The 70,104-nt window shown below is 35.6% G+C and overlaps 8 protein-coding genes, 1 non-coding gene and 1 pseudogene across 9 annotated transcripts; 7 read left to right on the top strand and 3 right to left on the bottom strand.

The window, feature by feature from the left end:
- Positions 1–13,804: 13,804 nt before the first annotated feature.
- Positions 13,805–16,392, top strand: LOC133874386 (G-type lectin S-receptor-like serine/threonine-protein kinase LECRK1). The gene has a single exon (XM_062312289.1). The coding sequence runs from the start codon at positions 13,853–13,855 to the stop codon at positions 16,181–16,183; it is 2,331 nt and encodes a 776-aa protein (XP_062168273.1). The 5' UTR covers positions 13,805–13,852; the 3' UTR covers positions 16,184–16,392.
- Positions 16,393–24,966: 8,574 nt separating this feature from the next.
- On the bottom strand, positions 24,967–28,633 carry LOC133873547 (protein TIC 56, chloroplastic). The gene is made up of 5 exons (XM_062311265.1): positions 27,753–28,633; positions 27,143–27,340; positions 26,280–26,562; positions 25,737–25,899; positions 24,967–25,588 (listed from the first exon to the last, which is right to left on the bottom strand). The coding sequence occupies exons 1-5, from the start codon at positions 28,456–28,458 to the stop codon at positions 25,427–25,429; spliced, it is 1,512 nt and encodes a 503-aa protein (XP_062167249.1). The 5' UTR covers positions 28,459–28,633; the 3' UTR covers positions 24,967–25,426.
- A 733-nt stretch (positions 28,634–29,366) lies between these two features.
- Positions 29,367–32,627, top strand: LOC133873867 (gamma-interferon-responsive lysosomal thiol protein-like). The gene is made up of 5 exons (XM_062311648.1): positions 29,367–29,713; positions 31,150–31,215; positions 31,854–31,991; positions 32,111–32,203; positions 32,333–32,627. Exons 1-5 carry the CDS (start codon positions 29,453–29,455, stop codon positions 32,540–32,542), a joined length of 768 nt encoding a protein of 255 aa, XP_062167632.1. The 5' UTR covers positions 29,367–29,452; the 3' UTR covers positions 32,543–32,627.
- A 3,362-nt stretch (positions 32,628–35,989) lies between these two features.
- Positions 35,990–37,966, top strand: LOC133873868 (gamma-interferon-responsive lysosomal thiol protein-like). Its single transcript, XM_062311649.1, has 5 exons — positions 35,990–36,329; positions 36,422–36,487; positions 36,825–36,965; positions 37,264–37,356; positions 37,515–37,966. The coding sequence occupies exons 1-5, from the start codon at positions 36,000–36,002 to the stop codon at positions 37,605–37,607; spliced, it is 723 nt and encodes a 240-aa protein (XP_062167633.1). The 5' UTR covers positions 35,990–35,999; the 3' UTR covers positions 37,608–37,966.
- Positions 37,967–41,601: 3,635 nt separating this feature from the next.
- On the top strand, positions 41,602–43,828 carry LOC133873866 (gamma-interferon-responsive lysosomal thiol protein-like). Its single transcript, XM_062311647.1, has 5 exons — positions 41,602–41,971; positions 42,096–42,161; positions 42,858–43,007; positions 43,119–43,211; positions 43,428–43,828. Exons 1-5 carry the CDS (start codon positions 41,648–41,650, stop codon positions 43,632–43,634), a joined length of 840 nt encoding a protein of 279 aa, XP_062167631.1. The 5' UTR covers positions 41,602–41,647; the 3' UTR covers positions 43,635–43,828.
- Positions 43,829–44,175: 347 nt separating this feature from the next.
- LOC133872728 (kinetochore protein SPC24 homolog) lies at positions 44,176–47,859 on the bottom strand. The gene is made up of 5 exons (XM_062310310.1): positions 47,531–47,859; positions 46,227–46,368; positions 46,029–46,130; positions 44,693–44,766; positions 44,176–44,576 (listed from the first exon to the last, which is right to left on the bottom strand). The coding sequence occupies exons 1-5, from the start codon at positions 47,706–47,708 to the stop codon at positions 44,470–44,472; spliced, it is 603 nt and encodes a 200-aa protein (XP_062166294.1). The 5' UTR covers positions 47,709–47,859; the 3' UTR covers positions 44,176–44,469.
- Positions 47,860–47,987: 128 nt separating this feature from the next.
- On the top strand, positions 47,988–48,069 carry TRNAS-CGA (transfer RNA serine (anticodon CGA)). Its single transcript has one exon. It is a non-coding gene; the product is annotated as a tRNA-Ser (tRNA).
- A 2,626-nt stretch (positions 48,070–50,695) lies between these two features.
- Positions 50,696–60,230, top strand: LOC133873424 (ubiquitin-activating enzyme E1 1-like; annotated as a pseudogene).
- On the top strand, positions 57,139–59,476 carry LOC133872727 (uncharacterized). Its single transcript, XM_062310309.1, has 2 exons — positions 57,139–57,255; positions 57,343–59,476. The coding sequence occupies exons 1-2, from the start codon at positions 57,209–57,211 to the stop codon at positions 58,877–58,879; spliced, it is 1,584 nt and encodes a 527-aa protein (XP_062166293.1). The 5' UTR covers positions 57,139–57,208; the 3' UTR covers positions 58,880–59,476.
- A 1,744-nt stretch (positions 60,231–61,974) lies between the features above and the next one.
- On the bottom strand, positions 61,975–63,929 carry LOC133873590 (protein NODULATION SIGNALING PATHWAY 2-like). The gene is made up of 2 exons (XM_062311321.1): positions 63,851–63,929; positions 61,975–63,711 (listed from the first exon to the last, which is right to left on the bottom strand). Exon 2 carries the CDS (start codon positions 63,696–63,698, stop codon positions 62,091–62,093), a length of 1,608 nt encoding a protein of 535 aa, XP_062167305.1. The 5' UTR covers positions 63,699–63,711; positions 63,851–63,929; the 3' UTR covers positions 61,975–62,090.
- Positions 63,930–70,104: the final 6,175 nt, after the last annotated feature.

Raw genomic sequence — 70,104 nt, 5'->3', positions numbered from 1 at the left:
TCACGGTTGCATCAAAATATCTTCATAAACAGCCTTAGATCATCGATACAGGTGCCACTGACCATATGGTCAATTCCATCCACCATCTCACGACTATCACTGCAGTTATATCTTCCCACGTCAAATTACCTAATGGTCAATTTGCCTTGGTCACGCACATTGGCACTGTTAAATTTTCAGATTCCTTGATTTTAACTAACGTCCTTTGTGTCCCTTCTTTCTCTTTCAATCTTATCTCTGCCAGTAAACTTATCAAATCCACTCTTTGCTGTCTCATATTTATTCATAAATTCTATTTTGTGCAGAATCTGACCAACTGGGAGACGATTGGAGTGGGTGAAGAGAAGGATGGTTTGTTTTATTTGGTGCGATCAGAATCTGTTCCTCTTGTTTCTTCTGCTGTTTCAATCAAAAATGTAACAAGTGATATTTGGCACTATCGCTTAGGTCATTTATCATCTTCTAGACTTAGTTTGTTACATAACTCTGTTCCGAACATTTCTACTATTAATTCCAAAAATGTTTGCACCATATGTCCACTTGCTAAACAAAAAAGACTTCCATTTCCTATTAGCAATTCCATCACTAAATCACCTTTTGAACTGGTTCATTGTGATATATGGGATCTTTTCTCGGTTAAATCAACAAATGGTTCTCATTATTTTCTAACTGTGGTTGATGATCATAGTCGATTTACTTGGGTGTTTCTGATGACGCATAAATCTCAAACTCGTTGCCTTTTCCAATCTTTTGTTAATCTCGTTGAAACTCAGTTTCCCTACAAAGTTCAAAGCTTACGCACGGATAATGGCCCTGAATTTCTTATGTCTGAATATTTTGCTTCCAAACGCATTTTACATCAGCGTAGTTGCGTTGAGTCACCACAACAAAACGCTGTGGTTGAGCGTAAACACCAACATTTACTCAATGTAGCTCGTTCCTTAAGATTTCAAGCACATCTTCCTCTTTTTTTGGGGGGAGAGTGTATTCTTACTGCTGCACACATAATCAATAGGATCCCCACACCATCCCTTTCCAACAAATCCCCATTCGAGATTCTATATCAGAAACCTCCTACTTACTCTCATTTACGGGTCTTCGGCAGTTTATGTTATGCTTCAACATTAACTCGCTCTCGATCTAAATTCGATTCCCGTGCTAAACCTTGCTTATTCTTAGGATATCCCTTTGGTGTTAAAGGATACACTTTATTTGATCTTCACACCAAATCTATTTTTATTTCTCGGGATGTTACTTTTCATGAATCTATCTTCCCTTATGCTTCCCATCTTTTACATCCAACTTCCGATGGTTGTTTTGTCTTTCCACTTTCATTTCTTGATACTACATGTACCTACCCTCCTACTCAACCATCACCTCACATTTCCCATTCTCCTCCTATTTCTTCTAACTCTTCTCAACCACCTGCCATTCCACTTCGTCGATCCACACGAATTAAGCATCCTCCTAGCTATCTAACAGATTTTCACTGCCATGTAGCTACTTCTCCTCCCTAACTTCCTTCCATCCCTCTGGCTGATTCTGCACCTTCATCAGGTATAAAATATCCCCTCTCTTCTGTTCTTTCTTATCATAAACTTTCTAACAATCATTTGCGTTTTAGCATGTCTGTCTCTTCAACTTTCGAACCTCAATTTTATCATCAGGCTGTTAAACATCCTCATTGGAGAGCAGCTATGCAGGCTGAAATTGCTGCCCTTGAGGAGAATCATACTTGGATTCTTGTTGACTTACCTCCCAACAAGAAACCAATCGGCTGTAAATGGGTCTACAAAGTCAAGTACAAGTCTGATGGCCAAATTGAAAGATATAAGGCCCGGTTAGTTGCAAAAGGGTACACTCAGTGTGAAGGCCTTGATTATCACGAGACGTTTTCTCCCATGGCTAAGCTTACCACTGTCCGTTTACTGTTTGCCCTTGCTGTTGCCAATCGTTGGTGTTTACATCAACTTGACGTCAACAACGCCTTTTTGCATGGTACCTTAGATGAAGAGGTCTACATGCAACTTCCACCTGGTTTTGCTACCAAGGGGGAGTCCAAGGTTTGCAGGCTTACCAAGTCCTATACGGTTTAAAACAGGCTTCTCGGCAATGGTTCTCTCGATTCTCCACAACACTAATTCATCATGGTTTTGTACAATCCAAAGCTGATTACTCCCTCTTTACCCGTTTACAAGGCACTTCCTTTATTGCCTTATTGGTTTATGTTGACGATATCCTTATTGCCAGTAATGATACTGCAGCTGTTACTCTTCTCACTGAGTTCCTTAATTCACAGTTTCGCCTTAAAGACTTGGGACCCGTCAAGTTCTTTTTAGGTTTAGAGATTGCTCGAAATTCCTCTGGGATTTCTATTTGCCAGCGTAAGTATGCACTTGACATTCTTCGGGACAGTGGGCTCCTTGCAGCTAAACCTGTTACCTTTCCCATGGAAGCCAACTTAAAACTCTCCAAGGACAATGGGACTCTTCTTCCTGATCCTTCTCAATATAGAAGATTAATTGGTCGCTTAATCTATTTGACCATCACACGGCCTGACATTGCCTATCCTGTTCAAGTTCTCAGTCAATAAATGGCCAGCCCTCGCCAACCACATCTGGATGCTGCTCTCCGGATTCTCCGATACCTTAAGCATGCTCCTGGTCAAGGTCTTCTATATCCTTCTCATTCTGATTTTAAACTGAAAGCCTTTTGTGATAGTGATTAGGCAGGGTGTTTTGATACTCGCCGCTCCACCACTGGTTTCTGTGTTTATCTTGGTGCTTCTCTCATTTCCTGGAAATCAAAGAAACAGCATACTATTTCTCGCTCATCTGCTGAAGCTGAGTATCGCTCCATGGCCTCTTGTTCATGTGAACTCACTTGGTTAATTGCCTTGCTTCGGGATTTTACCATTCTTCATCCACAGCCTGCTCTACTCTTTTGTGATAGCAAAGCTGCTCTCCACATTGCCGCAAATCCTGTTTTTCACGAACGCACTAAACACATCGACATCGACTGTCACATCGTTCGTGATAAAATCCAGCAAGGTCTACTGCGCACCATGCATGTTACCTCTCAGCATCAGGTTGCTGACATTTTTACGAAACCCCTTGGCAGGATTACTTTTGAGTTTCTAAAGTCCAAGATGAATCTATTCAATTTATATCTTCCTCTTGAGGGGGAGTATCACAAATATAATAAGACACCATCCATCAACCGATAGGTGTATGGATTAATTTTCAGTTAGCATCTTCTAGAATCAGCATCTTCTTGAAGGTCTCCAAGACGGTTATGATGAGCTGGATTGTATATTCATATTCTGCATTTTTCTTGTTAGAGTGAGCTGTACATTGTAGATTCGTTTTTCCTTCGCTAGCCTTTTATTCCTTTGTAAAGTCTTTATATACTGTAAGCAACCAGTGCATGAAATATATCGAGAATTATTTTCTCTCCATCTTTTATGCTCTGTTTTTCCTTCTTCTGCAATTCTTGTTGTTACTCTTTTTTTCCTTCTTCTGCAATTCTTGTTACTCTCATTAATTTGGAATATGAAACTTTATGTTGCTTGAAACTTGCAAGAGAGAACTCCATTATCGATATTACCTGCTGGGCATTATTAGCTCATCCTAATTTCTTTTAAATTTTTCAGAATAAGCGGGCGATCCATCTAATTGAGATACTCAGGTAGCTTAATGTTGGAGTGAATTCTTGGAGCCTAAATTGGAAGTGGAGGTTTCAATAAACATATCTTGGTGTTAGCTATTTGTTTCTTTGGACACTAGTTTATTTTATAATTTAGAGAAGAATTTGAAATTCTAATTTATTGTATTTGTCCACTACAGAGTATTTTAATGAGGTAGTATGTTTATTATTAAGTTTTTTTCTTCTTCTTTTTTTTTTTTTTGGGGGGGGGGGGGGTATTTATAGCTTTAATTGAGGTTTGCAAATGGTTTGTGGTATGAATAATTGGTTCCTGGGGTGAAATAGAGTTGGAAGAAGGAAATATTTCAATTAAGAGTAAAATTGGGTCTAAGTAGACGTCATGTTCTGCTTTGCACTTGGGCATGACAATAGATCACTGGAAATTGCTACTCTCAATCTCAAATGTTTTATATGGGATGCATTTGCTCCTCCTATAACTGTTTTCTGGGAAACTTGAAGTGTGTGGTGGAATAAAAGTAGGACAGATGTGTGGTGTATATAACATTATTCCTTATTCAACTTGGAAGTATCTTATTATCTTATATATGTTTTAATTTTTCCTTTTTAATTTTTTATTTTATTATTATTGTTAATTTAAATTTAGGCGATTGCTTCATTGTCTGTCAAGAGATCTAGATTTAATGCGGAATATTGAAAATTCCAAGAATTGATGTGTATGAAGAGTTGTATTCGAATTGAGCCGAGTTTGGGACTGTCAGACTTGACTCGAATACATAACTTGGAAGATCGAACTCGACTTGAGCTAGAACTTGAACTGAGTTTTTGAGTTTTGAAAGTGGATTCAAATTCGGCTTGTTATGAGATTGCCAAACTCAGTTCGAGTACATAACTTGAGAGATCGAGCCAAGTTTTTGAGTTTTGAAGATATATTCGAATTCAACTTGTTAAGAGCCTAACCTCAAACTCAGATAGGTTAACAAGACGAGCCCCACTTGAGCAGCAAGGTTCCCAACCCTTGGTTGTGGATGTAGAGAAGGAAATGAAACTTCTTTTCTTTTTTTTTCTTTTTTTTTTGTGGGAGAAACGGTGTGTGAGAGACCAAAAACATATACTTAGCTCAAGACGTTCCTAAATACTAATGTGACAACCTCTTAAATTCAAACTCACTCGCCAATCATAAGAAGGAATATTGTGAAAATGAGATGGTCAAGGAATTAACACAAGACACATGTTTTAAACTTGAATCAACGTTCATCGAAGTTCAAACATTAATTGTAGGGAAACACACAAAGCCAAAAGGCTAAGAAAAAGAAGACAATGTAGAATATTCCTAATGCATATTAGCATGTCCTATAATGCAATGCCAACAAAACACAATCTCAATTTATAACCCAAAGGAAATGCAAAACAATATGAAGTTCTAAATGGCAGGAAAAAAGGAGATGCCATTGACTTTGGTATCATTTCCTACTAGCAACTAGGAGAGGGGTAGCACCTCCCTCTCATTAATTGAAATAACGTTGTTTTGGTGGTTCAAATGACGTCATGCATGAATGTGACGTCGTTTAACAATAAATAATGACAACCTAATCACCATGTTTATTGGGTGTGTTTGGTAAAGATTGTTAAGTTAATATATATATTTTAATAGTAGTAAGAAGTGATTGATGTGATATAAAGTAAAAAGAATTTGTATAAAAAAGTTAAAAATAAAAAAAAAAAAAAAAATTGTATTGTATTGTATTGAATTTTTTTATTTGAATAGCAATAAAAAATTATTGATGTGATGTAAAAAGTTAAAAAATTTTGAAGTTGATTGTTTTTTGGAAAATTGAAAATAAATGAAGGGAATGATATGTATGTTACCAAACGCCCTCGCACTATTCAACGATGAGTTTTGAAAAAAATAAGTCATTTGAACAATAAATGACTTTTATTTATTTATTTATTATTTTATTGTTGTTTATTGTTCAAACAATGTCTGTTATCAAAAGTAAGAATATTCATAACAGATTCTCTATATGGAGTTCCCTCTTTCTTTCTTTTTTTGAACAAGAAAGTAACTCATATCATTACTCAATAGAAAGATCAATCCTACAAAAAGGATCTAGGGGTCAATTTGGTCCCTAGTTGCAAAGTAGCTAAAACGAGAAGGTAAATCTTCCAACCAGACATTATTAACCTTCTGTTTTGATGCCTCTGCTGCAAGAGCATGAGCCACTGCGTTCCCTTCTCTTGGAGTAAAGGAGAAGCCCACCGATCAAAAGTTTCTCTTCTCTTGATGGATAGATTCAATGAAATGCCCAAATTTAGAAAGGAAGGGAGGGTCTGAATTAATCTCTTAAGTTTAGAGAAAATGTCAAAAAAAAAAAAAATCACAAAAAATCATCCACATCAGACTCCCTAAATGAGCCCTAAATAGCCCTGAAGAGGTAATTCAATCAGCTGAGGATCACGCCTCATAAAGCGGAAGCCACTAGTTCGAATTCCTCTTCTCCTTCTTATGTAGACATGTCAAAAAAAAAAAAAAAAAAAAAAAACCCTAAACATAAGGATCGCTACAGTAGAACCCAAAGTATAAGGTTTCACTGCAGCGATCCTTGTGATTATTAAAATAAATAAAGTAAAAAAAAAAAAAAAAAGTTTCTCTCTCCTGAATCATTAAAGAAGTACAACTTAAAAAATAAAGAAATAAAGAAATGATATTTAATTAGTATAGTGAATGATAAAAGGAAGTTATTCTGAAGTATATTAAAATAAGTAACTAAAAGGTAGTTTGAATCTTTAATTAAACAAAAAATGACGTCAAATGTGCTGGGAATGTTGTAACATCGTTTAAAGGATAAATAATTTCATTTTTTTAAGTTTATATCGTTTATATGTATAAGCGATGTAAAAGTCATGTTTTTGGGTCATTTATATATACATCGAACAACAAAAACAAAAGCATGTCGTGTTTTTTTGTAGTATACCCCTTGAACAACTTAGCCATCGACTAAATTACAAGAAACTTAGCCGCAATGAGCACCGAATCAGCTTCTTCTCTCAGTCGGATTAATTGCAAGAAATTTCTTAGACACAGTAGTTGATATAAGTTGATGTGAAAAAAAAAAAAAAAAAAAAAAAAAAAAAGGCAAGAATGTTTGGTATAAATAAAGTGAAAGAGTGAAAAAAAAAAAATTATAATTATTTTTTATTTAAATAATAATAAAAAGTGAATAATGTAATATAAAAAATAAAAAAGTTGAAATATTATGATGTTGATCTTTATAGAAAGAGACATGTTACATGCATATTACTTGAACATTTTTTATACATTATTTTTATAAATCAACCATTAAACTTATAGAACCTACACGTGGGAGCGTGTGAGTTTTATAAATTCAATGTGTTCTCATTGAATTTGCCAAACAAAGCTTCAGACCCGTATTGACGACGCATTCTCGAGACCCGTATTGACGACGCCTTTCATACTGTAGATGACAAGGAACAATAGCGTCGTGTTCGATCATTGACGAGACAAGGACAATACAAAGGCAGTCCCATGCCAGCGTCTTTCCTCGTTACTTCGCAGATAAGCTTTGATATGTTTTCATTAGAAACACATGCATATCCATGCATTTTCATTTGTCTGATGGGTCCTCGATCTCTTTAACGTTACATCCACATTGTTTGTTGTCGTTGGATATGCATGATATGTCTACAATAAATATTGCTTAGACTTAAGAGCTAAGTACAAGGAACCAAAGAAGAACTGTTTTATCAGGGACAGAGCCAGACATTTTAATGGGAGGGGGCCAAGTAATTTTTTTTTCTTAAGTAGGGATTAAAGTATATGTATAAAGGTAAATTTTAAGTAAATTAAACATAACCTAGTTTTGATATTTTTATTATTCCATTCAAATTAAAAATCATTAAGCAAAAGTAAAAAAGAGTTTTTAGAAAAAAAAAAAAAAAAAAAAAAAAAAAAAAAAAAAAGTAAAGAAAACCACTGTCCAAAGATTCCGAAAATAAAAAATAAAAAAGGTCTTAGTTATTTTTTTCCACACATTCTTAGGAAATCGAGCTTGGTTAAGCTTGTGACTCCTCAAATCTACACCTGCCTTCTTCTAATGCACTACTTTACTAAACTCTTTTCGTTTACTTTGAACACAGTCTCTACAACTTTGTAAAGATCTTTCCATTGTTAGATTCTTAGGCATGTCCCTTGCTACCCGTGAAATATTAAAGGAAAAAGTTTTGAAAATAGTTGAAGAGATGATAAAAGGGAAAGGGGCAAGGAAAAAAAAAATCTTGCTAGGGGCCAATAGACAAAAAAAACCTTAATTTGATTCATCTAAAAAAAAAAAAAACCTTAATTTAATTTTTTTTTTTGTTTTACCTTAATTTTTTTTTTATTATTATTTTTTTCTCTTAAGAGTTGAGGGGGGGCCATGGCCCCCCCTCTCTCGGTCACTGTGTTTTATGATTAACCAAATTAAATTTTACAGTATTAATATATTAACGGTGTGCATGGTATAAGGTCATTTTTTAGAGTAATTCTAAAAGTACATTAAGTGTTCATCAAAAAATGAGATAACTTTAAAAATCACTATTTGATCAAAATCATTTGATCAATTACACGCTTAATGGTAATTTTAAAAGTTATTTCATTTTTTTATGGACACTTAATGTACTCCTAGAATTACTCCATTTAAAAGCATGAATTTTAATAGAGTAATTATATTAGTACATTAAGATTCCATCAAGTGTCCATTAAAAAATGAGGTGGCTTTTAAAATTACTATTGAACATGTGATTAATCAAATGATTATTTTGATCAAATGATGATTTTAAGCCACCTCATTTTTTTTATGGACTCTTAATGTGTACTAATAGAATTACTCATTTTAATAGGGATCAAGCCTAACTTTTAGGCTATATAAATATATATAAACCGGTGGAGGGCGGCCCCTGGCCTCCAGCTAGTTCCGTCCTAGAACACAAGCTTGCACTATAACAAGGTGAATGCTTTGAGCTTATTACTCTATAGCCTGTAGGTGACCTTGGTAATTAACAATTTTTTTTTTTTAATTGCTTTCAATTTCACCAAAAGATTATCATATTTTATCAATTGCAAAAATACTAGAACACTAAAACTAACTAAGAATATTAGAAAATAATAAAATTAAAGACTTAACAAATACAAATTAAAAGAGTTCAAATATACAATATTTTGGACTCATCACTCGTCATTTCTTTTCTTTACAATTTTAATTCCAGGTTTGCTTTGCGCTCCCATTCTCTCCCTCTTCGTGCCATGTCTGTTTGGTTCTATAAATTTTATTTGTGTTCCTTTTTATGCACGTTAAGGAGTTTATTTATTTCGGTCTCTGCGATTTCGTGTTGATTTGCGTTTTGTTTATAATTATAGTTGATTGGGTGAGAGCTATTGCTTCTAGATCTAAGTTTGGTTGACACTGCGTTGCTGCTTTGCACATCAAGTCCCGAGCTACCGGTAGAAACAAGACAAAAACAATTGGTCCGAGTGATCCATGTGGTGGAGGGGCACGTTATGTGGGTCTGGACTTATCCTGCAAGGGTGAAGACATGAAATGGCCCTGTCTTAGGAGCTCCTGTCATAATTTTTATTTTATTTTTTAAATGGAGGAAGGGAATTGAGATGAAATTTTGAATGTTAGATATCTCTTATCAGCATGTGGGGCATTAGAAAACAAAAGCTCCGCTAAAATGATCATGATAAGACAATTTTGTTGAATTTTGCATTTCCTTTTTCTTTTCCATGTTTTTCTCGACAACCAAACAAAAGGATATAGTTTTGTCGTTGCTGGTCTGTCATCTGTGTTTATGCATCTATGGTATTGAAATTAGAGAAATTATTGGATTTGGTAAATGGGTAGCCATGAGTTGTTTTGTTGTCTTCATGGGATATTTGTGGTCCTTGGAGCATTTATTTGGGTAATTCTGGATTGAAAAAAAAAAAAGAAGAAAAGAAAAAGAAAGTAAAGAGAGTACAATTCAGAAAAATTGGAAGAAATGTTATATTGTTGGATTGGTTGTAGGTTTTTTTTTTGAAGATGATGTATATTGTAGAGACAATAATATGCCATTGCAAGAATGATGCAGCTAGCCACCAAGATGACGGTCTTGTTTGGCAAACAACACAAAAAATTTTAATTTTATTTTCACATTTTCTAAAAACAATCAACATTAAAATATTTTAGGGAAAAGTACACATAACCCCCTCAAACTACCACATCATTGTCAATGTACCCCCCAAACTACCAATTGTGTCAATCTCCCCCCTTAAACAACAAGAAAATGTCAATGTCCCCCTAATGACAAAAATGCCCTTCATAAAATTATTAAAATAAAATAAAAACTAAAAAAACTTATTAAAAAAATATAAAATAACAAAAATTTATTCCAAAAAAAAAAAAACTGTTTTTTTTTAAAAAAATAATAATAATAATATTTTTCAGTTTTTTTTTCTTTTTTAAAAAAAAATTGTTCTTTTTCGTTTTTTTTTTTAATTTAATAAAAACAGGTTTTTTTTAAAAAAACATTTGTTTTATTTTTAAAAAATAAATAAATAAATTTCAGTTATTTTTTGTTTTTTCGTTTTTTTTTTCTTTCAAAAAAAATTGTTCTTTTTTGTTTTTTAATTTAATAAAAACTGGTTTTTTTAAAAAAATAAAATAAAATAAAATAAAATAAATTTCAGTTATTTTTTGTTTTTTCATTTTTTTTCTTTAAAAAAAAAATTGTTCTTTTTCGTTTTTTAATTTAATAAAAACTGGTTTTTCTTTTTTCTTTTTTTTCATTTGTTTTATTTTAAAAAAAAATAAATAAATCTCAGTTATTTTTTAGTTTGCTTTTTTAAAAAAAAAAAATAAAAAAATTTGTTCTTTTTTTTAAAAAAAAAAAATTCGTTTTTTATTTAATTTTTTTAAAAATATTTAATTTTTAGTTTTTTATTTTATTTAATTTTATTTTTTTTTAAGTTTTTTTGTTTTAGTTTTAATTTTTTGAATTTATGAGTACATTTTTGTCTTATTCAAAAAAAAAATAGGGTTATTTTTGTCTTTTTGTTGGTCTTAGGGGGGACATTGACATTTTTTGGTAGTTTAAGGGGGGACATTGACACAATTGGTAGTTTAGGGGGTACATTGACAATTAAGTAGTAGTTTGAAGGGGTTATCCCAGATGATACATGAATTCTGACTAATGAGTATAAAGACCAATTTAAAACATTTGTCAAAATTTTTGATGTAAACTGATGAGGAAAAAAAAAAAAAAGAGGCAAGAATGTTTGGTATAAAAAAAAAAAGTGAAAAAGTGGTACGAAAAAGTGAAAAAAAAAAAATTGTTTTATAATTATTTTTTTAGTGGAATAATAATAAAAAGTATATGATGTGATATAAAAAAAATAAAAAAACTCAAATATTTTGATGTTAGATTTTTTGAGAAATGGTGATGAACAATAACAAAGCTAAAAGAAAGATTTGCCAAACAAAGCTTAAGACCCGTATTGACGACGCACTCCCGAGTCCCGAGGACCATCGCTTTCAACTATATATCTAAGTCATATTCGAAGGAAAATAATGGGAAGCAAATTGAAAGATTTGCCAAACAAAGCTTAAGAGCCGTATTGACGATGCACTCCCGACGACCAATTAATGCATTCAAGTATAAATTAAGTGTACGTTATTCCAGGAAAATAATGGGAAGAAAATTTGTATGAAGATAAATGCTTTCGTACTGCTTGAAACCATTGTCATGCAATTGGGTCAATGGTTCATAAATGCGTGGAAGAAATGAAACCAAGGGGCCCGCCACGTACCATTTCCTCCGACTCTAATTATGTATGATTCTTCTTTTCATCTACCACGCCTTTAAGAAGTGGGCCGTAAAAGCAAACAAATCTCTTTTAAATTTAAGGGTTAAATATCACAATGGTATTTAAGTTTTAAGCGTTTTTAAATTTAGTATTTCAGTTTTGTTTTGTATTATATGTGGTGCTTGAATTAGAGGTAAAAATTCATTTGGTACCTCTGTTAGATTTGGGATTTGATTCTTGTACAATACCAATATAACAACTGTACAACAACTCCTCACATGAGAGTGGGCCCCAGTATGTGGGACTCACCCTCATGTGAGAGATTGTTATATAGTTGTTGTATTGGTATTGTAAATCTAACATTTTCCGTTAGATTTTCCGTTCAAATTTTTAACGGCTCACCACGTGTCAACTGTTGACATTGACATGTGGCACTATATAAAAAAAAAATCTTTAAAAAATAATTAAAAAAAAAAAAGAAAGAAATTGATGGATTTTGGCTATTGGAGGTGGCCAAATCACCCCATCAGCCACCCTTGCCCGGTCGGTCTAGGGGTGGCCGAACCACCCCTAGGGCTATGGAGTGGTTCGGCCACCCCCAAGGGCCAAAATCCATTTTTTTTTCCTGCCATAGGGTGGTTCGATCACCCCAGACCGGCCAAAGGAGTGGCTCTTCTTTTGTTTTTTTTTTTAAAAAAAATTAAATTAAATTTTATTATTTTTAATTATTTTTTAAAGATTTTTATATATATATTGCCACATGTCAACTTCAGAAGTTGACACGTGGCGAACTATTCAAATTTGGACGAAAAATCTAACAGAGATACCAAATGGATTTTTACCTCTAATTCAGATACCGCCTATAATATAAAACAAAACTAAGGTACAAAATTTAAAAACGTTAAAAAATCAGGTACCAATGAAGTATTTAACCCTAAATTTAAATTGATTCGAAGTTTTTTTTTTTTTTTTTTTCAGTTTATTCGAATAAGTGTCATAATATGTTTGGATTGTTTTTAAAATAGCACTGACAATCTGATTCGACTTGGTCATTTCGGAAAGTCAATAGAAGTGCAAACTTCGGTGCCCACTATGTGGCACATTGGGCCGCAGCTCGATTCCAGTCAAGCAGCATTCCCACATCCTCATCAGCCATCTCTTCTGCTACTACTCAGATTGTCAGTGCTATTTTAGATCCTGGGCAAAATTTCCTGTTCCTTAATAATTAGTTGTAATGTTCCCTTTGTATTTCAATCGTATCTATATAAAAAAAAAAAGTTGGTAGAATAACAATAAATTTTTATTGACTATTGACTAAATTACACTCAGCACTTATTAGACTAAATTACACTCGGCACTTTCCTTTAAACTATAAATTTCTTCCCTTCGTAGGCATAAAAAGAAAAAGAAAAGAAGAAAAAAAAAAAAAAAAAAAATGAAGAAGAAGAAGAGTTTCACTATTCTAGTGGGTTTTTAAAATTACAAAAAGATCAAAAAATTGCTATGCTCCCACGGTATATTTGGGTGTCTAGCAATTTCCACTTCCCGAATAATGTTATATGTCACATTTTTATCTTTTTTTTGTCCCTTTAAAATTGATGTGACTCTTAAAATTACTATTAAATTTATGATAGAACACTATTAAATTTTAATAGTAATTTTAAAAGTCACATCAATTTTAAAATAACCAAAAAAAAAAAAACAAGAAGGTAATATCAAATATTATTCAAAAGAGAGTGCAAGGGTTACGGGACAGATGCCTACAGAACCACTTGTCACATGATGTCATGTTATGACGTCTGTTCGATCTATTATGGAAAACTAAAATGGCAGTTGGATTATCTAGAATCCATCCATGGGGAGTTGAATGATTGGAACAAATTTTTAGTCAAGAAACGCTATGAAAAATAACGCATCAAAGAATGGAAAAATAACTCACAACGACCATTAATGCTTTCAGGTACTACTTTCAAGTCTTCTCAACAAAAAATTCCACAAAAAAAAATGCACTAAAAAAATTAAATAAATAATTAACCAATAAGAAAATCTGGATGACAAGAACAGTCAACAGCGTCTGCTGTCCCCCAATCCTAGTTGGAAAATTAAATGCAAGAGGGGATCGCAGATAATTAAGGCGTCGCCTTCAACATTTGCAACCTCCTGGAAATGGTTGGGAGAATTGAAATCAAGGGGCCTTCCTCTACAGCTTCAGCTTTTAAGAAGTATATATATATATATATATATATATATATATATATATATATATATATATATATAATACTCTTTGGTTACCAAAGGGGATACAAAGGAAACAGAGAACAACTATTCTCCATTCTCCATTCTCCAATGATGCCAACACTCTTCTTCCCTTTACTTCTTCTCTCCGCTATTTTCGCTCAACAGGGCCAGTCCCTTGTAAAGCGAGGCTCTTTCTTGACACCAACCACCAACTCTTCTTGGCCATCACCTTCCGGTCTATACGCCTTTGGATTCTACAAGCAAGGCAACGGTTTTGCTGTCGGCATTTTTCTTGCCGGGCATCAACAGGAGACGGTCGTCGTTTGGACAGCCGACCGAGACAAGCCTCCAGTTCCCGCTGATTTTAGACTGAATTTCACTAGTGATGGAAAACTGGTTCTTCAATCGGCACAAGGCGCAGAGACACGCCTCGCCAGTACTTTTCCGGAAGGTGCAATAACCTCAGTGTCGATGCTTGACACGGGCAACTTTGTTGTCCTTGATTCTTATAATCAGACGATATGGCAGAGTTTCGAAAATCCAACGGACACCTTTTTGCCAACTCAGAATCTTTCCCACGGGCATTCGTTGTATTCCAGTATTTCAGACACCAACAAGTCAACCGGCAAATTTCAGGTGTTGATGCAAGAAGATGGATGGCTGGCGATGTACCCAGTTGGAACTCAAAACACGATTGAAGATGGTTATTGGGGAGAAGGTATAGATGGGCAAAAGAGTGACGTGGTTCTGCAACTTGAAAACAATGGTCATCTCTATTTGATCAATGGCGCGGGCGTTATTATAAGGAATATGACAGATGGATATCCTACAAAAGATGTTCTCTACCGATTGACAATTGACCCAGATGGGATCCTGCGTCTATACTCCCACGATATGAATCAAACTTTGAAGACGATCAAATGGTCTGTTCCAAAGGATGACATCTGTAAGCCCAGGGGTCTATGTGGGGATAATGGATATTGTGTTTTAAATATTGATCAAGTTAGTTGCAAATGTCTTCCTCAATTTGAACCGGTCAACAAGGACGATAGGAATTCAGGCTGTCAAAGGAATTCCACCATGGAGAGTTGCAAAAGCAGCAAAGGGAATTTCACCATGGAACCAGCACTTCATACCGTATGGGAAAATAGAAGTTATTCTGTTTTCAACTCGCCATCCCAAGCCAATTGCGGAGAAGCATGTTCGCAGGACTGCGACTGTGAAGCTGCACTGTTCAAGGACGGGCTTTGCGCAAAACATATGCTTCCTTTGCGATTTGTGAGAAAAAATCAAACCGACTCAACCGTAGCCCTTATCAAGGTTGGTACATCTACACCCACTACAAATACAACTCTGCCGAAAGAAACCAAGAAAAAGCATCGATCGGATCACATCCTAATTATCAGTGTTTCATTACTTGCTTTTGTATTAGTTGTCTTTGCGATTTCTGGAATTGCAATTTATAGATATCGTGTCTCGTCATATAAAATGGCAAATAATAGAAACATTGTCTTGAGTGAAGATTTTGCTCCAAACTCATTTACTTACGCAGAACTTGAGATAGTGACCGATGGTTTCCAGGAAGAGCTCGGTAGAGGAGCGTTTGGGATAGTATATAAAGGGGCAATATTGAATGGCCAGAAGTCGATTAATGTGGCCGTCAAAAGGCTAGACAGATTAGCGTTGGCCGACCGGGAAAGAGAATTCCAGACTGAGACGAAAGTTATTGGAAGAATACATCACAAAAATCTTGTCCGTCTATTGGGTTATTGCCATGAAGGACCGAATAGGCTTTTGGTGTACGAGTATATGAGCAATGGGTCACTTGCAGATTTACTCTTTACTCCAATAAAACCTTCTTGGGATGAGAGAATAGAAATCGCTTGCTATATAGCGAGAGGACTAATTTATCTACATGAAGAGTGTGAGCCACAAATCATTCATTGTGACATAAAACCCCAGAACATACTCATGGATGAAAACAGAATCCCAAAGATATCCGACTTCGGATTGGCAAAATTGTTGATGGCTGATCAAAGCAAAACCTTTACAGACCCTAGAGGGACAAAGGGATATGTTGCTCCAGAGTGGTATCGGAATTTGCCTGTGACAGTCAAAGTAGATGTTTACAGCTTTGGAATTGTGCTCTTGGAGATTATATGCTGTCGAAAGAGTGTGGATCTAAATCTTCCGGAGGAAGAAGCTATTCTTGAACAATGGGCATACCAATGCTTCGAGGCTGGAGAGCTAGGTAAACTAGTAAATGATGAAGAGGTTGACAACACACAATTGGAGAGAATGGCTAAAGTTGGACTTTGGTGCATTATGAATGAGCCCTCACGCCGCCCATCAATGAAAAAGGTTCTACTTATGTTGGAAGGGACTGTTGACATTCCAGTCCTTCCAAGCCCAACTTCTAGCTTTCTAAGTGCCATGTAAGATGGATTTGATATTCCAAATCCGACATCCTTTCTTGGTGTCTTCGATCTAAAATGTGTTTGCACTTGTACCAAACTAAAAAATTAGGTCTTGTCTAGACTCTAGTGGTGTCTTCTAAAATGTGTTTGCATGTCTTGGACGTTTTCTTTTGAGTGTTGTGTATCTTGTATCAATGTTTTGGAGCATATGTAAGCAGCATTGAGTTTTTATTTGTGTACTAGTAGTAACGCTCCAATAAAAAATGTTCTTATCAAGTTCTCTATTTCAACCAAAAAGAATAACAGAGTAGCTCTTGTCAATTATATCTTGTCTCGTTGTAAAAGATTGGATTCAAATGAAGACCAAGCTCTAAAGATAAAGATAAAGATAAAGATGTACGGAATGAGTAATGTTAGAAAGAGAATTTTTGTGGGTTTTTAAAATCACCAATAGATCAAAATTCAATAATAATCATCTTAAATTTAATATTAATTTTAAAAGTCATATTACATTTGGGAGGATTCATCCTCGCTATTCTCTCATGGTATATTTGGGTACGTGCCTGACGATCTCTACTTCCATGAATATAAATATGTTTAATTTGTTACTTAAATGGTATTTATATTAATTGTCTGTTTTTGTTAGGGCTACTCTTAATTATAGAGGAACATCTATCTCTAAGCATAGAAATACTACATAAAAAAAACGTTCATTAATCTTGTTTGGCCAATAATTTGACATCTTTTTAATCCCTTTGGGCATAATCAAAATACACTGCTGGAGCATTTGAAATGGTTGCACTTTTTTTTTCTTTTTTCTTTTTTGAGAAAATTTGTAATCTTATTCAGGCTCATATAGAGCAAATCAAGAAAGGGGGTGAAGTTCCTCCTTCCTAATAATACCACCAATACATGGTCGAATAGAATGCCACCAAGTTTTATTGGTGACATGGGTACAAGCCTCTTTTGCTAAAACATGGACAACAGAATTTGCTCCCCAATCAACATGACGAAAAATAGATTCTTCCATGGAAGACATGCCTTGTTTAATGTCACGCACAAAGTGACCATAACTGCTCCCACAAGGCTTGTTTGAGTTCACTGCATTTACAAGCCGAAGAGCATCACCTTTGCTTCTATTTTATATCTTCTTGTTTCGGGGAATGTAGATTTCCTCACACCTGACTTTTGCGAGAAGTGTAAATTCCCTTCTACAAAGGTGGGAATCCATATTTCTTTTCCCCTTAGGAAACTTTTCTTTCTTTCAGATAACAAAAATCCATATAACGCATGCAGCTAGAGATGGAGCCAGACATTTAAATGGGAGGGGGCAAAATAATTATTACTTCTTTTTTTGTTTTCGACACGTCACTATCTAGGTTTTTTTTGAAAGATGGAAGAAATGTTATATTGTTGAATTGGTTGTAGGTTTTTTGAAGATGTATATTGTTAGAGACAATATATATAGCCGCTGCAGACAATGATGCAGCTAGTCACCAAGATCACAATCCTCATCCTCCATATTCTGTCACTCCTCAAATCATGGAACCAGCCGTTGGTACTCAAGATACAACCAAGGCAATCAACCATGCATACTAGGCAAGACTTATTTCAATCAAGTAGTCTTCCTCATCTGCAAGCCGCATAAGGGATCACTTGCCATACTCTGCATCTGCCAGCCGTGCGTGTACTGCAAGGCTGCCTTCTCTCAAGGAAAACAAAGCTAGCAAAGGAAACCGATTTCAACCAAAATCAATTGTAATTAGTCTGCAATTTTCTTTCCATCTCTTAGTCCAGAATTCTGTGTATATATATAATGCTGAAAGCATTCTTTGTAACAATTAAGTTCTGCAATACTATTTACTCCAATATTTTTCATATATTCTGTACGGTTTTGAAAAGAAAAAGAAAAAGAAAGATTCCGGAGATTCATTGATCAAATTCTTGTATTTTGGTAATCTCTTTGATGTACACGCCAGGAACATTTGTGGTTGTCAAAAGGATATTGATCACAGGCCATTGAAGTGGCAGCTCTGTATGATCATCAGGGTAATTGCAACCTTGATCTGGAATTTGCAAGATACTCCTGGAGATTGAAAATCAATAGACTACAGGGTTTACAAAAGCCCATGATCCAACAGATTCGACAGCATTTGAAAGAGGTATGTAAAATTCTCGAGTTTTCACATGAGTGGTATTTGTCAAAGTGGGGTAGTTGACATTGAGATCTCTCTCTGACTTCTTTTTCATCTTCTTTTATATTTTTAGAAAATTTGTTTTGGGGGCTTTGCGTGAAAGTGAAGGGATTATGTGGGTAATGTACTCTAATGGAATAGCTATCTATATGTTTCATTGTACTCTAATGGAATAACTATCTGTTTCATTTTAACCTAAGCCAAAATGAGATAAGGAATTTTGGTTGCTCTTTTTCATAATTGCTTACTCTTGGATTTCTTATATATGTTTGTTTATTAATGGTATCTGTGTTTTTAGCACCTCAAGCAATGAAACGAAAAAAAAAAAAAAAAAAAAAAAGCTTTATTAGGTAATGGTCGTGTAGGCTAGAATTAAAGAACTTTTATTATCATGAAAAAACTGCCTAAACTAGAGGCATGTTCTTCCCTGTGTCAATCTAAAGAAAGTTTTGTAGATAATAGCGACAGAATCAGCAATCTTCCGAATCATATTACTCACCACATCCTTTCATTTCTTACGATGGAAGATATTGCACGATTGAGCATAGTGTCAAAGTGGTGGCAAGAATTATGCATAATATCTATTCCGTCCTTGACCCTTGACGGCACACGATATAAAGGCAAGGATTTTAATCTAATTACTTCAAAAAATTTCTGGATAGGTTGATGCTTCGACGCAATGGAATGAAGATGATGCAGTTTTGCGTTCATTGGACTTTGCCTGATTGGCATTCTGAAGAATTTCGATCGTTTTCTCACATGGTTGCATGATGCAGTAAGGTCTAATGTTGAAGTGCTTTTATCTTGACCTTTTGTATATTTCATCGGGGGGCTTTTCACATGCCACTTTGTGTTCTGCATTGTGAATCGTTAGGTTTCTAATAATGAGTTTGTTTGGAGGGGTTCTCCAACTGTTATCCCAATTGGGTTCAAGAAGCTTCAATCGTTATCACTAACAAATGTTCGACTTCTTGACGACCTTTTTGTGGAACGGGTCTTGTCTTCCTGTAATTCCCTTCATAAGTTATGCCTAGATGGCGTTAATGGGATGAATAACATTAACATCCAATCCTCATCTCTAAAATATCTAGAAATTATGAGTTATATACATAATGACCTCTTCCATCTGAATGTCTCTGAGGAGCTACTTGAGGAGTTGATAATACGCTAGCTGGAAATTTTTTCCCTCTGGTGGTAAATCACTAAAAATTACTACTCCCCATCTCAAATGTTTTACATGGGATGGATTTGCTCCAGATAACTGTTTTCTGGGGAACTTAAAAGTGTTTACGTTCTTGTGCATTAAGTCTTGAACAGCTTTCTAGCTCATGAAGGCCCCCGCACATGGAGTATTTCCAATTTCTAGAAGGGATCAAAGATCTAGTGATACAGTTTCGGTGTCTTAAGGTAAACAACCGCATCATTTTTAACTCTGATCTTCATCCATTATGGGGAACAATTTACATGTTGAGAACTTACTTTGCAATGAAATCTTTTAGGAAATATGATTTTTTTTTTTTTTTTCCTACATTTATTTGGTAATGGGAGAGTGATGGGAAATATCTTCTTTATATTATATGACAAAGCAAAAACAATGAGTTTGTTACAAGATTTTATGGTTGAGATTTATGGAGATGATACTTAGCGGCAGATTAGGCTTAAATGCTGCAAAAAAAAAAAAAAAAAAAAAATACAGCATAGGTGCTGTAATTTTTTCAATAGTCAAGATCTAACTTTGTTTTCTCTCGCTTTCTTACAAAACACTTAAAACTATGACAATCTAGTTCCAGCAATGGCCATAATTCTGAAAGGATATTTTTGGCTAATTTACAAGGCTTGTTCATATCATGATGAAACAACACCAAATGTGAAGTTTATTCCAGAGAAAAAGTGCCTCAATTTCTCTCTCTCATGCACACGCGCGAGCACATGAATGCATGCACTTAAATATTGTTTCATCTTGGACTTTATTACAGAAGATTAAAAAAAAAAAGAAGAAGAAGATTATTTTGGTAGAGAACGTAGGTGAAACACTGAAAATAATATTTTATGGTTTATGAAAATAAGTCAAACGTCTTTAATTTGTCTACAGGTATAAGCAGACCTTATATGCAGAGCACGAGTTCATCGCAGGTCGCCTTTACGGTTTCGAAAGAGTAGAAGTATTCAGAGAAATATTTTTTCAAGAAATTGGGTAGGGCATTTGGATTGTTCTGATTCTAATTCAAGACTATTCTTTTGTTCGCATGGGGGGGAGGATGGCAAAATCAGATGTCAAATGTTTGAAAAATGTTTTTATTTATTATTACTTCTGAAATGTGATTTTAGCAGCAAGAACAGGACACAGGTTTCTGATATGATGTTTTATTCCCTGTAGACATATTTGGTATGTTTTTGTCGAAAACAGAAAAACTTACTTCCTAGTTCCGGCCCCCAAAATGTAATGTGATCTTCTACTATTGAGCTACTCGAATAATGCAGAAATTTGGACGGCGTAAGAAATGTGAGTTACAGGACTCACTTGTTTCAAGTAGGTAGGTTTGAGGTTTCACATTTTAGGCTGTTTGAATAGGTGGCTCTTACCACTCTTTTTTTATGCTATGAAATTCCATCAGCCTAATATAACCCTACGTTATAATTATCCGTGAAATCATGTCAAAATCTTTAATGTGGAAGGTATACCGAGAGCCATTATATTCAATATATATATACACACACACATTTATTTATTTTAATATTAGGTACAAAATATTCAATTAGATGTAGGCTATATATATATATATTTTTTTTTTTGAACAAGTAGGCTATATACTTGTTGATGTAGAAAAGATAGGATTTCTCATTTCAGTGTCAAGAACATAATGTGCACTATGGATGATTTTTTTTTTTTTTTTTTTTTTTCTAATTAAGCAAATTGGGAGAGGGTTACATGAATTCAAAATACCGAAAAAAGGGGGGCTCCTAACAACAAACCCAAAACAAAAATATAATGTGAAAAATACAGCTAAATAGTATGAAATAGACCAAAAAAATGACTTGATTCTGTCTGTAAGGGCTGCATAATGCAGTAACTAAAGAAAAGCCGAAGGGCACAGAAAAATGGGTCAAGAACTTAATGTGCAGTATGGATTATTTGACAAGCTTCCTAAATCTTGTTGCTCGCTCACTGCTGCAACCATGAAGTCTGGCATTATAAACTTTGTAAATGTGGATTGATGCCTGTTATTGAAACCGTATAAAAAGTCCATTGATGCTCCTTTCACATATCAAGAAAGCATTAGAAAAAGCAAAGTGAATGCTAGACAACTAAAGAAATTTAATAAATTTAGTTCCTCTACAGAATGTACTTGCATCTTAAAAGTTTAGAACAAGATTTTCATCAGGAAATAATGAAAAACTGAATCTTTCACGTAAAACTGACAACAATTAGAGATCATTTAGGCATTTCATCAAACAAACTACGAAAAATTATGAGAAAATGGAGTTTCACGTTACTAAACAATATAATGGTTTTGATGTTTTTGTTTTTTTTTCTTTTTTAAAAAAAAAAAAAGACGTGGCCACGTTTGACCGGGGCAAACGCTGGGACGACCCAAGTCTGCCGTATAGACGAACTCTAGTGGACGAGTTGGAAAAACCGTGAAACCAGTATATGTAAAGAAGATGAGCTGGAAATGTATGGAAGTGTGAAAAATAGAGTAATTCTATATCATCATTTCCCATTCAACTTCTATACTATTGGGCTTAATGTGGCAGTGCCCATCAATTTTTGATTTTTTTTTTTATTTTTTTTTTATATTTTTATTACAAAAGTTGATCCAATGACTAATGAACACTGCTAAGTCGACCATATCAATCAGTAATTTGAGAATAAGATAAGAGAATAATATATAGCATTACTCGTGAAATTAACGGCTATGTGTCAAATAGAGAAAGCAGGGAACTTTTACTATGCACGGGGGAGCATGGAGACAGGAAAATGCCCTAAAATAAAGAGGCTTGACAATCAATAGAAATTAGAGGCTTTAAAGCACGTTTTCAAGAAGCATAACAATCTTTTTATGTGCAATATATTATACATATTTTTTATTTAAAAAAGTGGAGATTGTTGTGCATACCTTTGTACAAAATAAATAATACAATTAAACACTTTTCATAATTTTCCACTACAATTAATATTTAGTATATATTATTATCCCATTACGCAGATACAGTAGCTATAAATAATTTTTATTTAATTCTTCATTTGTAATTTGTGGGTATCCTAATTTTATATATAAGTAGTTAAGTACCTTAGCATTCGAGATATACCAAACCTTGAGTGCCTACGGCAAGCAAGTGGAAACCATAAACACTTTTAGGGTTTATATATAATACATATTCCAAATAACACAGACAGAGTGGTTTGATTCAACAAACTTCATTGTAAAGACTTGTTGTGCAAACTCTGTCTGCATATCTGAATCTACACACTCAGGCTTCAGAACTTTAATAGCCACTTCTTTTTTTCTTTTTTTCCTAATTGATTAAGGAAAAGGTTACAAGGGAAGATTCTAAAAACAGAAAAGGGGTGGGCTTCTCAAAAATGATCCCATAAAGAAATACAACAGTGCAAAAATATAAATAAAGGTTAGGACATAAGTCAAATAAATGACTCGGTCCTCTCAAGGAACCGTATAAGGCGATTATAGAAGTAAAAATGGTACAAATTAAGGTGAACCTATCTGAATCCCCACATAGAAACAGCAACAACAACAGAAAAAGAAGTTGAAGTCGAAGATGCATTGTCGTAATCTAAAACAGGGACTAAAAAGTAGAGAAGTACCAACACAAATCTGGATACAAAGGTACCCAAGTAAAAAAAAAAAAAAACTAGCTTCAGCAGCATGCACAGCGGAACTGGCCGACACGTTGAAGAGGGAAGCTGAAACACAGGTGGATGTAGTGAAGTGGCACGTTGGCGTTTGGGCCTGACAGAGGAGAGTAGATCTAGATTTAAAAAAATTTAATCTCATAGCCTTGACAAATCCGTCTATCAACACGGTGAAGGAGGTGGAGAGCTTGGCGGAGAAGGAGACTAGCGCACACGTGGAGCCATGACGCCGAGCTTGTAATTTTAGGAGGGATAAATCGCACAAAACGATGGATAGAGCCTCAAAATAGGTAAAAATGGCTAAAAACAAAAAATCACTAGCCAAATAACAACAAAATGAAAAGGCTGCATAAATCTTCTTCTTTTTTTTCTTTTTTTTTTTTTTTTTGATAAAAAATTTGAATAGTATTACTCAAGAGAATTCATCTCATTCCGCGAGTACAAAAGGTTGAATAAAGAAAGGACATTCCGCGATCCAAACCTTATCTAAAACCTAAGAAATAGCACATCTAGCCAAACCATAGGCTGCCTTATTAACTTCTCTCCTAACATGAGAGATTTCAACTAAGATAAAAGAAGGAAAAATGGTCCGGATATCTTCAATAAGGTGGCCGAAAGCATGGTTGCTAACGCCGTTCCTCTTCAAGACCCAAGCCACCACCATACTGTCCCCTCCAAAATAACCGTTAGATACAGGATTTGTGCCCTGTGTCAACCCAAAGTCAAGCAATGCTTGAAAAAAACAAAAAGAATTGCTTTTGTAATACAATCCAGAAAGCTGAAAACTAATCAAAATTGAGCCAAAAGCACATTTATCTTCTCAAAATATTACCTTCAAAAAAAAGTGGAATGTGAAAAAAAAAAAAAAAAAAAAAAGAAGAAGAAGAAGAAGAAGAAGAAAAAGAAGATGTGGAGGATTTGATCAGAATGGATTTATTTAAATGAATTATAAGTTGGTATCTTCCTTAGAGCTCACAGATTGAAACGAAAATGCAATATGATTATGATATTGTGCTAATTTCTCAACCGTATTATCATGCTCTAAAGAATGATATTATAGCGATGATAAATTTTCAAAAAAAAAATAAAAAAAAATATCAAGAATGCAGTTGACAAAAACTGTATGCTGCTGTAGTGGTGTGCTATCAATGTTATGACCATTGTCTTTAATTGTATTTTGTAGCTGCTGTCTCATGAAAGTGTTTTCACCTATTAGAAGGCGATGCGTGGCACCTTGTTGAATCAAATGATTTGGCACACATTTGGCACTTCCTTAGCCAGTTGGGCAGGCTGATCATTCTGTGTTTCTATAACCAAAACTTTAGTTAGGGAAGAATAAAAGAAGCAATTTTATTTATTTATTTATTTATTTTGGTATGTCCGTATGTAGATGAGGATTATATTAAACTGTTAGAATTTCACAGCTTAAGGGAAGGACTCACAGGTCCCACCTACTCGGGCAGCCTCAAATGTGAAACCTACTCACCTGAAACAAGTGAGTCTTGCAACTCACATTTTCTTACTCTGGCCAAATTTCTGTATTATTCAAATGGCTTAATATCAGAAGATCACATTTTAGGGGATAGAACTAGGAAGTAAGTTTTTCTGTTTTAGCAAAACATACCAAATATATCTACAGGGAATAAAGCTTCAGAAAAACTGTGTCCTATTCTTGTTGTTAATACGACTCCAAGATTTTTCAAACATTTGACATCTGATTTTGCCGTCCTCCCCATGCGAACAAAAGAATAGTCTTGCATTAGAATGAGAACAATCTGAGTGCCCAACATGAAGTACATCGAACGCTAGTATGTTGAATATACGCAATGTAACGACCTAGTGAAAAGCGCTAGCCACATCTGCGCTATCACTCAAAAAAGACTAAGTCAATTTTAAGCACCCCTAAAAATTCTTTATAAATCTCAGTTTTACCTAGTAACTAGACAATGTGAGACTTAGCACTCATGACTATCTCTTATAAACTACTTACTCTATGTGAGCTATTCATCTCTTCCCAATATGGGACCGGTGTGTTACACAACCTTTCAGTTTTACAGCAGAAAGAAGAATGGTCAGAACATGCATAAGTTGCAACATGAAGGGAAGGTAGAGAGCTGTAAGGTCATTTCAATACAAACTGCTGAACTATGAAATCTCCTGATGCTATTTTGAACGACCTCACAAAGATTTCTTCTACTCAGCTCGATCTCCTTCTTGCCTCCCTCATCGCTTTCCTTCTTGCTCGCCTTGCAGCAACATCAGCTTCGACTTTTTCCATTATGGTATTAAAACCAGGAATTGTCTGCTCCATTTTGCGGTAAACTCGGGTGCTAAGGTAGATGAAAAGATTTAACAATCGCTGCAAGAAAAAAGTTTTTTTTTTTTTTTTTTCAAGATTAATGATCAGGAACTTTATTTTAGGCTTTGCTATTTTAAAGTTGAACATAACCATATAGCATCAGCAGGCTAAAAGAACTAATCCAAAACCTGGAGTAGGAAGCTCTCACCTTGACATCCTCATTCCAATGTCTGATGTATGGAGGACCCGTTGTGTATGAACCAAGAGGTTCACGATACCACTCCCCACGATATGTTATCTGATCCATTGCTTGTTCTATACTTAAAACCTCCCATGGCCTTAATCCAGGGATGATTTTAGCCAATTGGTATCTGCCAGACGAGCAAATAAAACATCAGTTTGATGACCAGCTCTAGACATGCAATACTATTTCAAATGAACACGTGATAACAGAACACTGATCCTCCACAATTAAAGGCATCCTCATCATCAAACAACTTATTTCCAATTCTTTTTACTAATTTTCCTCCAATAATTGGCTAATTATGACTTACATAAATCCCTAATTAAGAAAAGCATTAACCCCTATATCTCCAACCTGCCTCTCTTTCCTTTAACAGAAGATAAGAAAATCCTTTTCTAGAGGAAGGAACGGAAGTTGCTTTCTCTGAGGAATGATGTACTATTAATTTTACACCAGTTGGATGTAAAAGAGACAAGAAAATGTGAAATATCAGCTGCATAGACATACCTAAGATCTTTTGGTATGTACTTGTTTGGCATGTGATCCTCTCCCAAAAGTGTGGTCAGTTCAGAACCACTAGCCCAAAGGAATAGGGCATGAGTAGGAATTTTAACCCCTGGCCAAACACCGCCATTAGCTTCCAGTACTGCTAGATCACGTCTCTTACTCTCTATAGCCTCGTCTTGGAGCTGCTTATAGGTTTTCTTCTCATGTCCCTTGAGAGGAACCCAAGGAGGTATACCTTTTTGTAGTTTGTGAAGAAAAGCTGTTGCAGCAGCACCGAGTCTAACTGGAGATCACCAAATAGTAAGCCAACAATCCATAAGCAACAGTATATAAAGCTGTAAACCCAATTTAATCAATGGAAACATCTTTCAGGGTTGGCCCATCCAAATAACTTTTCATGGCCTATTTCAGTGTCACGATTAAAGAAGAAACAGTAGTTAAATGTTCTATGTAATTTCACATGATTAACCTTTTTCTCAACCTCCAAAATCTCCCCATTCAACCTCACATAAAAAGAATGTGGTATCTGAATTTTTCTTTTCATTATGACTCCACTTACGAATTTCATGACATCTCCTAAGAGAAATCGTAAAGCAACTCGAAGAAATTTGATGGATCTATTAATCATGGTAGTTTAACCAGAAATAGTAGCCCTCCACAAATCATTTTCTTCCTTCCATGATCATTTGCTAATTCTAGAGATATAGTCCAAGCAAAGGAACAACCGGTCAAGATCATTGCCATTATCAAACATAGGCACCATCTTTTCTTAATAAATTAGCAAACCATAAGATCATTGCCAGTACCAAGTGGGCGATTACTGAGAGATAAATGACAAAGAAAAAGATAGAAGCTTAACAAACCTTCCCAAGTGGCAATCGCAGGTTCCAAGCCATAAACCATGTGTATTGGTGCCCATTCATCCATGTCGTCACCCCAAATGAAAGTGTCCTTATCAATAATCCCACCACCCCAAGCTGTTTTAAGCTGTATTAGCTCAGAAGGTCCCCTTGTTCGACCCATTCGATCCTTGTAGTAAAATCCACCACCTCTCATGATAACTTCACCAACAACAACATAAGTGTGAACAAAACATACAAAACAGGAATCCACCCAATTACCCAAAAACCGAAATCGTATGATAACAACATTCTAAGCAAGACTATCACATTTATGCACCAAATCTCCAATGTACATTTATATCATTCTGACATGACACGTTCGGACATAACTTAGGGTTCATTTTGTTTAGTGGTTCATGGAAATGCAATTATACTTTGGTAAGATCGGGGTTCGACTTTTGAACGTGAACTTTTTTTCATGTTTTCAATCCGTCATTTTTATAGAATCATTCTAGTTTTCTACTGATTTTGAAACGAACTTTTAACCTGCTAAATAGCCCGGCAAACCATTCTTAATCCACAAAATACGAGACCAATTATGTTATGTTATATCAATAGTATACAAACTTACAATCATAGTACCGCTTTTCGAGGCGTTTGTACCCAATAGCCTGAGCAACATCGATGGGCCGGCCGGGAGGGTAGGGCCTCTGACGAAAACCCCAAAGCCCGAAGAAGAACTGCCTCGCAAAGTCCCAAAACTTGTCGTCCGACTCCTTCCTCGTCTTGATCGCCTTCCTCGGCATAGGCCTGCCGTCCAACCCCGGCACGTGCGGCAGCGCCTGCCACAGCTTCTTGTCCTCCTTGCGGAACGGCGTGTCGTTCTCCTTCAGCTCCAGCTCGTTGATCTTATCGGCTATCTCCTCGGCCCGGGCCAGAAACTGCACCACCGGGCTGGCCTGGAACCGGGCCCAGAACTCCTCGTTCTCTCTAATCTCCTCCTGTGTCGGGTTCTCCTTCTTCTCGACTAACGGGTCCTCGTTCAGGATCTTCTCCACCTCTGGGGTGTGTCGGTAATCGGGGAGGTTCTCACATTCCCAGAAAAACTGGTCCAGCATTTTTCGGTACGGGCCGGGTTCGTCTGGGTTTGGGTCACCGGGTTTTTTGGGTTTAGGTTTTGGGTTTCTCCGGAAGGGGTTTGAGAAGCTTATTGCTGCAAAACTTGTGTGGGTTTTGGGCGAGAAAGAGTCGTGGAATGAGAGGAGGTTGATGGGTGCGATGGGGTTTGGGGGTTTGTTGAACCAGTGGTCAAAGGGGTTGAAGTTTATTGATGCCATGTCGGTGAGAGAGACACAGAGAGAGAGAGAGAGAGAGAGAGAGTTAGGGTTTTAGGATAGGAAAATGGAGGAGGGTCACAGAAGGTTGGAGAAATGGAGGAAGACGATGGGTACTGAGCTTACTTGGTGAAGTAGATGGATAGAGGATTTGAGAGAAGACCGAAAGAGAACTATTGGGCTTAATCTGTTATGTAATCGTAGATTCGTAGGCCAGAAGCAATGCCCATTGGGCTAATAACTCAAGAGGCTTATCAAAAAATTATATTCCAACTTTTAGAGAGAAATAAATAATAATAATAAAAAAAAAATTATTTTTTTATTAAAAAAAAAAAAGAATTGGGTGAGGGGGAGAAGAAGAAGAAGAAGTTTGACTTTGATGAAAAAAGGGTGATTACTTTGATAAACTATGGGAGTAAGAAGAGCTCACCCTTGAGTTAGCTTATGTTCCCTCTAATTTGTGGCTTATATTTTTTCACACTAGCTAAATGAAATTTAAAGGCTCAAAATAATGAAATACTACTAAAAACTTAATGCATAAAGACTAAAAACTAAAAGCCGCTTTTTTTTTTCTTTTTAAAAATTAAAAAATAACTTTTGACTCAAAGCTTTTATACAATATAAAGAATAAAAACTTTATAAAAATATATTTAATTCTCATAGATGACATTTCACCAATTTTTTTAAGCTGTGAAAAAAAAAAAAAAAAAAAAACTGAATTTTGTAATTTTAGAATATAGAAATTGTACTGTATCCTTATCCGGCATTTCACCTATTCCGGACATCAAATAGTTAGGTGCATCATTAACAAATTGAAAATGTCCTGAAAAAGCAAGCAAAAAAAAGAAGGGAAAAAGAAAAAAGTAATAAAGTCAATCACAGAACAAAAGGTTGGCCACATTAAAAGCATCAAAAGGGACGGGGAATTCTAATCGCTCCAAATTCAGTCGTTCACAACACACAGACAAGGGAGCTTATCAGCCTCTCTCGGACACAAATGGCTGCTTCTCCCAGACTATTCACCATTCTTGTTCTCGCAAATGTATTGCTCTCCTTCACTACCCCGGCAGCTTATTCTCGTACTTCCGACAACGTCACGGTGTCGCTGTACTACGAAACTCTCTGTCCCTACTGTGCCAATTTCATAGTCAACTATCTTGTTAAGATATTTCGGAACGGTCTCATCTCCGTCGTCAATCTCAGGATGCTCCCGTGGGGCAACGCCTGGATCCAATCCAACGGCACCTTCCTTTGTCAGGTCACATCTTAATCTTAATCTTATGGTCTGTTTGGGTTTTGACATGATTTTAAAATAGTCCGATTTAAAAATAGTTATTTTTAAAAATGTAGTTAAGTATTTGGTAAAATTGTATTTTGACTTTTAAAATTGCAAGTTAGCCTTTTAAAATACTACTTTTTCAAAAAAAGCACATCATTACCCGCGATTTGAATAAACACTTTTTTGCGTTTTCAAATCACAATTTTTTTAAAAACATAATTTTTAAACAGTTCAATTTTTACGATTTGGTTTAAAATCGCATTTTTTCTCTACGAAATCGCAATCCCAAACGCACCCTTAATCTTCATCATCATCATTATCTTGAGATTTGTTTAGTGACAGCATTTTTAACCAGTATAATTCACTCAATTTATCTAGTATGATCAGGATCTTTTATACAACAAACCGGTAAAATTTGACGCATAAATTTAATTGTTTAATGGTTAATATTAACATTATAAGTATTGTAACGTCTGTTTGTAAAAAATTTATTTTTAAATTTTGCCGTGTTAGTTATGTTATGGTCTTCTCTCATTGCGTCATTTTAGGTTTGTTGCTTTGAAATCAACGTAATTTTTTTTTTTTAATAATGCTTATTTATCACAGAAATTTCACATCTATTAATGTAATGGGTATAAAATAACTTTTCATGTCAATTTTTTTTTTTTTTTTTTAAAAAAAAAAGTCATTTATATATATATAATAAATGAATGTGAAAAAGGAACTTATCGCCAATCACATGATTTCTGGTGTTCAAATTTTTATTTTTTGGTGACTCATATATATACAACGACGTATTACACGATTTGGACGTCTTGTTTTTCTTTTGAGATCTTAAAATATAGTTTAATTTTATAAAAGAATTTATTCTTATAACTTCTCATCTTATATTAATTTTTTTAAGAAAAAATTATTAATAATCATGTCATCTCTAAAATAAAAATATTTTTTTTCCATTAATGATAACGTTATTGTGATTTTAAATTAAGATGTCTATTTTGGGGAAGAAATTTTTGTGCATGTATATTTAGTGGGCCCAAAATTTTTGTACATGTACATTATTGAAGAAATGAACACTAAGAGCCCAATCACAATGGCCTTAAATGTCTAGGGCCCACAAGAGCCAGCATGCTTGTTTAACGATTTTACCGTATTTTAATTGTTAACAATTCGACAACAAATATGAAAGAACTCTTATAATATTTATGTGTTGAATAGATATTGGACAGACCACCTCTGCTTTGACAGATAGACCACATATAAGGTTCTCTCATATTTATTGTCCGGGTCGATAATAAGATGCTACTAATTTATGAGAAGAAAAAAGATATTCATAATGCATGCACTGAAATTAGATTTATTGTAACCCAAAAAGTGATTTATTTGGGTTAATTTTCATTTTTACCATATTGCAGCATGGATCAGATGAATGCTTGCTGAATACAATTGAAGCCTGCACTATTACTATCTATCCCGATGTGGTAAGCTCCTGTCATATTTTCAATATTCAACCCGGGTTGAAGAAAATTTCTTAAATTTAATCTATTAAACTGACATTTGTTCTTTAAAATGCATATGAAAATTACATGCTCGGTTAAAAATACATGTAAAAATCACATGTTCCAAGGTGAGCTTATCATTTTCTAAAAATATATATATATATTTATCTGTTTTCATAGTTGTCACTCGTTACGTTTGTTAAAATTTTCTTCTTTTTTCTTCTTTTTTCTTCTTCTTCTTCTTCTTCTTTTTTTTTTTTTTTTAATTAATGTTTTTCAAAATAAAAACTTAAACAAATCATCATATAAAATACTTAAAATTATTTTCATTTTTATATCACATCATAAAAAGTTTTCAAACGAAAATCAAAAAAATCCTCTTAAACACATTAACAAACATACCCGATCAGTGTGCTCAATAACTTTGTAATGAACATCTTTCTTGTACAAAAAATTGAGTCGGAAAAAAAATTTCCTCTATTAAATTGCCACATGTAGGGTACGTTTGAATTAAAAATGCACAAGCGAAGAGAGAATCACATATTTTAAAAATAGACATTAATAATTTAATAGACTAAATTAAAAAAATAATAAAAATAAATAAATTGAGCACGATGCAGGTCCGGCATTTTAGATTTATCCAGTGCGTTGAGGGTCTGGCTTTGGAGGGCAAGCACAGTGAGTGGATCAATTGCTTTGAGAAGACAGGATTGGGTACAGTCCCTATCGATTGCTACAACACTGGCTACGGCAACGTGGTTAGTTTCACTTGCAAGTATATATAGCCTATTTGGTCCAATGCCTGAATGCCATGTGCCCTCTTCATCAATATTTCTCGTGTGTTTTTTCTTGTCATATTCTGATATTGATAACACAGATTGAACAAAAATACGCCAAGGAAACTGCTCAGCTTAATCCAAATCATAGATTTGTACCATGGGTTGTTGTGAATAATCAACCCCTCCAAGAGGTTTGTCCGTCGGTCCATCGTCTTTTGTTTTACGTACATTTTAAATACATGTCAATTGAATAGGCTGGATTGAAAGTTTCGATTTCCTTCATCGCCACACTTTGCTTAACAATATTTTTCTTGACGTAGGACTATGGAAATTTTATGACATATATTTGCAAGGCTTACAAAGGCAAGCCTAAACCTGAGGCCTGCAGATCACTACTTTCACCGTCGACTGAGAAAGCAAATTCTGTCCACCCAGTTTGCTATGTAGATGATGAAGCAAGAAATTTGACATCATTAACAACAGCAGAGAAGATCCCAAGATCAGCGAAAGCTTCTGGGACAAGCCACTGATGAAGATGGAGATTTCAGTATTATTATTATTCATGATTCGTATAATTCTAAATTAATACAAAGCTTTCAAACTCAATTTCTAGAATTTTTTTTGGGCTCTTCAAATGAATTCGATCCATAAGTCAGGTTCGGTTGGTGTTCGGCCTTGGTAATCATGCCTAGCTTGCATGTTCTTTACCTACGTTCATTAATTCCAAATAATTGACACAATAAATACCTAACTTTTCAATGATCAAGATCTAGTTTTAAGTGTTTTATAAAAAAAAGATAACAAAATTAAATTTTTTCCACTAAAAAAACTACAGCCTAATTCGTTTGTTTTTACCCAGAATATGATACTCTTTATTTTAAATGGCTTAAATCATATTTTATATCATTTAACGGTATATATAATGTTACATTATTTAAAAAATTTAAATGGCATAGTAATGTAGACAATATATACTTTAAAAAAAAATTAAAACGGCATAGTAATGTGGACAATATATACTTTAAATGCTGTGAAATATAATATGGACTAAGAAATGATTCAATTTTACCCAACCTTCTGGCAATAATTGATGCAATAAATACCTAGTCATAGAAATTTGGACATAGTGTAGATTAAGAAGTAACAAAAATAAGGTTAAATTTTAAACTTTTTCACATGATCTTATGTCCAACTTCGTATATAAATTGGCTCAAAAAATAAAAAAACAAGAAACAAATTAATTAGAAACATGTTACGTATACATCACTTGTAAATTTTTTATATATTATTTTTTAAATCAATTATTATATCTATAAGACTGACATATAAATTTTTATGAATTCTATAAATTTAATGATTAATTTAAGAAATAGGTGCGCAAAAATCATATGCTTGGTATTCTACTGTTGTGTGGCTTGAGACAAAAGATCTTTTTCCTTTTTGAAATGATGAAAAAATCTTGTGGGTTGTCAATTGTCATCTTCTGTAAAGGGGCTACGAAAGGGATCTGACCAAGCTATGAGTAGTTTGACAGAATCTTAGACTAAATGATATCAAGCCTTATTCCCTTCATGATGACCCAGTCCAGTACAAATGTAAAAGAGGTTAAAATGATCAGACTCCCTAATTAATTTGTGTTGAATTTGTGTTGAATTATTCAGTTGGAACAAAATGAATTTCCCAATGCATTTTGGGTTCACTCGGAAATGTTAGTATATATTTTAGGCAAATGGGAAAATTAGGAAGAAGACCATGGAAGCTGTGTATGATCATGTGCAGCAGAGAATGGTTCAGTTCAATCATTATGAGGGAATTGAAGAGCCTATGGAGGGTGGCAGTTGTGGCATTGATGAGGCCTTTTAGAGCTTATCATCACACATCTTCATTTACTATAAAATATGACAAGTTTCGTGAGAAATTCAAATAAACTTTTTTTTTTTTTTTTTTTAAAGTATTGTTTGATTGGATAAATTTATCTTGTATTATCAGCTTAAACTTTTAAAATAAGTAATTATTTAACATTATATTATAGTCAGAAGGTCTTGAGTTCGAACTCCGTAATGAAAATAATAGGTGATTTAGCACATTTTATGCAAGGAAATTGTTATGATAATAAAGTGCAAGGAGTTAGCATGTCATAGTATCTACTTTTGTTGTAAAGTCAGTGTTGCATTACAAGTACTTAATTAGCATCTATTCTTATATTTTACTATATGTCAGTGTTACAGTCGAATTACACGTGGTATTCATGTATTTTATTACCTATTGTAGTCTTGTAATTTGTTTAATCTTTATTATTAGAGTCAGTGTAATATTAGAATTAAATATTAAAGTCAGATGGGTTGTAGCACTAAAGTGCATTTATTTGTGTGTAAAGGGTGAAACTCCAAGTCGTGTAAGAGTTATCTCTTATCCGAGTGTGAGTTATCTCCAAGTAAATGTCATTAAGGAGTTATACTCCAAGTTTAAATCTTGTATTCATTATATTTAAACGATGTCATTGAGTGAATAAAAAAGTAGAAAATTAATCTCAAGTATGGTGTTTGAAAATGTTTGAGTTTACTCAGTATCTAAAGTTTAGGTTCTCTCATAACCTAAAAATGTCTAGGTTCTCTCAAAATCTAAAGTTTAAGTCTCTTATAATCTAAGATCTAGCCGTAAAAGAAATTAAAAAAATAATAATAAGAATAAAAATAAAAATAAAATAAAATTGAACTGGGTTCCACAAAATTATAACACATAAATTTTATGTAACATTTACTTTATGCAGGAGATCTAAGCCAGTTGTGTCTGCTAGGAATTAAAGTGTGTACCTAACTAAGCCTGGTAATCTTTTCTTTTTGTCGAAACATTTTCAATGGCTCCACATTTGTTTTATCACTTTTTTTTTCTCTTTTTTTTTTTTTTTTTTTTGGGGGGTGGTAAGTTTGATCTTTTGCCACTTTAGCTACAGAGGAATTAGCTTCTTCACCCCCAAACAGTAGAAGACTCATAAGTCTACTTCTGTTGGACCACATTGAAGGAGTTCACATGACTCGCGAGAAGATTTTGGACTGGCTTAGATCTGTATGTCACGTGTCGTGTTGAATAGACAAAAGGATTATTTCTGTCGGGAAAAAAAAAAAAAAAAAATCAAATTTAACTCTTGTTTAGTTCTTAGAGTTTTAATTTTTATAATCAGGGTTTCAGGTTTTTTTTTTTTTTTTTTTTTTTTGGGGGGGGGGGGGGGGGTTTCAAATAGATTGTTTCATCAACCTACCATGTAATTATACCATGTTAGACCGATTAATTTATATCACGTGACTCTAATTTAACACATCATGTACTAATTATACGTGCAAATGACGTACATTTGTGCTAATTTATAAGTATAATTTTTTTTTTTTTATTTAAGGCATATTTGTAAATTCAAAAGAATTATGCCACTAGCACTTATAGTAACTAGGTATGATGCCAAATAAAAATCACATGGCATTAATTGATTGGTTAGACATGACAGAATAAGATCTTCTCCATTCAACTTAAAGAACTCTTTTATGGTCAAAATTAGTTTCACTGCATCTAACAATGTATATGTTGTCTACGTACACTGTTAGATGCTGTAAAATCTAATTTGGACCATAAAATGGTTTCCCTCCATTTCACTTGAAATGAAAAAAATCATGTTCCTAGACACACCGTTAATTAATTAGGCATTAAGTTGACAGATGGACCTATTTAAAATCAGTAAAAAACCTAAAAATTTAATTGTCAAAATTAAAAATTTAGACATTAAATTATTTGATTTTTTTTCTTCCTTTTTATCTTTACAAAACTGCAAAATTGATAGTTATAAATGAAAAAAATTGACTAGAGCTATTGCAGTCAACAGTTTCTGGCCTAAGGTCTTTGAGTCATTAAATATGAACATGAGGTCATTGATGTTAATCATGTTACTCATTCAATTGCTCAAACTATATATACATGTTGTCCTGTTTCTCTAGCTACATGGTCTCGATTCTCGAACAAATGGCTTCTTCTAGGCTACTTTTCACATGCACAACAGTTTTGCTCTTCTTGCCTTTGTTGTTCCTATCCCCTTCTAATGCCTTTTCTTCTTATCCAAATGATGATGGTCGCCTCAAGGTGTCGGCTGTTGGTTCTCAAAAGGTTAATCTGTCTCTCTACTACGACGCTCTGTGTCCATCCTGCGCCACTTTCATCGTCAAAAATCTCGCAGGAGTCTTCGACAAAGATCTCATCACTATCATCAATCTCAGGCTGGTTCCCTGGGGCAACTCTTTCGTCAATAAATCTAACAACGCCATTGTTTGTCAGGTCAGATTTTCATCCCCATTTGTGTTTTTTTCTTTCAATTTTTTTGTATGAGCAATTTTATTTAGCAGAGGCAGAGCCACTCTATTTTGCAGCATGGTTCTGAGGAATGCGTTCTAAATACTTTGGAAGCCTGCGCCATTGACGTCTTGCATGATGTGGTAAGCTTTCATCCATCCAGAGAGCCTAAAGCAATGTCTCTCAAAGAAGTTTAATTTCCTCCTTTCAAAGTTGCCTGGATGTTTCCTCCATTTCTGTTTTCTGCTGTCTTTATGCTCTTTTGTTTACTTTCTTTCTCTTTTGTCTCTTTGTTCTTCATACCAAAAAAATAAAAATAAAAATTCCAAGTTCAGCCTGTGAATGCATATATAAATGAATTTTTATGATTTTCTTCATTTTCTGGTGGACATATTTGTTGAGAATGAAGCAGACTTCAAAGATGGTAGATGTGGTTTTGAGATCTCTGTTTTTTTTTTTTGTGATTAATTACTATTGCAGGACAAACATTATGCTTTGATCTACTGCTTTGAGTTTCTAGTCATTGAAGGAAGGCACAAAGATTGGCAAACTTGTTTCGACTCTCTGGGGTTGCCTAAGAAACCTGTTTTGGATTGCTATATCAGTGGAAATGGAACCAAGGTTGGCTTCATCTTTTCAAATTCTGATTTTTACTTATTTGTCAGCATGATCACTACTGCCCCACTCCTTGTATTCGATTTATTGGCTCTTGAATGGGAAATTAATGATGAGAAATGTTATTCAGTAAACTGCTATACGATTGTCGTACAATTGAAATGACGTGACGACAATCTAATTGTACATCAATCGGATTCCAGTATGCTAAATAGCATTAATGATATACACTAGGACATGAGATATGCTGCTTTCCCTGCCCATTGAATGGTGATGTCTAAAAGGAAATTGACATGCAATGCAGCTCATACAAAAATATGCTGATGAAACTGCCCATCTCAATCCACCTCATACATTTGCGCCATGGGTAGTTGTGAATAATCAACCACTCCAAGAGGTTAGTCCCTAATTAACCTTTTAACGGACTTCGCTTGGGTCCGGGAACTGAACTCGTTGAAATTGGAACGCGTGTCTCATAACAGGACACAAGGAACTAGTGTCCTGACCCTAACGGTCCGGACCAAAGGCTGATCGGTATATGGCTGTCTTATGCAGGACTACCAAAATTTTGTAACCCATGTCTGCAAGGCATACAAAGGCAATGGTGCACCCGAGGTCTGCAAATCAGTTGGAGCAAAGATCAACTAGATTAGAAGGCATAGCCAATCCATTAAATTTGCCATATATGTGAAAACAAGAAGACTAGATGTCCTTAAGCAGAAGAATCTCCCCAAGGCAACCACAAACTTCGTGGTTGCACCTTTTGATGGAAGCTTATGTTCAATAGCATACATGAGCTTGAATATAGGAAGTAGCTTTGTTTCAGTAGTATAGGTAGAGCAGAAGTCCTAATCTTATGTGACTCGATCAGCAACAATGAAGTAGAATTTTCTTAACATGCTAACTTGTATTGGCTTTGATATCCGCAATGGCGTTTTTAAATTTTTATGTAAAATAGCTATTTAAAGCTAGCTTTTTCTAATTTAGCTAATGGCTTCTTAAATGCATTTTTCATCGGGTTGTTTATTTTTTCATTATATTATTTAAATATATATTTTTTTTTATTATTCTTTCATTGTTATTTAGCTCAAACAGCAAAAAGAAAGAGAAAGAAATAATAAAGAACGAGAGTGTGGAAAGAGAAAAGCATATACTATTTATCCATTGGGCACAAGTGCTTATCCATTGGGAAATGCTATCCTTATCCATTAGCTCTTTAAAGAATCGGATGGACACGTTTTTTAAGCTTTTGATTAGCCATTTTATATACAACTATAAAATACATATAAATGCTCTGAGACTTAGATGAGCCATGACTAATGATAAAACTATTTACTCAAACAGTAAAACCTGCTAGAAATGGAGGCATGTTAGGGGCAAGATTAAGGTAGTAAATTAAAAAAATAAAAAATTACTCTTATCATGAGCAAGGCTTCCACACAAACATTGATTCCATAAGCTTGCCATAAATACATCTATGTTAGGAGCAAGATTAATCTCATGACCTCTGAATTTGCATTAAATAACTAGTTATTTAACCATTTAATTAATATTTTAATAATTTAAAATTTAAAGCTCGTGCCTAGCCTTAAATGCTTGACCTACTAGCCTAAATAAAAGATGAAGACAACACCTGGAGAAACAAGATATCTCTCTCACTTCCAGTGGATTAATTAATAGTCCCCAATAAGTCAATCAAGTTGAGCAATAGACAGTGTTCTGTGAGAAACTGAGCTTTCTTTCAGGGGCCCATCCTACTTATAAGAGCTAGTCTTGATATGGTTGGCACTCATGTTAACTCATTGCAGACAGGTTGTAACGTTCATGTCCACCCTTTGCTTCAATCAAGGCTATAGTAAGGGGTTGTTTTGTTTGATAGATAAACCCTTCTGCATGTCTATCAAGGAAAAAGAACCTACCCTCTTTATGGCGGCAGCCGCATATTGCCATTCTTATCAGTGTCATTGTCGTATTGTCGCTATCAATTTTCCACCCACCCATCAATAAGGTGGCCGGATACCTATTTGACTGCTTCCACCACCCTCAAGGGTTAGTTGAAAGTGGCCGAATTATCCATGTTGCTTAAGGCCATCTCCACCAGTTGGAGTTAAAATAGCTACTCAAAAAGTATCAATCTCTACTTTAACTACTGTTTATCCTATATTCTCTCCAACAGTTCACTCTCTACTTTTTTTTAAAAAAAAAATATTATTTTTTAATAATTTTTTTTTCATTTCCCTCTCACTCTTCGATCTCCCTCTCACTCTCCGGTCTCCCCCAACCCGTCTCCCCAATACCAACAGAGCCAAGCGATTATTGTTCGACTTCTGGTGCATGTCATCGTGGACCAGTATTGCCTTGTCGCCGCCCTCCTCGCCTGCCTCATCCTCTTCGCCTGCCTCATCCTCTTCGCCTTCCTCATCGTCTCCACCTTCTGCCAGTACTTGGAGGATCGGCGCGTGCGTCTCAAGCTCATCTCATCCGGGAAGTTGCTGGCGCAATCGAGGTGCCTTTGCTACAGGGGAAGACCCTTGGAGGAGGGGGGATGTGGTCAGTGGCAAGGATTGGCGGGGCTGTGCTCTTCGGGGTGAACTCGGCCATCGCATACTTGCTGATGCCGGCGGTTATGTCCTTCAACGGAGGGGTCTTAATGGCTGTGGTGCTGGGCCTCGTGGATCTCCCAGATCCATCTCTCCAGTTATGTCCTTCAATAGGGAGGGACGAAGCAGAGAGAGAGGAAGAGAGAGAGAGAGAGAGAGAGAGAGAGAGAGAATATTAATAAAAAATGTGTAAACAGATGAACAGTGAATAGCCAATAGTGCCTATTCACTGTTCATGAAGTTAGAAAAAAAGTTAGAGTAGCTATTCTGCTGGAAGAAGAAAAAGAGACAAAAATAGCAAAATTTAACTTTTTAGTTAAAATAGCACTCCTGCTGGAGATGTCCTAAGAAGGTGGTTCGGCAACCCCTGATGGTGATGGTGGTAAGAGATTGATAGTAATGGTGCGACAATGAGGCTGGTGAGGTGATGGTAACTTGGTAAGGATCAGCGGTTGTTGGACAAAGAATAAGTTTCTAATGTGCATTACGTAACAAAATTTGAAGCTTTCATTTTAGGGATTGCACAAGGTGAGTACTGCATCGATCTCAATTCAAAAGAAAAAAATAAAATAAAATTAGGATGATCTTAAGTGACATGACCAATTAGCTCTAAATCTCATATGGTCGAGATCGAGGTGGTTTGGCTGCCTATTGTTGTTAAAATATTAATTAAGTAATTAAATTTATTTATTTTCTATCGATCTAAGCTTCGGAATAAGTGGTGATTTAACATAGCATCAAAGTAGAGGTTTTGAGTTAACTTTAACTCTATCATTTATCCTCATTTCAATTAAATATTTCACGTGTTATTTTAATATTTTTTAAAATTCACACTTTTCTATCTGCTTAATGTGATTTACCATTGGTCATATATAAATATTCTTTTTTTTTTTTTTAACAAATATAAATATTCTTTTTAATCAATGGATTGAAAACAGAAATGCTAGAACACTTCATAGAGGAGTTTGATGTATAGCATTTACTCATTGATCAAATTACCATATATATGCTACTACCTATGTTTTGTTGTTTTCATTTTACTTCTCTCTGAGCATAGGTTTCAATACTTCTTATTTTTTTTCTTTTTTTTTTTATAACGAGAAAAGAACTTTCATTATAATCTGAGACTCAAAGGGTCAAACGCTGTAATTAGAGGTATAAAGACTCTTAAAAATAAATAAAGTACAAGATTAATTTCTGAAACTGCTAGAAGAGATGGACACACAATAACACCTCTCTTTATGCTGAATTTTACTATGAAGAAAAAAAAAAAAAAAAGAGCAAGATGATCTAAAATCAACTATTTGTAGATAAGGTTCAATACTATTTAAGTTCTTTTCATGGAATTAAAAAAAAAAGGAGGTTTAGGTGGGGAAGATACACAATATTGAAACCACCGAAATTATTATTTTCCTATTCAAAGCTGGAGCCACATTATTATCGAGCCACCCACCATAAACACACAAATTACCAATTAAAACCCTAATTTGGGAGCATCACAACATTTATTAGGTCCAAAAGTGATGAGAAAGTGGCAGTCGCTTTCGGTAACAGTAAGTTATTATGATACAAAAATATTAATTGAATGATTTTTTTATAATTAATATTTTGAGATAATTAATGATTTAATATAGTATTAGAGTTAATGTATCGAATTTGAATTTTCGTAATTTACTTCTCATATGAATTAAGCATTCTATATGTTAAGTTTCACATAAAGAAAAGTATTGGAACATCAATTACATCGTTTCCCTTGCATCGTCATTCTTCACTTATAACCAAGAATTGCACGAGAAAAAAATAGTTCATTCATAGAAATAGACGAAAATGATTGATTTTACACCGATAGAAAGAATCAAGACTAATTTTATTACTCATGAAAACTCCAGGACCGATTTGATACACAAAAAACACATGAGCCAATTTTGTATTTAATCCTATTAATTAAATGATTCAATTAAGACAAATATTGATTTAACAATAGTTAAACCACTGCAGTGAAAGAGTCAAACAGCGCAGTAAATGGTACTTGAGGGAGCTATATATGAAACACTTTGCTGTCAATGAGAGGTAGCTAGGCTCTCCAAAATGGCTCTTCTTAAATTCGTCTCCTTCATTGTTCTAACTTCTGTGCTGTTCATGTCCATGTATCCATCCTCTTCTTCTGCAGAACATCACGGCATCAAGGTCCCATCTCCGATCAAATCCCAGAAAGCTAAATCATCTCCGATCAAAATCCCGAAAGTCACTCTGTCTTTGTATTATGAAACACTCTGTCCATATTGCCAGGCGTTCATAAAAAATGACCTGCTGAAACTATTTGTGGAGGATCTCATCGACATTGTCAACCTCCGGCTTGTTCCATGGGGAAATGCTCGTGTCCTAGAACCCAACAAGACAATCATTTGCCAGGTCACATTTTGATGTTCTTCCATGATCATTTTCTTTAATTATATCCTTTTAGATTGATGCAGGAAAGAATGTGTTATAATTTCTTTGTGTTTGATTGTTTTTGGTATATATTAACGTTTTGCAGCATGGCCCAGATGAATGCTACCTGAACAGTATAGAAGCCTGCGCCATTAACATCTGGCCTGATGTGGTAACAGTACCTCCTCTCTTCCTCAATGTTCAAGAATACATCTCAAAATCTGTGGCTGCCATGTTAGCCTCATTCTTTTCACGTGGGATCCAGATACAGTAAACTAGCTTACTGTTTGAATTGTTAGTAAAAATGAGAGAGTAGGCCATCTATCCGAGTGAGGGTGAGCTGATCGAGACTTGCTCGGACATGTGGGTTATATGAGGGCTCTCTCACAATTTGTGGGATCAAGATTAGCAATTTATTATTTATTGTTTGAATTACTAGTAAACGTGAGAGAGTAATCCACCTATCCGAGCAAAGGTGAGCAGCTCAAGACTTGCTCGGACAAGTGAGTCGGTCACATAAGGGCTCTCTCACTTTTGTTGCTAGAATTATTTGCAAACAACAAAATTACTGGCGGTCTCTATCCATCTTCCTATCTTTGCACCAACAATAAAGCAAAATGCATTTATATACAATGAATGTAATGAGTTACGTAGGATGGTGAGAGATAATGCATGCAAGCCTAACCCAAAGTATTTGGCATTAGAGGGATTGCACAAGACCAATTAGTCGTCTTGCTTTATTTATTTCTTTATCCTGATTTGTCTTTATTAAAAAAAAAAAAAAAAAAAAAAAAAAAAAAAAAAAAACCCTGAGGTTTTCTCTGAGTTTACAAAATAATGTTAACTATAATGAGTATCTCTAATGCAGAAGCAACATTACAAGTTCATTGAGTGTGTTGAGCGTCAAGCCTCTGAGCAGAAGCAATTCGGAGAAAACGCATGGAATTCTTGTTGTCAAAAACTGGGGTTGAGTCCAAAACCTGTTTCAGAATGCTACAATAGCGGCCATGGGAGAGAGGTAAAGCTTCTTCAGGTCATCACATTATGTTTTTGTCCATCATATTTACATGTTTAATCAGATTCGTTGCTGTAAAAACTTCTAATCTGTGTATAATGAATCTATATGCAGCTTACACTACGTTACGCTGATGAAACATATCATCTTAATCCGCCTCATACATACGTACCATGGGTGCTGGTTAATAATATACCACTTTACGACGTTAGCACCTATTCTTTCTCTCCTCTCATATTGGAATCCCCTGTTATTAGAAATAGAAATTCAGAAGAGTCTAAGAGAAGGGATTGTGGGCCTTAACCTGTTTAAGGCAGATCTCTCTTAAACTGCCCAAATTTCTATAAAATTCAAACAGCCTAATAACAGGAATCCTCATCCTACTAACTCATTCACTCATTAATTCTTGAATTCGGGATGCAGGACTTCAAAAACTTTGTTTCCTATTTGTGCAAGGCTTACAAGGGCCACCTCAAATTACAGGCTTGCAAATCGCTTCCAAACAAGATCAACTTAGCTGGGAAGGCAAATTCAATCCAGCCAGTCTGTAATGCAACTGAAGCAAAGAAAATGCCCGAACACCGCCAGCTTCGTGGCCACACCATTACAAACGCAGAACTTCAGGCCTAATTCAGATATGTCCTTCATGGATGGTCTGCTAATATGATAATAATAGGTCACCAGCTGATTTATGGTGCTTAGATGGATGACAGCTTCTAGGAACTACGTAGTTTGAATATCACAGTTTATAGATCATACTTCATAGATGATGTATTTCTGGTTTAAGTATGAATGGGAACTAATATATTGTGGATTATGTATAACTTTGGTAAGCCCTAAGAGTCTTCCAAGTGAGTGTGGAAAAACTTAATCAATCATGCTAACTGCAATAGCAAAAGCTTCAAGTGCAAGAATTCAGATTAGAAAAAAGAATTATAATAACAATAATAAATTAGCCAATATTGCACAGGTCCTAAGCATTTCATGGTTTCGAATAGATATTCTCGTGACTCATCTAATCACAATTTAAAAGTGGCTGACGGTTATGGGATTGTAGTGGTGGTGACTAGCCAGTGCTGCAGTTGTAGAAATTAGAATTGACAAGTTTAAGCCTAATTAGTAGGTGATAATAAAGATCCAACTACTTCTAATAGTGTACTATCTGTCTGTGTAGCCTTAATGCTAATTCTAAATCTTATTTACAATGTTAATTAGAATATTACATTTTCCATAAAACGTTTATGTTTCTTGAATAGAACAAAAGTTAAAAAAGAAACTAAAATACCTCCTGCAGGCACCAGAAAAACCCCCACAAATAAACATCAGAAAATTGTGCTCTACAGTAACTTATCACAGACAATCTAAAGATTACACCTCGAATAAGCAAAAAAGCAGAAACCCTAGAATACCAGACAAGTAATTAGCACACCACATTACACATGCATCTGAAAGGAAAAATTACCTATCATGAACTTATCATTTTCCAAATACCATTACATACATCAAGGGAATCTATCTTCCTCGGGTCAAATTCGAACTTCTCAACTACTTTTTTATCCCTATCCACAATATCTGCAATTCGTAAGGATTAAGGAGAGCAGAGTTGTAATGATATTAGGTGACTGAATCTGAATATAGCCACGGAAAAGAAAGTATATCAAATATGCAAAAGCGCAACAGAAGGATACGGCCTGAAATTCTGGAGTTGTCATCCAAGTTTGGAATAATATTTGTGACAGAAGCGTACAATGAAAGCATCCTCCTGCAAGATAAAGAAATGTATCTTGTTGAGATTTATGGAACTTATCTCAGTCTCTTCTTCTCAGAGAGAGATCATCTAACACTGCAACAAAATATTCACGAAAGTATATCTCGGGGCAAGGTGATACAACCCTCAAATTCATCTTATAAGAACAATAATATGGTGAATGCAGCAAAAGACCTTAGTATTCCTCGAAGGAATGCCTGGAAACTTCTAAAGCACACCAGACAGCTCTAGTAAACCATATAATACGGCCACCATATACTAAGCAACACCAGGCCAGCTGTTTTCCTGCATTGCCTACCACCAGGGAACATCTAGGCTGTGTTTCGTGTGAGGTGCATTGAGAACTATTTTGTGAATCTAAAATATCTCCTAGTGGGATAACTTCTGTCTGTCAAACCCAGCATAAGGAAAAGGTATTGAAAATATGTTCAATGACAAATCAGCTTTGGATTAAGTAAAAGCCTTCTCCATACCAACACAATTGTTCCTCTGCTTGAATTAAACATTCATGCACCAAAATGTTTACTAGAAATAAAAAAAGTTATCACAGCTATGAATGAACATAAAAACAAAACCATTACTAACAGGAAGAATCATGAATGAAACACATTAAAAACTTGTATTATATTAATCAGGCTTATAATTATGACCAGAAGTTATCCCTGTCTTTCTAACAGACAAGAAGGTTCTCTAATATTATTCATAAAAAATAAATAAATAAATAAATAAAAAAGAAGCAAAAACAAAAAGAAGGTTCTCTAAGATGCCATACAAAACTATGAACACATATTTGAAAAGTAAAGTTCATGAACCTAACTTAAGATACACAAGCAAATATGTATGGGGACACCCACAAACATATATATAAGAATACCCCCATAAACGTAATACAGTTTACAAGGTTCCGATATTTGCCAAGCTTATTAGTTAAATTAATCTTTTTAACTTGTTATATAAGACTAGTTTACACATAAATATGTGATATAGAGATTCAGAAAGCTGTAGCCATAACGGCCGACAAAACCTGACACTGATAAAAGAACATAACTGCTTTTTCAAGACATGAATGTAACACAAAATAAAGAAAGAAATAAATAACACAATAAATAAACAACTAAAGAACAAGTGCTCAATAACTAATCATCTCAGTTTGTTGTTTGGCCAGATTATCACCAGTTCCTTCACTATTTTGAGGAAGAATATATCCATGTATGAAATCTCATGATCGACATTAAATGTGAGAAACATATACTTACTGTTCCCTAAGCTCATCCTGCTCAAGTTTCTTCAAAGTTTGCCTTCGTTCTTGAACAGAAATCCTTTGGACGTCTAGATCATTAATCTCGTTGCTAATAATTGTGTTGTACAAAAAAGAGACTCAAATAATCAACACCATTAACACAAAACCAATGATCTGAAAAAGCTCATGTTCTAAGTTTTCACCAAATACTTATCTAAGCTCTTCCATAAGCAAATGTTCTTTCTTGATTTCCTCTTCCAATTCTTGCTGAAGAAGATCGATTTCTGCATCTGCAGCAGCCTCAGATTTTGCCTCCTCTGTTTTCTTCTTGCATACATCTATGTTTGTCTGATAATCTGCTTCATATAAGAACATGTCAAGTGCATGATATAGCCACAAGATGGTTTGTTCAAAATTGCGTAAAGCAATTGAGATCCTTCTTTCCTGTTGGGTAGAGCATGTGGTCAAAGATATGACTTCTCAACAACCCAATATCAAAGTTAAAATAACCTAAGCCCAATTTGAACCCCTCATTACTGTTTCCAATATGCTCTCTGTGTCAATTTAGTATGGGAATCTTGGTCACTATTATCAAGACTCAACTGAGATTCTCAGAACAACATCCCTATTCCTAAAGAGAAAAAATCTTCACAATCTTTCCAGGTTATAATGATAATTTTTATGGAAAAGCAGTATAGAATGGAGTGGAGGGTGTGGTCGTGGTTGTGGGTTCAAGATCCAATGGGTGCATGTCTACCACTCATGAGAATTATGAGAAAAGGATATAATAGGGCATCTTCACTATAATTGTATTCCTTGATGTCTTGATGATGCATAGATTTATGAGAAAGAGTTTATCAAGGGCTGTGAGCTTCAAAGGATAGCCTATAACGCCTAATATGAGAAAAACAGGAAAACCTCTTTCCTAAATCTTAAGATGGAACACTCACTTAATTCTGCTTTGACATTAACCAAGGGAGTCAGTTGTCTCAAAAGCTTAAACCAAAAGAAAATGATAAATTTAATTCTGTAATTAATATTCTAACTGTCCCCTCATGTAAGTCAAGGTTCGAAGGCAGGAATTATGTTATGATACCATACTAAATTACTAATTATCCCAAAACTTAAGCTAATAGAAAATAATAAATTTAATCATTTAATTCACACATGCTTTCCCATGGATATCTTTCAGCTTGTTTGCTCCTCTTATTCTCAGCAAATGGGGGATTCCCCATCCACTTATCTTTCCATTCTTTTCCCTCATTCCAATCTTGGGGCGAACTCCATGATTCTATTCCCAGTGCGTATATTCCCCCCTTCCCCCTCCCCCTCCCCTCATTCGAGGCTCAAACTTCACCTCCATCCCCTTCTACAGCAATTGGAGTTTATCAATAGTTCTACACACTGTTGTAATGCATATTACCACCGAAAGGCAGAGTCTAAACATCAATTAACATGTAAAAGGCACACTCTCTACTCTAACACCACAAAAGAATTTCAGAAAGCGAGTAAATGGACCTTGAAGCGAGGTCTGGAGCTCGTTCAAATCATAGTCGCAGGATGATCGGAAGGCTTTGGAGTGTTCGAGACACTGAGTGATGTTGTTGATGTCTCTCTTGTCCTTCAGGACCCGCCCGAGGTCGTCGCTGTACGAGATCAGCCGCTCCACGTCGATGGTTTTAGAGAAATCGCCCATTTTCTTGGACTGCTCCGCACCGGATCGGTCTGTCTGCTCGTCTAAGGTTTCAGAATTTCTCTTTCGACATAGAATTAGACGCTTTGAATTTTGGGGCAGAAAAATCTTTTTCGCGATAGCGGGAAACCCAAGAGGGGGTGAGAGGGAATGAATTTGAGTATGAGTAATAGGGAATTCGAATCTGAAAGCAATATTAATTGCTAAACTAACGGTTGAAACGCAGCCGTTTTCTTGTTAATTTAGGTTATTAATAATTTTCTTGTAAGGACTTCAACGAGCGTCGATATGTCCGAGTGGTTAAGGAGACAGACTCGAAATCTGTTGGGCTATGCCTGCGCAGGTTCGAATCCTGCTGTCGACGTGCTCTTTTTCATTTTCTTTTCCCGAATTTTCAAGAAAAGAGTTGCAAGAAAATTAATTTGGCAAAACTTTTTTTAGAGGGTATTTTTTGTTTTTTCGTTTGAAAAAATATTTAGAATTGACGGAGAAGTGAAATTAATTTTGAATGTTTTATGAATGTAAGTTATTTGTTAGTGTTTTTAATTTTTTTCATAAAAAGCAAAATGCGTTACCAAACCTACAACGAGTTGATTAATTTATTTAATTAGAAAGTTAATTGTTGATGAATGATTTAATAGGAATATTTTATCACAAAACGAATGATTCAAAATCACCCAATGGTTTCCTTTGTTAACAGTAAGATTGGATTGCACGTTATGTAAATAATAGGAAATGTAAGCACATAATTGAGTATTTGTCTATTTGGTGAACAAATGAATATGGCCCTCCTTTTATTTATTTTTTTAATTTTTATAAGTACATCATTCACTAATAAGGATAAGGGTTACAAGTAACAAATAGATAAAGAAGGGTAAGCGCCCCAGCAACAAACTCAAGCAAAAGGTATAGTGTCAAATCTGAAAGCATCAAACATGAAATGAGTGTGTTCTTAACCCCAAATGAGTCAAAAAAATGTCATGGTCTTCTAAACCTTGAACAAAAGTCAAAGGATACACTGGACAAGGCGAAACAAAGTAAGGCAGTGGCATAACCCTCACGAGACCCTTCAACCTTACTTGATCTTCTAAAAAATGGGACACGAGCAATGGCATAACTATCTAGAGACCCTTCAACTCCATTGGAGTGAGTGGAGGCATGATCTTTAAGATAATTTTCAACCCTACCCAAGTTAATAGGGACATGACCCTCGATAGACCATTTAATCTTACCCAAACCTCTGCTTGGTAAAGGAAACAACAATCGTCTTTCAAGGATTAGGAGGGGGGGGGGGGGGAGAGGCAATGTTACAATCAAAACAAAAACTCCAAAAAATAAGAACTGAAATACAAAATACGTCCCAACAATAGCAAGATATAGAAGATGACAAAGACAGATAGCGACGGGGGAAGGCAGCCTGAACTGAGTGTGCAAGTCACGCGCTGGCTCGTGGGGACCTGAAGGAGACGGGGAGGAAGGCAGTGAGCAAGGAAAGGGCGGAGGGGAGGCTATTTTCAACAGAAGCAAAGAGGAGGGCGAAGGAAAAACCTAAAAGAACCATCGGAGAGGGGGACAACATTGTGTTAAGGTTGAGAAAGGGAAAAACGTGTGGAGGAAAGGAAAAAAATAGAACGGAACAAAGAGGAGGAAAGGGGAGGAGGGACCTCTGAGAAGAGGAGGACAGCAAAAGTTTTAAGAGAAAAACTTCTCTCTCTAAACTAGAGAGAGAGAGAGTCTCACATGACAATGATTCTCCGTCCTCCTTTTAACACCAAGTATAACACATTATTTTTAATTAAATTTATAAAACTATTAGACTTATAAGTTTTTTTCAATTGATTGATACATGTTAATCTGCGATTGGAGAGATTGATTTTCGTTTTCCATGACTGACATAGCTCAAATTACATACCAAGCAAAGTTGTAAAATAATTGTAGTCTAACACTATTCTTAAAACTTAATAAGTTCATGGTATGGCCTTTTCTCTTATCTCTATGTGTGTATTCTTAAAATTTAGTAAGTTAATTTTTAGCATTCATTATTCAAAAAATAAAACAAAAAGAGAAATTACTTAAAATACACAATATCAACTAGTAAAAAATAAATATAATAAATAAGTGTGAAGAATAATTTGACTGTACTAAATATTAGCTTTGTTGATACAGTTTTTTGTCTGATGATGTGTTGTTTCGGAATGAGCTATTTTTGCCACCTACAAGACAAAATGATTAAATACATGAGCTTGTCGAGTGTTCTGACTGGGACTCATTCCGATGCCTAAGTCAGATTTTTACAGACAAAATACGAAGAATATGAGAGCACAGGAAAAATCAGAGAGATTTGATACATGAGGTAGTGGCTTATTTATAGGCACGTAGTTTTAGTATATTGGGAATGTTCTAATTAGAATTTGATTAGGACTTTGATCCCAAATCGTGTGGAATTAGAGCTTATTCCTTGGGGAGTCATATTTAGCCAGGACTACTCTTTAGCTGAGTTCAAATAGGTCTCTTATCTCATATCGTGTGAGATAAAAGGTAATCCCGGAGGATTCAAGATTGAGATCTTCCAACGCCTTTTCAGGGATTATGGATCAGATTTTCCTATAACTCCTTGCGATAATTTCGGAATAAGGATCTCAACATATTCCATCCCAATTACCACGTGGTAGTCCTAAGATATCCAGTTCCATGACCATCTAGATATGGGCATTTTGTATGGATTATTCTCGTGTTTTTCGGACAGTGATGTCTCGAGACTCATCAATTGCGTTTATCCCCGGTCCTGGCAACCGAAGGATATTCATAAGTTTCTCTAAGAGTATCTGAGATGTCCACTATCCGAAATATTTATGACCGTCCGGTTCTTCATGGGCCTTTGAAGAAATATGACTTATTGCTGGGCTTGACGGACTGATGGGGCCACAATGCTATTTGTGAGCTTATATGTGCTTTCGGAATGATAATTTCCCAACCAGCTCAATCCACAAATGGACTCCGGCAATTCAAGCACCCAAACAGCCTGGGTGAACATCATCATCATCACTTACCCGATCCGAATCCCCACTTTTTTCACGCCCCACGCTAACTCTCACCGGAGTGTATCTTTACAAGAGAAATGAAACCGACCTGACCACCATCATCGCACCTCAGTGCCTTGAAACCCTACCAAAAAGCGAAAATTCCTCAGGATCGCCTCCTTTGCTTCTTCACAGTCCACTCGGTATTTCTTCCTTCCTCGCCGTTATATTTCCAGTCGTTTTTTACTTTATTGTCTCATTAAATTCAGAGTTGCCAGCTCGCGGTTTACGGCCGCGAGACTATGCGGCGACTCTTCGCCTCCAACGTTCTTGTCTCCGGCATGCAGGGTCTCGGTGCCGAGATCGGTACGTAAATACCAAAATATTTGTGTTTTTAAGGTTCAAGGGTCTTGTGCTTTTGTTTTTGTTTGAGTTTCACGTGTGACGGAGCCCCGCATCGATTATGAGTAAAACCAGTGATCGGGCAATATAACAATGTGTTACTCTTAGTCTTAGGCTATGTTGCAATGGCATACAATGACTGAGGATTGGGGTTTATATGCCATTTTTCTTGCAACGAAGAACCTTATTCTTGCGGGCGTGAAGTCGGTGACATTGCATGACGAAGGTGTTGTGGAGCTGTGGGATTTATCTGGGAACTTCGTTTTCTCCGAGGATGATGTGGGGAAGAATAGGGCCCTTGCTTCTGAACAGAAATTCCAGGAATTGAATAACTCTGTGGTCATTTCCACTTTGACGACGGAATCGACTAAGGAACAGCTTTCGAATTCTTCAGGTAATGTTTTTGGGTTGTTTGAGATTGTTGGTTTAGTTGATTTCACGTGAACACAGTGCTTAACTTTCATTGTTATTTGTTTGGTGGTATGAAGTGATGTGATAAAGAAAATTAAGGTAAGATGATTTGAGGGGAAAAAAAATCGTATTCGTTTAAAATGTAGCATTTGGTTAATCATGCAAAGAGAAATAAGGGAACAAAATTAGCTAAAATCACAGAAGATGAAAGTTGTTGGTTTTATATTGTTCGTCTTTGGGTTGCTAGCCATGAAAAATCAAGTTATTTTTTTTCCTGCGTAGGTTGCGCCATTCTACTCTTTCTAATTAGATTTAATCACTTATCAAAAAACAATCAAGTTAGTTTTCACTAAGTTATATGCGCATGTGGATGATGGATGGTACAATGAGAGATCAGCTAAACATTGGAGGAATTAAACGATTTCATGTGTCCATCTTTCATCATTCACGTATTATTTGAAACAGAGGCCAACATAAAGCGTCTTGAAAAGAAGGTCAATGAATTCAAAGAGGACTAGAAAGAAAAAAAATGAGTTCTTGAGTAAAAAATTGCCGCACAAACTTGCCCAAAATAACTTCTGTAGAAGGTCTGCTTCAAGATCTTGCATGCGAGGAGAGAGTATAAACATTAGATGTGACTGTATAAACTGCGAAGTCTTTTTAATGGGTGCAGTCTTTGCTTCATTTACTGTTGAAGATCTCAGCCAAGCCAAGGTTGCTACTTCCAACCATAACCAAACTTTGTGGTTTGTCAAATTCGTCCCAATACTTTATTGTTTCTTCTTTTTTACCTGTGTTTGAATGAGATTTTCCAGAGCCCTGTTTTGCTAGAGAAGAAGATGAGTTTGTCATAATGTGGCTTGGGCAAGTTGGGCAGTATGTTTATCCAAGTTGGCAAATCTTTTCTTTGTGATGTGTGAGAACTTCTTGCCTCCTCTTCAAGTCTTTTTGTATTTGCCCAAATTGCAAATCATACAAATTAAGATACCGAGCTGATAAAAAATGGAAGGCTATTGTGTGATATTAACTTTTACCCAATCTCTTCATATTTTTGTAGAACTCTCTTTCCTCATTATGTGTTGTGTGTGTCCGTGATTGCAAAACTTTTTCAAAATTTTTATTGCTAGAAATTGAAGTTTTTAGTGGGACTAAAAAGAAATAGTCACAACCTTTACGTTGTATGTGGTTTGATTTCTCTTAGGTATCATCAGTGACTTATTTCTATTATTATGCTTTAAACAAATACTTGTTCTTGCGTCAAATAATTTTCCTATTTTTTTGCTGTTTTATTTTCCACTTAAAAAGCATTGTTTCTTAGTATGGGAACAGAGGTCAAGTGGACAAGTGAAGTTAAACTGGTTGCTTGTGTTGATTGTTACTTTCAGTGGACCCAAGGGATGTTACTATTAAAACCCAATCGTATTCAGTTAAAGTGGGACAATGTTTTTACAAAAACGGTTAATTTAACCAGGTTGAAGACTTAAGAGGGGCTCCATCTAGTCTGAGATAAAAACAGCAAGGTGGGGAAGTGTGAACCAATTGCACAAACTTTATCTGTGTAAAGTTGTTACCACTAAGCTGCAAGTGATAATGACTCCAGACATGAGTAAATGATATTTAAAAAATTTATATGATTAAGGGCTGTAGAATAAATATTTATAAATATTTAGATATATATGGACTACTGGCCCAACCGTTGACCTGATGGTAGAACTGGTCAACTAGTGCTCTGGTCCTTCTTTGGGGCAATATCTAGTCTGGTTCTGAAACTGAAAGTACCATGATTCTTGGAGTCAATTAAGTTAAAAAATAGTTGACCACAGCTAAACGGGAAAAATTTGGATATATGAAGTAGAGTTGCAGCTCTTTTTTAAATATTACTATTAGCCAGAAGGTGCTTCTGAAATTCTTCTTTCATCAGGTCAACCACTACTTGTAGTAGCTGTGTTTATGAGTTTTTGAGATGGATTTTTTGTTTGTTTTTGAGCTACTAGATGGACATACTACTTATATGTCCTTATTAGGAACTTGGTTTCTGCAGTAAAATAATTGGAATCTTGAAAAAGATGAATTTACTTTGAATCTGATTCTGCTTCTGATTAATTTCTTTGTTTGTTTTCTGTGCTTACAGGTTGTAGTTTTTACTGACATTAGCTTGGAAAAAGCAATTGAATTGACAATTACTGCCATAATCATCAACCTCCAATCTCCTTTGTAAAATCTGAAGTACGGGGTCTTTTTGGTAGCGTGTTCTGTGACTTTGGCCCTGCGTTTACAGTTTTTGATGTTGATGGTAAGGATCCACATACAGGCATAATTGCGTCTATTAGCAATGACAACCCTCCTCTTGTAGCCTGCGTTGATGATGAGAGGCTTGAGTTTCAGGATGGGGATCTGGTTGTGTTCTCAGAAGTTAATGGAATGACAGAGCTGAATGATGGAAAGGCAAGGAAGGTTAAGAATGCAAGACCTTACTCATTCAATATTGAGGAGGATACCACAAAGTATGCTGCATATGTGAAATGTGGTATACTTACACAGGTGAAGCAACCGAAGGTATTGAACTTTAAGCCATTGCGAGAAGCACTAAGGGACCCTGGTGATTTCCTTCTAAGTGACTTCGCCAAGTTTGATCGTCCACCCCTCCTACACCTGGCATTTCAGGGTCTCGATAAATTTAAATTAGAGTTTGGACGCTTCCCAGTTGCTGGATCAGAGGATGATGCTCAGAAATTAATTTCTTTGGCCATTAGCATCAATGATAGCTTATCAGATGGGAGGATTGAGGCGATTGACCAAAACCTTCTTCGTCATTTTGCATCTGGTGCTAGGGCTGTGTTGAATCCAATGGCTGCCATGTTTGGTGGTATTGTTGGGCAGGAAGTTGTGAAGGCTTGCTCTGGGAAGTTTCATCCTGTTTTCCAGGTTAGTTACATAAGTTGGGTTCTGAGTGGATCTGGAAACTTAATACATTGATAATTGGGTCTAGCTGAAGCTTTGCTTTGTACAGACTACGGATTGGGGCTGCTCACCTTATTGAGTAAACTCCAGTTTTGTATGCTGTTTTGAGTTTAGCATTGAATTGCATATTAATTGTAACTTTTAATGTTGTTGAAGTTCTGATTATTTATATGTTAACCAAATATTTTATATGTTTTTTTGCACAGTTTTTCTACTTTGAATCACTTGAGTCTCTTCCCACAGAACCCTTGCATCCTAGCGATCTGAAACCGTTAAGCAGTCGTTATGATGCACAGATTTCGGTGTTTGGCTCCAAGCTCCAGAAGAACCTGGAGGATGCAAAAGTATATATTGTAGGATCTGGTGCGCACTAGGGTGTGAATTTTTGAAGAATTTAGCTTTGATGGGGGTTTCTTGTGGTAAACAAGGGAAGTTAACAATCACAGATGATGATGTAATTGAGAAAAGTAACCTTACCAGGCAGTTTCTCTTCCGGGACTGGAATATTGGGCAGGCTAAGTCAACAGTCGTTGCTTCTGCTGCTCTGGTTTGATAAACCCTTGTCTCAACATTGAAGCGCTGCAGAACCGTGCAAGCCCTGAGACAGAGAATGTATTTGATGATGAATTCTGGGAGAATCTAAGTGTTGTTATCAATGCTCTGGACAATGTGAATGCTAGACTTTACATTGATCAAAGATGCTTATATTTCCAGAAGCCACTTTTGGAATCAGGAACGCTAGGTGCCTGTTGCAACACTCAGATGGTCATTCCTCACCTAACTGAAAATTATGGTGCCTCAAGAGACCCACCTGAAAGGCAAGCACCCATGTGCACGGTTCACTCATTCCCCCACAATATAGACCACTGCTTGACATGGGCTCGATCTGAGTTTGAGGGTTTTCTTGAGAAAACACCAGCTGAAGTAAATTCTTATCTAGCCAACCCGAATGAGTACACATCTGCAATGAAGAATACTGGTGATGCTCAGGCCAGTGATAACTTGGACCGTATTCTTGAATGCCTTGACAAGGAGAGATGTGAAACATTCCAAGACAGCATAAACTGGGCTCGTCTGAAGTACTGTTTTTATTTATTGATTGCATTTATTAAGTTTACATTATAGCATTGCCCTTTTACCTCAACTTCTGATGGCAGGTATTGATGAAACCAGGTTTGAAGACTACTTTGCTAACCGTGTGAAGCAGTTAACATACACTTTTCCCGAGTATGCCACAACCAGCAACGGAACATCATTCTGGTCTGCTCCCAAGTGTTTCCCTCGCCCACTGCAGTTTTCAGTTGACGATCCCAGTCACCTTTATTTTGTTATGGCAGCATCCATACTACGTGCAGAGACATATGGCATCCCACTTCCTGATTGGGTGAAGTCTCCTAGAAAGTTGGCTAATGCTGTTAACAAAGTGATAGTCCCTGATATCCAGCCCAAGAAAGGTGTCAAGATTGTGACCGATGAGAAAACTAGCAGCCTTTCCACTTCATCAATTGATGATGCTGCTGTTATCAATGAGTTGATTGTGAAGTTAGAACAGTACCGGAATCAGATGTCGCCAGGTTTCAAGATGAACCCAATACAATTTGAGAAGGTTAGCGTTCTCTCCTTCTTTCTCTCCTCCTCTCTCCCCCTCCCCCCCCTTCCCTCTTCTCTTTCCCCCTCCCCACTAGGAGGAGAATGCAGATTTGTAGTAAATCTTTTTGGACTTAATTTTCACGTGTTTCAGTTCTTATGGTCGCCATGTATATGGCTATGCTCATTTCAAATCTTCCCAAACTTAGCTCGAGGTCTTTGACTGTTCTCGACTAGTGTACCTATGAGTGGCCTAAGAGAAGTGTTTTACCCTAGTGCTTGGGGCACATGATGATAGGAACCTTTTGCAAAACTATTTCTAAAATCTCCAGAGGAAGGAAATGAACTTTCTTTTATATTATATAACATTGTGGGTAAATAGGCTGCTGTAGTTAGGCTTGTTCATCCCACATGATGTAGCTACTGAAAATATAATTCGCCATTGTTATTCATTTATAACTCTCCGTACTCTAGCATTTGAATGCTCAAACACAAAGTTCTGTTTGTTGCTCAGTTAGATTTGTAGGTTAGAATCATGCATAGAGTTTTTAATGCACTTCATATATTTTCTTGATGTCCAGGATGATGACACAAACTATCATATGGACCTAATAGCTGGGCTCGCAAACATGAGGGCAAGTGTCGCATACCTACATGCAAGTGGATTACGTGGCAATTATATAGTAGTGGGCTCTAGAACTATATGTTAGTTGGGCTATTGGATTAGTTAGTACATATGGGCTGCCGGTAGTTGAATTGGTTATTGCAATTGGGCTGAGCAATTAGATTGATTGTTATAATTCAGTTAGCTAGTTGGACCGAGAATAATGGTATAAAAGGCTGCCTCCTGTAGTAAAATACTCATGCAAATTGTTATGATCTTGTATTAGCTTTAGTGATTAGTTCTTGAATAGCTTAGTGATTAGATTAGTGATAATGGGAGGTCCGATCTACCTCGAATCAGATCATATTTGTAATTCTTCATTTCCATTGATTTTCAATACAACCTTCATCCATTGAATCCATTGTTCTTTATAGAAAATTACAAGAAATATCCTTGAGTAGCATTCGGGTGTGTTACAAGTGGTATCAAAGCAAAACGATTCTTCATTCATTGCTTCCATGGCAGAAGGGACGCGTATCCATCAGCTTACTGAGAATGTCAGTAGGTTGGACAAGAAGTATGACGATTCTTCATTCATTGCTTCCATGGCAGAAGGGACGCGTATCCATCAGCTTACTGAGAATGTCAGTAGGTTGGACAAGAAGTATGACGACTTAGCTCAGGCACAAGCACAATTTGCTGCACAGATGGTTGCTTCACAGGCCCAGTTGCAGAGTCAAATTCAGTTGCTTGTAGATCAAATGAAGTTACAGAATGAGAAGCCTGTTTCTCCTGTGCAACCGGTTCAGCAGAATCCAGATGCATTGCAGTGGCAGGATCGAAACACCTACAAAACAGAAAGAATTCATATGGGTGAAACCAGAATTGGTGCGGGTCATCAGGGGGGAGAGTTCCTTCCAAGAAGACCAGTTCACATGGATTACCAATCCAGGCTGCAAAATCAAGACGAAAACAGACATGCTGAGCATTATGATCAAAACCAGTGGAGACCCAATCAAGGAAACAGAAATGCAGAACAGTATGGTTGGGGGTATCAACCATCAACCAGAGGGAAAAACAGGAGTGCCGAGCATTCTATGGGGTACCAAAGGATTGCCGACCACCAAGGGAACAAAGATGCATGGAGAACTTATCAGGTAGAAGGAGGTCCAAGAATGCAGAGTTTCAATAACATGGGCACAAGACAGTTCCAGCATCCAGACAATCCGGATATTTGGAGATTCCATCAAGATGAAAATCCATGGAGGCAAAGTCAGGAGTACAACTATGCACAGCATCAAGAGAATCATGGGTCCGGGTTTAATCATGGCCCGGATCACAGTCCTTTTATAGCTCAGTTTCCAGCATTCGAGTCCATAGAGCCAATTTCAAAGGCAAATATGGCTACCGAAACTCAAGAAAAAAATCAAGACCAAGAACCAGTGCACCAAGAAGGGGAAGCAATTGAAGAGTTAGAGGTAGCTTCTTTAGAAATTAAGAGCCAAGAAACTATTGGTGTTCTAGAAAAAAATCAAGAACACAAGATATCAGTACCATTGATCGTCATAAAGATAATTAGTGTGCTAATTCCAAATTCAATTTGTAGCATCAAATTTTTGGAAGAAGTTTGTGTCCTCACTACCAAATCTTTGACAAATTTGCAAGATGAAGAGGTGCCTTATCAAGATGAAAAAAATATGTTTGATGAAAGGCTGAAGAGGAAGTGGAAACCAAGAGGGGATATGTTTTGGAAATACGATTGGTGGGTCTTCAAAACAAGGTGGAAGCCAAAGGAAGTGTTGGGTTGGATCATTGTCAGCGACTCTAATTCTGTGGAGAAGCAAAGTGTCGAAGTTGGCCGTAATGTTAAGGCAGACGATGGACGGTTTTATGCTGCAATAGGCATTTCAACTACCGTTGCGTTCGGGTCATGGGGTGTGTTCAGGAGAAATTTTGCAATTTTGAAATTGCTTAAGCAGGTTGTTTTCAAGCACAGATGGCGTTGGAAGGATTATAGCGTGAATTGTCCAGGAGTTCAAGGAGCTTGTGTGATGGGAAGCCTGAATGTTATTGTATTGGAAAGGCTCATATATGGAAGCCTTGGAGAAGAGAACTGGCATGGGAATCTTCAAGAAGATGGATTGGTGCGTGACAGGTGTGCGTGGCAGATGCATTGTACAGCTTGCTGACAGAGTGTGCACGTGGAATATCATCAAGTGAACACATGAATGGCTTTTTGCATTGGAAATGGAAGAGGAGAGTTTCAAAACCATATTGTGCATTTATTCACCTGATTGTGGTAAAGTCAGATTTTGTTAAAAAATTCAAATTGTATCTTGGTAGCTGGACAGATTGATGGCAGCATGTGCACCTTTTGAGGAAAATTGATAGGCGTTTTCAGAGGTCTTGAGGGATACTTGTCACAACTTTGATCCATCTTTGTTCTTGCAAATGGCCTTTCTTTCTCAAAACAGCACCTTGGGGGCAAGGTGCTTTTGAAGAGGTGGGTATTGTCGCATACCTACATGCAAGTGGATTACGTGGCAATTATATAGTAGTGGGCTCTAGAACTATATGTTAGTTGGGCTATTGGATTAGTTAGTACATATGGGCTGCCGGTAGTTGAATTGGTTATTGCAATTGGGCTGAGCAATTAGATTGATTGTTAAAATTCAGTTAGCTAGTTGGACCGAGAATAATGGTATAAAAGGCTGCCTCCTGTAGTAAATTACTCATGCAAATTGTTATGATCTTATATTAGCTTTAGTGATTAGTTCTTGAATAGCTTAGTGATTAGATTAGTGATAATGGGAGGTCCGATCTACCTCGAATCAGATCATATTTGTAATTCTTCATTTCCATTGATTTTCAATACAACCTTCATCCATTGAATCCATTGTTCTTTATAGAAAATTACAAGAAATATCCTTGAGTAGCATTCGGGTGTGTTACAGCAAGGAACTATGGAATCCCTGAAGTTGACAAACTTAAGGCCAAGTTCATTGCAGGGAGGATCATCCCTGCAATTGCAACCTCCACTGCTATTGCGACAGGTCTTGTGTGCTTGGAGCTGTACAAGATTCTGGATGGAGGGTACAAATTAGAGGACTACCGAAACACCTTTGCCAACCTAGCACCCCCTCTGTTCTCAATAGCCAAGCCTGTTCCTCCTAAGGTGATCAAGCACCAAGACATGACCTGGACAGTATGGGACAGATGGATTTTGAAGGACAATCCAACTTTGAGAGAGCTTCTTCAATGGCTGAAAGACAAGGGCTTGAATGCGTATAGCATCTCTTATGGGAGTTGCCTACTTTATAACAGCATGTTCCCAAAGCATAGAGAACGCATGGATAAGAAGGTAGTGGATCTGGTTAGGGAAGTGGCCAAGGCAACGCTGCCTCCATATCGGCGCCACTTTGATGTCGTAGTGGCCTGTGAGGATGATGATGACAACAATGTCAATATCCCACAGATTTCCATTTACTTAAGGTAGGCATTTCTTATGTAGTTACCCAAAAAATGGAAAAAAAAAAAAAAAAAAAAGAAAGAAAGAAAGAAAGAAAAAAGGAAAAAAAGAAATTGCATTCTTAGGATGAGACTCTAAATCAGAACTTCAGTGATGTGTATGGATGGTTCTGATTTTCAGTGATTGTGCAATATCAATATCGGTGCTTTGCTTCTTTGAGGAGCCACGATCGTTGTGATTCTTTCCTCCTGTCATTGATCTACGAAAAAGCTTGAAGTCCGAGCCTACAATGAATAATTTGTGTGCCAATTAGGGTCCTTTTTCTTGCTTATCACAATTTTTCGTGAGTGCAGATTCCTTATTTTCTACTTCATCTTGGTCTTTGAGTAGGTAAACACAACACGACATTAGAAAGTTAATGTTAAAGGGTTTGATATGTTTAATTAAATAGGTTGGGTTAAAGTTGAGTTATATAGTTTTATATTTAAATTTTGATACGACTTAATCCAACATGAGATAGTAGGGTTAGTAATTTTTTATATGAACCGTCAACTCAATACGAAATTAATAGATTAAAATTGAGGAGTTTGGTGTATTTACTGAAATAAGTTAAATTAGAATTGATATATAAAATGTTATACGTATGTAACGACACGATTTGGACCCAAAACGAACTGTCCTCCTTAATCTTGACTCAGTTTCCCTTTTGGTATCAAGCCCCTCGATAACTACCTTTTTCCAAATTCTAACTAGATATCATGCATTTGGGACCGTCATTTCAACCCATTTAATGGATATTCTTTGCTAGAAAAGACATCAATGATAAAGCTCATGCCCAAATTTGGGATCCGCTGGAGCCGCGCAACAACCACCTTTTCCTTTTCTATAGTCCGGTCTTTTTCAAACAAGGAATAAAAAAAAATTCTAATTGCGTATATTCTGCACTCGTTATTGAAAAAAAGGTTTTCTTTAAATTGAATTGATTTTTTTTTTTTTTTAAAGAATCTAATTTATTAAATTGATTTTTGTCCTTAGATCATTTGATTTTTACATGTATTTTTCTTGATTAAAAAAGCTCACATATGAAGAAACTAGGGTTGGATGATTGCCGAAAACACTGTTCATGGAGTTCATTGCACACGAAGAAGGAGGTTCCTGCACTTCGAGTGGCTGGGCGTTCTTCTTCTCTGCCTTCTGTTTGAACATATTAACGGAAATGGAAAAAGTTTATAGGTTTACAGTTTACTTCCCAAAGTTCCTGAACTGCATTTTTGTTGTGTTGCCATCGGATTCATGAGAAATTCATGCATTTTTGTCAAATTTGGATCGTGTTGAGACATTGATATAAGATTATAGTGGTTGACTATAACCCGAGCTACTTAATTAAATATGTCATACTCATCAACTAATTCTCTAATTTCGTGTTGGGTTTGTGGGTTGTGTCAAAAATTACCGACCATAAATGTTGTGTGTCAGATTTGAGTTGTGTCAAGGTATGAATATAAGATTATATAGGTCAACCATAACCCGAACAATTAATTAAATAAGTTAAGCCCCTCAACCTTAACCCATTAATTTTGTATCGGGTTCACTGAGTCGTATCAAAAATTGTTAGCCCAAAGTGATAGCAACTGCTATTGTAAACCTTGAAACGTGGTATATTATTTGAAGAAAGTCTAAACGTCATTCTCCCAAACAATTTTTATTTTTTTCAAAACCAGTTATTGAATCTATAGGACCTACACAGGTGAAGGTGTATCCAATGACTGGTTTTTAAAAAAAGTTGTATTGGAAAAAGACAGGAGAAGACAAATAGTAGTTCTCTATTATTTGTCATTTTAATCAATATTTTCTTTGCTGTATTGGCTGAAACAATCTATACAATAACAAATAAAAGTACATCTCTGGATATTATACATGTATATACCCTTTTAGATTTGATTTGTCCAGACTGAAACTCTCACTATTGAAGTTCCTTTCCATTTCAAGACCATCTCATTTCCAATCTGCCCTTGGATTCTTGCTCCATATGAATTTTCCCCTTCTCTTACCATTTCTTTTGCTTCTGTTAGTATCTCTTTGCTCAGTCTCCTACCCTCCAACCCAAGCGCTGCCTGAAGATGGCAGCCTTCCCTTATCTCCTCCCACTTTTGGAACCAAGCAAGAGAGGAGATGTAAGGTGCCACAAAGAGACACTCCATGGCTACTCTTGCTTCTGCAAGATGATGTGGGAAATTCACTTCCAATGATTCTAACAAGGCTTGATAATGCACCAAATGCCCATCAAAGAATGACCCAAAAGCAGAGCAATTTTTCAGCTTTTCACATCCATCTCCATCACCAAAGGTTATAATTCCCCTGTTACCAGCTATCAATTCCTTAGCTACCCTTAGAAACTGCATAACAAGCTTTCTGCTTCTCCCCCTCCCCATGTGTGGAAGCCCCACCATGCAATTGAAAACCAACCATTCTCTCCTTCCAGCCCTTTTCTTCATTTTCTTCATCTCACTCACCAAATTCTTAATTCCCATCTCCTCCACCGTCAGCTTTAGACCAGAAGATCTCGCCTGATCGTAGAGCCGCCTTTTTGTCTCCTCGAACCTCCATGGTGAAGGAACATAATTAGAATCCTCCTCTTCCCATTTGATTGATGTCAGCTTTAATGTTTTGTGCTGGCTTGAAATGGCCTCAATCATTGCAGGCCACTGAACCCCTTCTCCCATGTCAAAGTCGACTATGTGTATCATCTCTTCATCGTCTGGCATAGCTTCAAGAATCGCCGAGTTTGCTGCAAAGTGAGCAAACCTTCCTTCTGGGAAGGTTTGGTAGAATGCCATGAATGCAGCCTCAAAGTTCTTGCAGGACTCTTGTTTCAGATAGTCACCTTGATTCCCAATGTCCTGGGATAAGTAGAAGGCAACACGCTCAAAGGTTTCGCCAACCGGGCTAACTTTCTCACCGATGGATCTCAAAATAACCTCTGCAAGCTCTCTCTGTTCATTCTCCAAGGCTTCTCCATAAGCCTGAAGTAGATGATGAACTCTCAACTGGTTATCGATTTCCATGTCTTCTCCTGGAAAGATTAATGATGGTTGAATAGATACTACGTCTGTTGATGACTCAGAATTCATTGACTGGCTATGACTCAAAAAGTCTTCTCCTTCAGTTGACACCAGTGGCAGAGGGAAACTTCCCTCACTCTCTCCAAAAAGACCATAGGTGCCCTGAATCTCATTATCCCATATGGAATAATCTAACCCCTCCAACCCCATCGAGAAATCTTTCATGGCTAGCATGACTTGCTGCTGGGAATCATCAAAGGGTGGATACGGGAGAAAGTCATCAAGGAACATGGCTGAAGAACAGGGGATTTGACAAAGTTCAGAGGAGTCCTCTGTTGTAGTAAATAATGAAGATAAATCATAGCCATCCACCGGGGAGAACTTCATGTTTAGGTCATGGTCTTCAACCTGTTCAAAAGTTGAATCTATGACACTGTAGAATGGCCATGAAGGCTGGGGAAGCTCACGCTGCATCATCTTTTGATGGTTTCTGCAGGATAGAGAAACTTTTGTGATGGAGTTTACTTTTCTGGGAGGCCAAGTATTTACATATATATATAATTGGTGAAGAATGTATAGAAAGATTAACATAAAATAATTAAACAGAAAGATTATAAGCCAATCACTACCAGCCACTTCTTCTGCAGAATTTCATTACACTAAGGTTCCCATCCGAGTCTTCTTCCTTTCTTTGGCAGCTTCTTGGAGGTTGCTTTTGGTTGCATGTAATCACGAATTTAATTCATATATAATATCTTAATAATCTAGATTCCTTGAAGAACCCTTCATGTCTTTTCAATGTAATTACCTTTCAATTCCTAATAAATATAATCTTATGCGAAAAGAACATGCCAACAATGGTATAAGGCCATGTATTGACACTGACCCATTGTGACCCCTTAATTAAGCTAATACAAAATTTAAAAACACCTTAATTAAACGAGACAAACCTCTAGTTAGACGGCTTTGTGGTCAGCATAATATATTCTTTTCTTTAGAAAAGGACAATTAGTAGAGACAATTAATTAGCTTGCGTGAAAACATTTTATTGGTTAAATCGTGTAATCACCATTTAGGTCGGGGTAATGCTACTCTTTACACTCATTTTATATCGACTGACGTGACACTTAAAACACGCTACGTTACTCGGTAAATAATGGGTGTAAAAAATAACATTACTCTTAAGATTAGATTAGTCTGCAAAAGTCTCATTTTCTACATATTAAAGGTCAAACTTAGCACAAACTTGGATCTAAGATTATACCCTCTTCAATCGAGATAAAGTTTTCTTCTAAACTGAATTAAAATAAATAAGTTTTCTTTCAAACTGGGTTGGACGAATTTCATCCTACCCGCGTCAGTTTAGTAAACTATTTGAGAACCATCTGTTACAAATATGTATTGTGCAGTAGAAGCATTGGGTAGGGGTCATTATCAATTAATCATTTGATGAGGATCCGGATGAGGATGTGCACCCATTTCACAGTGACATGCAGGAGGGCAGGACCAAACTTGTTTGTCGTGTCATATGTACTTGCTGCTTTAAATTTGGTTAGAAGATAACTAATACAAACAGATAATGGGTCCTCATCGTGGATTGTGAAACAAATAACAAGGCCAATGTATCATGAGGTCCAGATTTGGATTTGGAATTTTATTTGCAGCAAAATAGTTCCACAAATAGTGAGCTAGAGGAGCAAGGGTAGAGAACTGTTGAATTTACCGAAAGGAACCAAAATGGGCGTTGACACGTATAGTCCACGCTTGCCATGGTGGCATGTGGCATATACGTCCTACAAAAGATAATGTTGGTGGCCGAAGATGGTGGAGAAGGGGTGCATGGCTTATATTGATGTAAATGTTACGGTAGATATAAGATCCAAACTCCAAACAAAAGTGTCGTTGAAAATAAAGAGGAAAAAAAAAAAAAAAAAAAATCAATAGGAAGTTTGGGAAGGTTTATTTGGTGGGGGAGGAGCGGAGCTCTTCCCTCTACATGGCTAATATCGGATGGATTTTAGAGATAAATTTGTTTTCCCGCTCTTCCTTCCTTCTTCTAAGGCTGAGATTTGGATGGATTTTGCAAGGAGTAATATGGTTAGTCTTACAATTATCTTTAACTCAAATGGCATTTTAAATAGTATTTGCTCTTAACAAATTAAGGATTAAACATAGAAATTATTTTCCTTCGTCAAATTGGTATCTAATAAGAGTAAGGATGATAATTTTTAGCACGACCTGCAAATCCGACTCTCGACTCTGACACGAAATTAGCAAATTAGTATTGATGAGTTTGTATGACCCTTTAATTAAATGGATCGAGTTAAGAATATTGACATATGTAGTCTTATATCTATGTTTCGACACAACTTGAAATCGACACGTACATGAGATTAAGGCTAACAATTTCTTTAACATGATGTGCAAATCCGACCTTAATATAATACAAAATTAAAAGATTAGTGTTTAGAAGTTTGATATATTGAAACAGGTCACCCCCTTGTAATAAATTGAAAGAATAAAATCCCTCAAAATTGTACTAGACAAAATTGGCGTTACCTCAGAGAGTAAATAATTGGTCGGATGATCAATCGTATACCATTTGATCTCCTAGCAAGGGGACAAGAAAAATAGTCTTTTCGAGATTAGCCTGAACACTGACAAAATTTGTCGGGTTTGCAAAATATGTGTGGGAGTTTCTATGACACGACAAACAAGTTTGGTCCTGCCCTCCTGCATGTCACTGTGAAATGGGTGCACATCCTCATCTGGTACAAATATGTATTGTGCAGTAGTACATATGACACGACAAACTAGTTTGGTCCTGCCCTCCTGCATGTCACTTTTTGTCTTTTTCATTGTCAAATATAATCATGATCGCAGTATTAATTAATCCTGCTAATCGAATAAGGATTACCGTAACCGAATCTTGAGATCTTGCACGTAAGGTATATCATGGTAAAAAAAATCCTCCATTGTTAATCCAACTGCAAAACGGCTTCCTATATATATATGGACCGACCAAAATCAACGGGACACTAATATTTATACATACTTAGAATATTAATTAAATTCATATTTTCTTAATTATAAGCTTAAGTTTTGGGGATAATTTGAAACTTAATATAATATCGGAGCAAAGGTCTTAAGTTTTTATGATAACTCATAATTCATGTCTATTTTAGTTAAATATTTCATGTATTAAGCCTTATATTTTTTTTTTCAGAGAGTTTGAGCCACACGTGAGGAGAGTGTTAAAGTATTAATTAAAACTAGTCAACAACTCTTTTACAACTCATTGAAATGTGTCAACATGTGATTGGATTCACAATTTTTCATCATCTTAAACTTTTAGAATAATTGATGATTTAACGAAGTCTTTAACTCTTTTTTTAACTCGGGTTGAACATTATTGAACTAAATTTTTTTGCAATTATAGTGCGAGAACCCGTAAATCTCCCGAACAAACAATAAAAATGACAAAAATCTTCTATTCATGTTTATTAGTAAAAGGGCCATGATGTCAACGTTTGTGTCGATCGGATCAACATGCTTAATGAAACACTCATGAAGACAGGGAAGATAGTTGAGACATGAACGTCTCTACCTGCTAATATTTTTGTGCCTTCTAAAATTGTCGCCTATGATCATACGTACGATTCATGACTCATCACTTTGCCATGCATGAACGTCGACAAAGATGGTCATGGATATGATTTTCCTACTTTCTGGGCCACAAAATGGGATCTGCGCGCATGTCGTTTGATATATATATATATAGATATAACGTGCGCATGGCTCTCTTTATGATTATCTGCATAATTTTTTCGACTCCACGTAGGACTGATTATGCAGACGAATCTATCAGAGATGTTGAGAACGATATTGCAGCAAGTGTATTGGCTTTTTGTACCTGGCACCATTATGTTCAAATATTGGTGTTCGAGATACCTTAATATTGTACATATTTGCACATGTTTGAATTCATTTAGCCCAATATACAAAGTACTGTAATGTCATTTGTAACAACCTAAAAAAATGCTAACGCTAACTATGTACATTTGTGCTATCGATCTAAAACGATTAGTCAAATTATAATTAGATTACGTAGTGAAAGCGATAAAAGTGATTAGAAAGTTGTGTTAATTTTCAATTCATAGATTAACACCCACGTTGATAATGAAAACTGATCGAATTATTATTGAACTCAAAAGCAAGAAACTGAGGAAAGTCTAAATGTCAAGAAGTGAATCAAATCAAGAAAGAGCTCAAAAGGAATGGAATTGATTTGTTCCCAAAATTAGAAGATTGTTCAAATTAGGATGGATCCGCTCGAGCCAAATTCAATTAAGCAGATTTATACTGGAGCATTCTGTCCGAATTTGGCTAGTTCGAGCCAATTTTTAGCTGACTTAAGTGATCTAGACTCTCATTTTGTCTTATATCATTAGAGCTTCTTAAAATCACTTATTAAGATTAATATAACACTAATTACTACACCCTCAAACATCTTTATAATTTACAAACTGTTTGTTACGTAGAACTAACTTTTTGAAGTGACACACCATGATGCTGCATTGAGGTGTTTATGGTGTACTTCAATGCTCGTGCATGCATGTTATAATTGTTTCATTTGTCAGACAGAGGGAGGCAGAAGCATATTGATAGATTTGATCTTTATATTTGTCCTTACTATTGTCAGGCTGTCTTTTGGTTGATGCCTGGAAAATAGATTTCAATAAATGATGCTTATCTCTTGTTTGTCTACAGACAGAGAGAGAGAGAGAGAGAGAGAGAGAGAGAGAAACCATAAAATCAGTCAATGAATCAAACAAATTTAAAATTGGGAAAATCGTGCCTTAAGGGGTCAACAGCTGCCACGTACTTCCCATCCAATAGGGTTAGGAAATATCTTGAATATATTTGATTGGCATAAGGTAAATTAGCAAGGCAAAATCTTCAACAATATTTCAAATTTGTATTTAGGTTGCGTCAAGCTTTCAACCAATCAACCTTTTCCCTTGTCCTCTACTCCTGCTACTAGTTTCTTAGTAATTTAAAGATAGCAATCTAGTGCTTAATTATGTAACCAATCAAAGTATATTGACTTATATAAAGTAATAAAACTCGATGAATTTAATCATTTAAATTCATATACAACCACATAGTATTCTGCTTCTATAATTTTTGGATAAAGTTTTTATTTAAATTAGGTTGAAGAAAATTCCTTTAATTTTGTTTATGAAATTGATATTTGTCTTAAAAGCACGTGATTCTCAAATATATTTTTAATAGAGAATGAGATTCTCCATATGCATTTTTAAAATGCATGTGATGTGATAGTAATAATAGGTTGAATTAAAAAAAAAATCCTCCAACCCAGTGTAAAGGAAAACGGTCCATAATTTTCTCCATACTTACTATATATATATATATATATATATATATATATATATATATATATATGTGTGTGTGTGTGTGTGTGTGTGTGTATGTGTGATATTTCATCTATTAACGATTAAGGTGGAGGGAATTCTTTGTTGGCATCCTTTGAGTTGCATAAGGTAGTAGCTAGGGTTCATATATTTGGGAATAACATTTATTAACATTTTTTCCTTCTCTTTTTAAGTTGTTATTTATTTATTTTTAAAAAAAATATTAACAAACAACCAAAAACACAAATCATTCAAAATTACTTTTACCTGTAAGTTATATGGAATATCATCCATATAAGCCAAAAACATTCGACATTGGAGAATTAATATGCCACAAAATTAACATCAAGCAATCATGCCATGATTTTATTTTATTTTATTATAGTTAATTCATGCATGGTGACCTAACCCATGTGCTAAAAAATCACATGGAGCAAGCCACGAAATGTCATCTCCTAAAATTGTAAAATAAAAATAAAATAAAATGAGAGGATCATGATCGATCAATCCAGGCTGTGTTGAAAGCAGTGGAGCAATGGTGAAATTTTGGCCACGATTTAGATGTCAAAGACACAATATATATATATATATATCAATCCAGGCTGTGTTGAAAGCAGTGGAGCAATGGTGAAATTTTGGCCACGATTTAGATGTCAAAGACACAATATATATATATATTTTCTTTCTATATTTCTCTTTTAATGTACACAAGCATTTATTTCAGTGTATAATGCAGCTCACAATCTCACATGGGTATTAAATTGCCTCGACTGAGGCCAACTGTTCTTATTAAATGAGCTCCGATCCTTTTGCAAATTATGTATGTATGTGTGTTAAAATTCTTTATAATTCTTTATTTAAATTTTGAGAAATTTTGAATAAGTAGTCGTGAAAAACTACTTACGCATGTGATGTGATAGTTTAATAATATGTTGAATTAAAAAACATTCCTCTGATCCAATGTAAAGAAAAAGGGTCCATAATTTTCTCCATACTTGCTATATATATATATGTGTGTGAGATCTATTAACAATTAAGGTGGAGGGAATTCTTTGTTGGCATCCTTTGAATTGCATAACGTAGTAGCAAGGGTTCCTATATTTGAGAATAACATGTTTTAAAAATATTGGCTCCGTTTATTAACATTTTTTATTTCTCTTTTTTTTTTTTTTTTTTTTAATATTAACAAATAACCAAAAACACAAACTATTCAAAATTACTTTTACCTGTACATTATAACATAACACGTTTTTAAACAAAGATCACAAACCACCATCTAAAAAGCATTAACGAACATATGTTTTTGTTAGATCAGCTTTGAAAATTGAGACGATGAAAATGTAAAATACTCAAAAACTTTATGAAAATTTAGAGAGAAAAAATACTTTAAACAAACTATAGGCAATAAATTGAACTTAATGGATGGGCCCTATGTTTGGGCCCTATAT

This window comes from Alnus glutinosa, chromosome 7, assembly GCF_958979055.1.
Source record: "Alnus glutinosa chromosome 7, dhAlnGlut1.1, whole genome shotgun sequence".
NCBI lineage: Eukaryota > Viridiplantae > Streptophyta > Magnoliopsida > Fagales > Betulaceae > Alnus > Alnus glutinosa.
The sequence above is the reverse complement of the archived record's forward strand: the minus strand, read 5'-3'. Positions and strand labels throughout refer to the sequence as shown.

What these genes read in the sequence shown, in the direction of transcription:
- LOC133873867 (XM_062311648.1), top strand. Translation starts at nt 29,453, where the DNA reads ATGGCTGCTTCTCCCAGACTATTCACCATTCTTGTTCTCGCAAATGTA. An exon ending in TTACTATCTATCCCGATGTG is followed by an intron (nt 31,216 to 31,853) that starts GTAAGCTCCTGT and finishes AGCACGATGCAG; the next exon opens with GTCCGGCATTTTAGATTTAT. An exon ending in ATAATCAACCCCTCCAAGAG is followed by an intron (nt 32,204 to 32,332) that starts GTTTGTCCGTCG and finishes TTCTTGACGTAG; the next exon opens with GACTATGGAAATTTTATGAC.
- LOC133872727 (XM_062310309.1), top strand. Translation starts at nt 57,209, where the DNA reads ATGGCAGAAGGGACGCGTATCCATCAGCTTACTGAGAATGTCAGTAG. An exon ending in CTTACTGAGAATGTCAGTAG is followed by an intron (nt 57,256 to 57,342) that starts GTTGGACAAGAA and finishes GAATGTCAGTAG; the next exon opens with GTTGGACAAGAAGTATGACG.
- LOC133873547 (XM_062311265.1), bottom strand. Translation starts at nt 28,458, where the DNA reads ATGGCATCAATAAACTTCAACCCCTTTGACCACTGGTTCAACAAACCC. An exon ending in TGCGATTGCCACTTGGGAAG is followed by an intron (nt 26,563 to 27,142) that starts GTTTGTTAAGCT and finishes GGTGATCTCCAG; the next exon opens with TTAGACTCGGTGCTGCTGCA. An exon ending in TACATACCAAAAGATCTTAG is followed by an intron (nt 25,900 to 26,279) that starts GTATGTCTATGC and finishes CTCGTCTGGCAG; the next exon opens with ATACCAATTGGCTAAAATCA.
- LOC133872728 (XM_062310310.1), bottom strand. Translation starts at nt 47,708, where the DNA reads ATGGGCGATTTCTCTAAAACCATCGACGTGGAGCGGCTGATCTCGTAC. An exon ending in GCTCCAGACCTCGCTTCAAG is followed by an intron (nt 46,369 to 47,530) that starts GTCCATTTACTC and finishes TATATGAAGCAG; the next exon opens with ATTATCAGACAAACATAGAT. An exon ending in CAGGATGAGCTTAGGGAACA is followed by an intron (nt 44,767 to 46,028) that starts GTAAGTATATGT and finishes TTTATCTTGCAG; the next exon opens with GAGGATGCTTTCATTGTACG.
- LOC133873590 (XM_062311321.1), bottom strand. Translation starts at nt 63,698, where the DNA reads ATGATGCAGCGTGAGCTTCCCCAGCCTTCATGGCCATTCTACAGTGTC.
- LOC133873866 (XM_062311647.1), top strand. Translation starts at nt 41,648, where the DNA reads ATGGCTCTTCTTAAATTCGTCTCCTTCATTGTTCTAACTTCTGTGCTG. An exon ending in ACAAGACAATCATTTGCCAG is followed by an intron (nt 41,972 to 42,095) that starts GTCACATTTTGA and finishes AACGTTTTGCAG; the next exon opens with CATGGCCCAGATGAATGCTA. An exon ending in ATAATATACCACTTTACGAC is followed by an intron (nt 43,212 to 43,427) that starts GTTAGCACCTAT and finishes TTCGGGATGCAG; the next exon opens with GACTTCAAAAACTTTGTTTC.
- LOC133873868 (XM_062311649.1), top strand. Translation starts at nt 36,000, where the DNA reads ATGGTCTCGATTCTCGAACAAATGGCTTCTTCTAGGCTACTTTTCACA. An exon ending in ACAACGCCATTGTTTGTCAG is followed by an intron (nt 36,330 to 36,421) that starts GTCAGATTTTCA and finishes TCTATTTTGCAG; the next exon opens with CATGGTTCTGAGGAATGCGT. An exon ending in TCAGTGGAAATGGAACCAAG is followed by an intron (nt 36,966 to 37,263) that starts GTTGGCTTCATC and finishes CATGCAATGCAG; the next exon opens with CTCATACAAAAATATGCTGA.
- LOC133874386 (XM_062312289.1), top strand. Translation starts at nt 13,853, where the DNA reads ATGATGCCAACACTCTTCTTCCCTTTACTTCTTCTCTCCGCTATTTTC.